General features: G+C 40.6%; 2 protein-coding genes across 2 annotated transcripts; both read left to right on the forward strand.

Moving 5' to 3' along the window:
* The first annotated feature begins 6,635 nt into the window (after nucleotides 1–6,635).
* LOC124883199 (dispanin subfamily A member 2b-like) lies at nucleotides 6,636–7,113 on the forward strand. Its single transcript, XM_047390192.1, has 2 exons — nucleotides 6,636–6,848; nucleotides 7,009–7,113. Exons 1-2 carry the CDS (start codon nucleotides 6,636–6,638, stop codon nucleotides 7,111–7,113), a joined length of 318 nt encoding a protein of 105 aa, XP_047246148.1.
* Nucleotides 7,114–34,304: 27,191 nt separating this feature from the next.
* On the forward strand, nucleotides 34,305–36,624 carry LOC124859009 (pulmonary surfactant-associated protein D-like). Its single transcript, XM_047351418.1, has 5 exons — nucleotides 34,305–34,346; nucleotides 34,647–34,798; nucleotides 34,969–35,046; nucleotides 35,327–35,392; nucleotides 35,741–36,624. Exons 2-5 carry the CDS (start codon nucleotides 34,669–34,671, stop codon nucleotides 36,121–36,123), a joined length of 657 nt encoding a protein of 218 aa, XP_047207374.1. The 5' UTR covers nucleotides 34,305–34,346; nucleotides 34,647–34,668; the 3' UTR covers nucleotides 36,124–36,624.
* The last annotated feature ends 35,465 nt before the right edge of the window (nucleotides 36,625–72,089 follow it).

Below are 72,089 nucleotides of genomic sequence, written 5' to 3' on the forward strand. Positions count from 1 at the left end.
TTGTGCAAACAAAAAAAATTTAAATCTGAAAAATAAAAGTTTGTTCAGAAGAAAAATAATTTAAACCTAAAAAATAAAAGTTTGTTAAAAAGAAAAATAATTTGAACCTGAAAAATAAAAGTTTGTTCAAAAGAAAAACATTTGAACCTGAAAAATTATTTTGAACCTCCTCCCAAAAAAATTTTAAAACTGGAAAAAACGTTTTGCAACTGAAAAAAAATCAGATGTGAAACTAGAAAAAACAAGTTCAAAACTACTTTTCAGATTCAAGTTTTTTTTTCGAACTTGAAGATTTTTTTTTTGCTTCAAACTTTTGACCCTGTTTTGGCGTGGGGGGTGCGAGGTCTCACATCACGGGGGTGCGGAATCATGACTGACAGCTCAACACAGCGGCTGAACAACATATTCACAGCTGTTGCATTCAGGGACCGTGGGAACTGGAATATCTGTAATACATCATCCATGTTCTATATATATGTGAATGATTTTGAAAGATAACATGCTTCACCGATAGAAGCAGCTTACGTGAATACACGACGCGCATCTCAGAGGAGAAAATATGATCTTGACAGATTTGTATAGCATTTTAAGTCCGTGTTGGAGATTTCCCATGCTCTCAACATAAAGCAAAAGAACCGCCAGACTAAGCGGCGGTATGAAACCAGATGCAAAACGAGCCGGTATTTTCTGAATATCCTTGCATAATTAAGCCTGGACTTGTTTTCACATCTACTGGACTCGGGTTTCGGTTTCTGGTGCATTTTTGATTTAAACCGTTTGGTCTTCATTTAGTGAAGTGACTCACAGCCGGGCTTTTTGTTCTGATCTCCGCTCTTCATTGTCAGCTCAGCTGGCCGCCCTGCAGCGCACGTTCATGTGTTACAGATCAGCTGATCTGCCTGACTGGAGCAGAGGAGAGGCTTGTCCGAGCTGCCGCACCCTGTTGGCGGTCAGACCTCTCGGAGTTTCTCTGGTCCTTGGTCCCCAGAAGCAATCACACTATATCTAACACTGACTCTTAAAGGAACGACTCTCAAACAATTTCTAACTTTCAGCTCCTTTAATCTAAATTAGGCAGATGAATGATTACAGTGATCAGCGCCGAGGCTTGTCTCGGACCGTTGCCGTCTGTAAAAGGATGACAAAAGCCCCGATAGAAGATCACATGTAGTTTTATATCTGGCACTCCGATGCAATGGATGTGCACTCCCTCAGTGTTTATCAGTAGACTATGTGTCACCATTGTGGTGTCTATCTGGTACGTTGTGTAGTAGCGGGTGTCCATACTTAATCTAAGTGTGCTGCATTCTAATCAAACCAGTTACAGCCTGCTCCACCATCAAACCCAGTGCCCCAGCCACAGGTCATTCATGACAAACCTTGGGCCATTTATCCTTGTAATGTGTGGTGATGAGCATTCTTGTCCTATTCTAACAAAAAGGAAACATTAGAACTGCTTTATATCATTATGGTATAAATGGGAAAAACTGCTATGAGTCATATAAATAAAGGTTATCCTTAACAGGTTGATATGGCATAATTTAGGGCACAATAGTCCAGAAAAATATCAGCGCCCCAGAAACTGTCGCCTCTTCCGTACTTGATGTCGCGCTCGCTGGGCCGGTGATTCAGCTCGTGGGCCGGTGGTTCACGGGCTGAAGTGAACCACCGGCACTGCATCTGTGAAAGGCGGTTATTAAAAACTAAACATTAACTAAATAAGAAATGCCTAAGCCAGCGGTCCACCGGGGATTTCCTCGGTTGCCCCGTATGCCAGTTTGCCCCTGGCTGTGAGTCACTTCACTAAATCGAGACCATACACGTTTTAATCAAAAATGCACCAGAAACCGAAACCTGAGTCCAGTCCATGTGAAAACAAGTCCAGACTTAATTATACAAGGATATTCAGAAAATACCAGCTCGTTTTGGATCTGGTTTCATACCGTTGCTTAGTCTGGCGGTTCTTTTGCTTTATGTTGAGAGCATGGGAAATCTCCAACACCGACTTAAAATGCTGTGCAAATCTGTCAAGATCATATTTTCTCCTCTGAGATGTGCGTCGTGTATTCACGTAAGCTGTTTCTATCGGTGAAAAAACCAATCACATATATATAGAATATCGATGATGTATTACAGATATTTCCAGTTCCCACGGTCCCTGAATGCAACAGCTGTGAATATGTTGTTCAGCCGCTGTGTTGAGCTGTCAGTCATGATTCCGCACCCCGTCATCTGAGGCCCCGCCCCCCACGCCAAAACAGGGTCAAAAGTTTGAAGCAAAAAAAAATCTGCAAGTTCGAAAAAAAACAAACTTGAATGTGAAAAGTAATTTTGAACTTGTTTTTTTCCAGTTTCACAGCTGTTTCACTGCTGTTTTTTTTGGGAGGAGGTTCAAAATAAATTTTCAGGTTCAAATGTTTTTTTTTTTAACAAATCTTTTTTTTCAGGTTCGAATTTTTTTCTTTTGAACAAACTTTTATTTTTCAGGTTTACATTTTTTTCTTTTGAACAACCTTTTATTTTTCAGGTTCACATTTATTTCGTTTGAACAAACTTTATGGCCCCAATTTTTTACAACACTCAGTTTTACCATGTTCAGTACTTCACACCTTCAAATTTTTGTTACTTTGACCCTTCATAGTTTTGTGGCACACATGATTAGATTAACTCGTTTTTGTTTTTCTACCAATAAAAAAAACAAATGTCTAACATGTTTTGTTATGATACTTTTACACATTGTTAGACCTGTGTGAGAATTTCCACACGGCTAATGTGTTTATTGTGTCTAAATGTGAACTAGCGTTCCTATAACCTCCATCAATTACGGCTGTGTCCCATTACAAGCCTGAGTAAATATCAATACAATTTAGTTTGTTTAAAAAACTAAGATATTTTACTAAGCATTTTATGTTTCAGTGGAAGCAAAGCAATATGGGAAGCACAGCGCCAGTTAGTGCAGCTGGTGTTTAGTACTATTATGTACAATGCAGTTTACATCTGCCAGGTAAACATTGTTTTACATGTGGTTGTATTATTTTAATCACCACTTCCAATAGATATGTTACTCATATGCATTCATCTTAAAAATGCCAAACACACTCACCTGCAGGGTAGCGGCAGCAGTTGTGCCCTCAATGCTAGCGTGTTAGCATCTAAAACAATAACAGCAAAAGCAGTTTGCTGCAAAGACAACATCAGCCTCACCTCTCCATAGACCCAGACTCATCTCTATATGAGTTCAAATCATTTTGAGAAACTGGTTTGAGCAATGAAGCCTCCTCTAACAATATTAAGCGCTGAATGGCTGATGTTCAGCTGCAGAGTCCCGACACAACTCTTGAGTTCCCATAGTCCTCAACATGGCAGTATTTGTGCATACTTAGTGAGTCTGGAGCAGGCAATGCCCCCTGCTGTTCGGCCATACGCATCTTCAAGTCACAAATGGTTTTGCTCCACTGTCTGAAGTACGTTTGGGGCATAATTGAAATTGTGTCACAAAGAAAGTTTAAGAAGCATTTGTGACTTACAGCAGCAGATCCATCCAGTTGTGTTCACTGATTTGTGATTGTGTTAAGGAAAAAAATAGTTTCTGGGAAGATGTTAATACAGATGTGTGAATTTGTTTTGTGCCATTTACTTTGGATCAATTGGAGCAAAACTGTGAATGTAAGAAGTTTTTGATGTGTCATTCTCAGAATGCAATGTGTGTATTTGTACTTAAGAATCTGAAGAGCTTTAACTGTTTTGTAATTGTAAATGACAGAATAAATTCTATAACACCTATAGCATTTCTCTCTGTTGCTTCAAATTTACAGTTACGATGCACAAATCGTTTTGTCCCAGAATTACCTACATACTGGAGCCTCCATTCCAACTTGAACTATCAGACAGATTCGGTAGAGCAGCACTGGATCTGTTCACCTCACAGGAAAGCGTGCAGTGCCAACTGTGGTTCCTGTGGCCTGATACCAGCTACGTGGAGGTAGACTCCATTTTCTGTCCATTTGCCTGTGTATTGTCATTTCTCCAGCACCTGATGAACAGAAACTTCACTTTTAGCACAATTAAAACAGATGCTGCAGCTTTTTCCTCCTGTCATGAGGGTTTTGGTGACAGAACCATCTTTAACCCCCCACTGATGTGAAAAAATTTAGTATCATAGTGTCATTCAACAGCAAGGCAACACAATACCCCCACGGTCCCCCACCTCTAAAACGAATATGGCGCCACTGTCTTAATCCAAGAAAGGGAAACAGGCTACCAAAGACAAGAAAAGAAAGAAAGGGAGAGAAGATCAATGGAGGGGAAGCAGCTGGTTACTCATTTGTTTGGAAAAGAGGCAGGCAGCACAACAGAGCTAACACACAGTTTGAGCTAATCAGCAGCAGTTGTCAAGTTAAAGGAATAGAATAATTATTATCATGAATTCTTCAGCATCAAACGTTATCACCACAGATCATCTGACACTAATATGTCATATGACACTTCGACTTGACAGTAAAAAATTGACTGCTTTTTATTATATTTTACCCCTTACCAAGGTATTGAGGTAGCAAATATTCAAACTTGAAGGCCCTAATGAGTGATCAATACATTTTTAATACAAACTGGTATAAAAGATATTTCTAAAAAAAACACCTTGTGTAATCTTGGCTGTAGTTTGCTTCATTGCTTACATTTTAGCAGAAAAGGCTGCGTCCCGTCAACAGATTCTCCCACCTAAGCTTTGGATCTCTGCAGATCCTCCACAATTACGAGGGGCCTCGTGGCTGCTACCTTGATCAATGTTCTCCTTGTCAGACGTGTCAGTTTAGGTGGACGGGTATGTCTTGGTAAATGTTTATGCACTACTTCGTGTCAGCCTTTGTGGAATATTTACCAGACTGGACTTAGCTTTTCAGAACTCCAACCTCATCCCCCTTTTTTAATAAGTTATTTTTAAAAGGAACATCTCCTTAGGTTACTCTGCATATGCAGTTGTATATCGATTCAAAGTTAATTTTAACCTAAATCTCAGTTTGCCCAGAAACATCATATGCAGGCACATGCAAATAAATGGAAGAAACCTCATCTTTGTTCTGAAGAATTAGGCTCTGATGGTACTGGTTTGAGCAGCGATGTTGTTCCTGGTCCAGCCACATGGGGCACGAACAAAGACACGTTTCTGCAACTCTCAACAGTAGCTATGTGGGGGGTAACTCCCGCTACCTGGAGGCACGCAAAAAGGCGTCCAGTGCTGGCAGCTCCTACGCTGTCCTCTTTTAGGCAAGGGGAAAACCCCTTCATTTAACGTGAATCATGTTCCGGGAGCTCTCTAGCTCAGAGAGAAAAAGTTTCAAGATACTCTTGTCTTACTTACCCCTTTCTGCATGAACAGTGGATTACTTGGACAGCAGATCATGCTTAACTTTGGGTGCTCTCGATCACCGGGCACCAGAACGGAAGAACCCAGTGTTCTCTGTATGAGTCCAGTTTTAACATGAATATTTTTGCTGCTTTCAGGCCAGAGACCGGAAGGTGGTTGGAGATCTGGTTGGAGCCCAACATCACACCTCTTCTGCTCGCATTCTCAACATCGTGGCCACAGTCCTGGCAACTTTATGCATCTGTATTACCGTAATTGTGCTCCTTGTTTCGGCTGTGGAAGCACGCGGTATTCAAGCTACCATCCCTCATATAATCACTACTACTAACCAAATTTCATACGAGATGAGGGTGTACCAAAATAAAATCAGTAGTACTAGTAGTAAGGTCTAAGGGAGTAAATAGGAAATTCATTTCTATAATGTTTGCTTATATAAAATATGCAGTGTGTCTTAGCTCAGACGAAAAGCTTGTTTCATAATAAAAGAAAAAAACCTAAATAACATTGCATAGTATGTTTGAATTTTCTCTTGTGTCAAGAAGAAAATGAGCTGCTTTCTATCGTTTTGTCCTTCTGATTGTGGGCCTAACATAAGATACAATTTATAAACACAGCACAAAGGTATGGACATGTACAAAATACCATTAGTGTCAAAAACCACTTATGTTTCAGTTAATATATGAAAAGGAGTGACATTCATCTCATATTCTTGGCCCCACAGATTGAAAGTTTTGGGGAACATGAATGTTGCTTTTAATGTGACTTAAAATAAGTAGGAAATGTGGTCTTCTTTACAGAGCACTATGTCACATTTTCAGAAATAATTTCCTTTCTAAGAACAGGATCTAAACAAACATATGAAAAAGATAGCTGGTTCATCAGGATCTTAGCCAGCTCTTAAAGCAGTGAATGGTAGAAAAAGCTAATAGATGGATGCAAGGTGGTTGAGATCAGATAGTAAATACTAATTGAAGATATGATGCTAATTGACAGATATCTTTGTCTAAATTAATGTTCAGAACTTCATGTTGGTAGATAAAATATAGTTCAGAACATGTAAATAAAAAGATATGGAAATGAATTATTTTCATCTTAACCGGTGTGAACTGAACTTTAAAGCAGTTCACACAGTTCACAATTATTGTGAGGGGTAGACCTCTGCAACAGTCAGTGGAAAAATACAGAACACCGTTAACCTCAGACATCCTCAATATAAAAGAGACACAGATGTCTGTAGTCACCTCTTTCAACAGCCACTGACTTTACAGGAATGGCATCAGGTCAAGCTGCAGAGGCAGTTACAATGCTGGAGATGAGAAATGATGGACGTCCTGGACAACATCAGCAGAATCCAATGGTGCAATACTCCACTTTGGAGGTCACAACTGAGCGTCCCAGGGATCACATCATCTGGTCGCTGTGCTGCTTCGTCTATGGAAATCCCTTCTGCCTTGGACTGGCTGCTCTCATCTTCTCCATCAAGGTTAGTTTCTACGCTTCTTCTGAAATAATGTCAGTAGAATGAAAAAACAAATTAATAAATAGAATGCAGAATAAATATTAATATAGAAATATTTCTAAGATTCTTTGTGAAACTGGATAATTTAAATTGTTTTTTAATTAATTTGTTTTGGTGCTTGCAGGCCAGCGATCGGAAGGTGGTTGGAGATATAGAGGGCGCTCGGCACTACAGCTCCACCGCTTGTTCCCTAAACATCGCAGCAACAGTTCTTGTTTTCATCATTTGATTTGATCAATAGATTTGTTCTTCAATAAATCTTCTTATCATGCCTTCGTGTGTTTTATTAATATAACGGACCAAATGAGTGTGAACAGGTCATACAAACAGTCATTGTAATATGCTCTCATTTTCATAACGGCAAGTTTTTATTTTGGTAATTACAACCTGTTGGAATAATTGAATAAAGATTTGTCTTATATTGTTCCTATTCTTTAACTTGACTATTTGATTATATAACCTTTCATGATGTTTGTATGAGTAAAGAATGTGATGAGTTGTCTACAGGCAAAGATCATAAATGGAGCTGAGCTTGCAGAAAATGAAGCAGTCCAGTTGAGAAGGTCATAAAGATGAAGGCTGATGGCGCTGAACAAACAACACACTGATCCTAAGATTGGAGGAGACTGTGGAAGTGTGTTGTTAAAAGTGCTGTTCAGAGTGGTGCAGGATCTGTAAATGAACATATCTTGACCGTTCTCCTCGCAGCGAGAATAATAACTAATTCTTTGTCTCTCTCTTCTTTTTGTGTTGTTATAAGTATTGTAGGTTGTTAAAACCTGACATTAATTTGGTACTTCGAGAGCCGGATTCCAACTACGCCTGATGATTCCAGCGGGTCGATAGACTCCAGGAAAAGACCGTGCGCACGGCTGTCTTCATCAGGGAGACACACAGACCCTTTCCGGGACTGGATTTCGGCCCGCCCGCTGGGATCTGACAGCTGACGGAACTCTGAGAGAGAGGAGAGGACAAAGTGGTGAGTGAATTTGGATTTAAAAAGTGTGACGAATGACTGGGGGTCATTGCGTGAAATAAAAAAACCCTGTACATCCTAGGCACTAACAGGTAACAGCAGTGCGCCGGAGTCCTGCTTAAAGATTAAGGTGAAATACTAAAAATTCTGTGTTTAAAGGACGGCGGAGTCCTGAGAAGTATTAAGAAGTAATACTGAAAATTCCACATTTAAATGTGTGCATGTGAGGAATGAATGGAGTATTTAAACCACTAGGTTTTGCCTCATACCAAAACAGTGGGATTGTAAGTGACTAACTTTTGTGGAAGCAAAGGCAAGATTTCTCCACTCGTAAGAGTTGAAGTGAGAATTACCACAAAAGGAGATTTTTCTGTCACCCTACTGAGCAGAATATTCCAGTATTTAGAATACCCTAGGTATTTATATGCTGGACCAAATTTAAATAAAAAAAATATATATGGGAAAAGGGGTGAGTAAAATAAACTAAAAATGAATAATAATGCAAAGATTGGAAATTTATGGAAGCACAGGATCAAATTAAAATATTAAAATTAAAAATATTTAGGTAAATGGATAACCACATATAATTATGATGGTCGATTAAACTCTCAAAAATTAGTCAATATACAGGATGCAATAATTAAAAGAACAAAACATAACCCAAGAAAAATGGACAAAGAAGGTTATGAGGATGTAGATTATTGGTTAAAAGTAACTAAAAAGAGAGAGATGTGATGCAGGAGATAAGAATGGACGTTTTTGTGGAAAGCAGAAAAGGTCAGAGGGCTAAGAAGTAATTTTTGATGGACTCGCAAAGTAGAACAGCAGGACAAAAGAAAGGGAGTAAAAAGAGTAGGTGGAAAGTTTTTGTTTTGTACCAAAGATCTGATGAGGTTTGACAGGATTGGATGGGCTAAAATGAGTCCCTTTGGTGAATAAATCCATCCCCACCATGGCTATACCTCATGTGTGTTTTATTTGTGTTTATTTTTTATTATTATTGTTTTGAGACGCTGAAGGCTGTTGATACAGCTTGTCACGGAGGTTCATGGCATGACAAGGTTTTTTCTCTGTGTAACCTTAGAAAATATTTTACTCTTTTTAACAGCAGAACAAACAGAGTGAGGGGATTAATCGATAGGCTTACAGTCAGGTACAGACGCAGAGCTGACTACGCAGAAATAGCCAGAGTGAAACAAAAAGAAGAAGAAGCCTTTGAAGAATATAGGCATTTTATAGGGTTCCCCACAGCAAATCTAGAAGACTATGTAAATCATGCCCTCCATGTAGAAAAGTAATGAAGGATGAAAAACCAAAAAAAAGATAGCCAGCACCTTTTTCCAGCAAGAAGAACAGATTTATTATCAAAACAGCAGAGGAAGAGGAAAATTTAGAGGCAGAGGACAAAACCGCAGGGGTCAGAGAGGAGGAGTGAGCAGAGGAAATTACAGACAATACACCTCAGGGTGTTGGTGTTAAAAGGAGTAAGACCACCTTATTACCACTATTAACTGGATGTTCTGAATAAGTCACCCCTAGACATAGGGACAGCTTCATTAACAGAAGGAAGAAATGTCATAACTCGACTACAAGATCAGATGACACCAGATGATCTACATATTACCATGTGGTATAAAAATACTCCTGGACCAGATAAAACTTACGAAGAAGCATTAAATAAAGTAACCCCTACAAAAGTCATGGTAACTTATGTTTATGCAGATGGGAACAGTACGTCAGTTGCTGAAGTTGTTAGCGGAAGATACTAAGAAGCTCTGCAAAATGTGGACACCTCCACACATATCTTTATTCAAGGATAAAGAACTCAAGTGGCATGATATGGGAAGAATAGTGCAGAGGGGAAAAGATGTCACAGGCTGGTTTGCAATAACAATGAATACAGAAACTAGTGTATCCACAGGATTAATTAGAAAATTATTATTTTGGACAGTGACAGTGCAGGAAGGGATACATTTGCATACAAAGCAACAATGAGAAATATTCCTTACTGAACAGGAGGAACTGTTTTTGAATGAAGTCCCTGATAAGTTATGGTCAAAAGACCCTACTGATGTGGGTTTAGTAAAAGGAGCATTACCTGTTCAGATTAGAGCAAAAACAGAATACAGGCCCAGTGTAAAACAATACCCTTTGAAACATGATAATAACTGCAGGGGTGATAATAAAATGCGAGGACTCACCAGGTAACACCCCCATTTTTCCAGTTAAAAAACAAGCTCCATCAACAGGATGGCGCATGGTACAAGACTTACAGGCAGTTAATAATGCAGTTGTTCAGAGAGCACCGTGTGTTCCTGATCCTTATACATTATTAAATTCCCTAAGACCAGATGCTAGAATATTTACTGTAGTTGATAGAAGCAATGCATTTTTTTCTGTACCTGTAGATAAAGATAGTCAGTTTTGGTTTGCATTCACCTTTGAGGGACAAAGATATACTTATACCAGACTATCTCAAGGTTACTGTGAAAGTCTAACTATATACTCTCAGGGAATGAGTGCAAGTATGGCCAAGTTTTACCCTCCAGGAGGTAGTCAGGTTTTACTATATGTTGACGATGTGCTATTAGCTTCTCCTGATGAGGAGACCTGTAAAAATGACATAATGGCATTATTAAAACATTTAGCAGAAGAGGGACACAAAGTCAATAAAAAGAAACTTCAGTTGTGTAAAAATGAGGTTAAATACCTAGGCCACAACCTTAGCGCAGGGGGACGCACAATTGTAGAAGAAAGAAAGACTGCAATATTACAAGTTCTAAAACCAGTAACAAAAAAGCAAATGATGTCCTTCCTTGGACTAACTAATTATTGTAGAAACTGGGTGCCAAATTATGCAGAAATAGTAACTCCATTAAACAAACTAATGTATGAAGAAGAGCTGATAATGACGTCTAAATTGAAATGGAGTGTAGAAACTGAAGAAGCATTTACCAACATAAAACAAGTTCTAGTTTCCAATACTGCTTTAGCATTACCAGATTATAGTAAACCGTTTGTTCAGATGGTAGATTGCAAGGGACATTTTATGACTTCAGTTCTGGTTCAACAACATGGAGATTAAATGAAAATAATAGCCTATTTCTTTTCAAAATTAGACAGTGTTGTGTGTGCGCAACAGTATTGTGTGAGAGCTGTAATTGCAGCCTAAAATGACAGTTGAAGTTAGTGCTGCAATAGTGTTATTTCACCCTTTAACCATAAGAGTTCCACATGCAGTTTCAGCATTATTACTGCAGAATTAGTAGAAAAAGAAGTAAAAAACTAGAAGTGATTTGCAGGATTATGAAATAGTTTATGTGAATGATTTCTTCAAAAAAAAATGAGAGAGGGAACACACAAACAGGATATGCGTTGGTGACAAGAGATAGTGTTAAAAGCAGAACAATTACCTTCACATTATTCTGCACAGGCTGCAGAGTTAATGGCGCTAACTGAGGTCTGCAAACTATTTGCAGATAAGACAGCAAGAAAGGCTGCAGCTGGAGAAATCAAAATATTAGTAATGGAAAAACAACATAATATAGACAATGTATAGTGTTAAAAGAAATGCAACAACAAAGCCCACTACAGGAGATAGAAATGTGGAAAAAACATGGAGCTTCATTAAAAGATGAAAACTATATTTGACCAGATAATAAACCTGTCCTACCAAAGAACCTATATAAATGGGCAGCAATATGGAGCCATCGTGTTTCATAATGTCTCAACAAGGGGGAATAGTAGGACAGATATATGAATATTATATAACATATGGATTTAATTCATAATTCTCATTAAAACAAATTTTGTAGAACATGTTTAACATGTGCAAAACATAATCCACAAGGGAATTTAAGACCACGAAGGGGACAATTTTCAAAACTAAGATACCCTTTACAAACAATTCATATGGATTTTATTGAGTTAAATCACAGTGAAGGAAAAAGTTCTGTTTAGTCATTATAGATGCATTTTCTAATGGATAGAACTATTTCCAACCAAACATTACAAGCACCTCAGGGCTAACACCCTAGAAGACCATACAGATTACCACAATTAAAAAATAAGTGGGAGTTAGATGAAGAAGCTAACCTAGCGTATTATATGAGGAGTATGTTAGAAAAGCAACAGAAACAAATTCAAACTAATGAGGAATGTTCTATTTCCAAGCAGGAAAACCAACTAGTGGAACCAGGAGATTGGGTGTTAATAAGGAGTGTAAAGAAGAAACATTGGTATTTCACCTAAGTGGGAGGATCCATATTAGGTATTATTAACCACTCTGACAGCAGTAAAAATAGCCTAGAAATCAACTTGGATTCACCTTATACATTGTAAAAAGGTCATTTTGGTTGAAAGCTCCGCCAGGGGAAGTGATTTATAGACTGATAATAGGGTGGACCCGGACATTTAGAGGCTGGAGAGACCCGAAAGTCAGTGAAGAAAATTAAGACACTGGAACCACTTAGAGGAGTCAAAATTTCAGCCAAAATGACTTTTAGATGGATTATCAATGCATTCCGATGCTGGGCATTTATATTTTTTCTCATAGTGATTTTTTTATTTTTCTGGTACTTCTGGGAACCAGTCAAGATAAATCAGAATGTAATAACACTTGCTATGAATCATATGAAATAAGTAGCGCTAAATCAAGGAAGGCAAGATAACCTAACTATGTGCACTAAACAAACTTCTTATACTTATGGCATTCAAGTGTGCGTGAAATATAAAACCATAGCTGTGGTGCTGATCCCACTCATTAGCTTGACCAAATGAGGAAGGAAAGGACAGGATTATAGGAGTTATAAATGGTACTTAACTAATGACAGAAGAGACACCTCATGGTCCATGATGGTAGCTGATGAAGGAAATAATTGGACACCAGAGTGAGGCACTACTGCTTATGCTAGTCATCAAAAGAAGTTGTTTAAGTTCCATAAAGCTAATAATGCAATCCAGGTAAAAAAGCGAAGAAAAATAATGTTAGGAAATTTAACTACAGATGACTAGTTCCAGGTTATTACAGGAGTATCAGGAACAAATAATAACTGGTTATTGATGGTAGAGCAAGCGGCTAACATGACTAAAAGAGATTGTGTTGTATGTATGGGTTCAAGGCTTTTATTATAAATAATTCCAGCTGTGATACCACAACTCTGTGTGATGGAAGTAATGAATCAAACTAATCCTAATGAAATGTGTCAACACTGGGATTCTGTTTTTCCTGTAACCACAGCAGATAAGAACAAACCAGTATTCCATAAACGGGTCACCACTGGAAACTACACATGTATAAATATGACAGAGAGAGGCAATAAATTGGGAAATCTCATTGCAGTATGGTGTACTGCAATTGTAAAAGTAAATAAGTATTTTAAACTAGTCTCTAGAGGAGACATTTGGTGGTGGTGTGATGACAACAGGTTGTTTGATCGATTGCCTTCAAAAAGTAACGGGACTCTGTGCTCTAATTACTTTATTGTTACCAGTTTCAGTATATTCTATGTAGATGAAGTAACAGATGGACTATCTAGTGTAATCCCACATGATTTGCATGATAGAAAGTGCAGAGCAGTAGCTTGGCATACTGCAGGAGACTCTACAAACAAAGATGCTATAGATGAATATAAATTAACTGATCAAGTAGCTGCCAGATTTGAATCAAGTATCAGTAAGTGGTGTACAGTGAACAAAAACGTGGACAGGATCAATTATATCCATTACAATGTTAAAAAACTAGGAAATTGGACAAAGTGGGTTTGAAACTCTCCATGACTAATTGGCTTCAACGTCCCTGATGGTATTCCAGAATAGAATTGCTTTGGACATGTTGTTAGCTGAAAAAGGAGAAGTTTGTGCTATTTTTGGAGAAAAATGTTGCACATTTATACCAAACAACACTGCGGCTGATGGCAGCCTAACTAAAGCCATAGAAGGTTTGAGATCTCTAAATGGCAAAATGAAGGAGCATTCTGGAGTAGACACCTCGATGTGGGACTCCTGGCTGGATATGCTTGGGAAGTATAAAAGTTTTGTATCATCAGTAATAATTTCCTTTGCAGTGTTTGCTGCAATTTTTGACATTGTGTGGATGCTGTTGTATTGCCTGCTTTTGTTCTCTGCTTAACCGTCTCATCACCACAGCTATTTCTCCTATGGAAGACAGAGTTACCCAACTCTATCCGTTACTTAAACATCAGGATGATGAAGATGATGAGGATGTGACTGACCACTTTTCTGGCCTGTATCCAGATCCATCTCTATGTGATTCTGTGATTTAAATGTCAGTAAGTACCTCTGAGTATAATTATATTTGTGCTCATGAAAATAATCTTACAGTTAAAAATCTAAAAGAAGTGGCTGTTTAAGTGATATGAGAATATGAGCAGATATAAGACAAACAGGGGGGAAATGTTGGAATAATTGAATAAAGATTTGTCTTATATTTTCTTATTCTTTAACTTGATTATTTGATTATATAACCTTTCATAATGTATGTGTGAGTAAAGAATGTGATGAGTTGTCTGCCGGCAAAGGTCATAAATGGAGCTGAGAAGGAAGCAGTCCAGTTGAGGAGGTCATAAAGATGAAGGCTGATTGCACTGAACAAACAACACACTGATCCTAAGATTGGAGGAGATTGTGGAAGTGTGTTGTTAAAAGATAAAGGAGTTTATGACCTGTTTACGATGCAGCTGTTGTTTCCCATCCTTAGAGAGCAACGTTCTTTGTAACTAGGGAACCCCGAATGATAATAAAAAGAGGGGGACGAACAGGTGCTGTTCAGAGTGGTGCGGGATCTGTAAATGAACACATCTTGACCGTTCTCCTCGCAGCGGGAATAATAACTAATTCTTTGTCTCTCTCTTCTTTTTGTGTTGTTATAAGTATTGTAGGTTGTTTAAACCTGACACAACCTCAAGAACAGTAACACACAACAACTATACTTGACATAAATTATGCGTTAATGCAAATCAAGAGTGTAAAAAAAAATATCTCCTGATTTCCTGATCTCCGAGGAATCAAGAAGTAAAGTAGCCGGCAAATGCACTCATTTGAGAGGGCATCAGCATATGTGACAGTCTCTAAAAAAGCAGGAGATGTTGATCTTTTCATCGTTGTTGGTTTATCAGTTCAGCAGTCTGGAACAAACAGCTGGGCTTTAACATAATGCTTAGGAGGAGAGACCAGACCAATGTGCTTAGAGAAGCAAGAACATCTGAGAAGGGTTCTATTGTTCCTCTCCTGATAACAAAATGTCTCCCTCTTAGACCATGGTATTACAGTTCAGGTTTTTTTAAAATTGTCTCTACAGTAATAAAACAACAGAGCGAAATTGTGTTGTTTGACTACAGTATCCAGCATCCTCCTGGGTGGAGCCAAATGCAACATATCATGCACTGACTTTCTCACACAATAAAAGGAGTGTGTTTGTTCACAAGATTAAGATAGCTTGCTGTCTGCCATGAATTCTGTAATATAGTGATTTTTTTAAGTGAAATGGTTGCCATCATCAAGTTTTTGGGTACCCATATAATTTCTGACCTGACCTGGTCTCTGAACCCATTGCAAAGAAAGTCCAACAAAGGCTTTTCTTTCTCAGGACAGTAAAACAAACTGGACTCTCCTGTCAGCTGCTTGTGAACTTCTACATGACAGTGTGGTACGGCAGCTGCACACAGTACAAACAGGAAGAACTTGGTGTGGTTGGTAAGAAAAGCACGGGGGATTGCAGGAAGCCCACTCCCATATCTGGACCCCACCGCCACTGCCACCTCACACACACACACACACACACACACACAATGCATATATATCTATCTATATATCTATAGATATATTGATATATATATATATATATATATATATATATATATATAGAGAGAGAGAGAGAGAGATAAAGAGAAAGAGAGACCGGGTGGCTGCTGAGGGTGGCTCTCACTTAAATGTGAGAGATTGATAAGGTTATTCAAACACGTTAAGAATGTTATTCAGAGCTGTTAAAATTGGTTTTAAAATCAAACTAAAATGGACACTATGTCATATGGTGTGTCTTGTTGCTCATTTGATACTATATTGAAAGTCAAAAAGTAGATTGAATTCTTCCACTTTTATGTAATTCCACATTACCACGTAAAGGCTTAGTGGCTAACAGAAAGAATATGCTAAAGTGTAAAATTTAACATGAACATGAATTATTTCTTAATGTGGACTTGGGGTCTAAATTACAAACAGACTCACTCACAGACATAATGCACCCCCTCCAAACTTCTCTTTGCCCTAATTAATGTTTACAGCTGCTTTAAATTGTTAAATTGCATTTCTTAATTTATTCATCCTTCAACTGCAATTTATTTACTTTGAAACTGTTATTTGTTATTACATTGTCTGTGTATGTCACACTAAATCATTTCACAACATATCTCTATTTTAAGAGAAAACCATCTTAAATTCCTTTTTATTTTTGTTTTTGTTTATCATACTGTGAAATATGGTAGCCCAATGCGAGCACCCTCAATTCCGTTGTACCCTCCAGTGCAATAATAAACTCTATTCTATTCTATTCTATTCTATTCTATTCTATTCTATTCTATTCTATTCTATTCTATTCTATTCTATTCTTTGTACTCACCAACTTAAACAACTGCATTAACAGAAATGACATCAGGTTACCAGCAACATGACATTCTGATTTTGCAGGAGTGGTGGAATGATGGGGTATCTGGACAACCTTAGCACCCCTGCTGATGTCATAACTGGGCCCCCTAAAGATCTCATTGTTTGGTCCTTATACTGCTCTTGTAAAAATTTAAAAAAGTAAATAATTTAACTCATTTAACTGACGGTCTTTTGTTTGACATCAGTGTTTCGTTTTTTTGGTCTTGGCTTCCATCTTGGCTCAAGACACGATGATTACAGTCATAGTTGGTCAGGTCAGTGTCCTAGCACCATGGCTGCTGTTATAAAGAGAACATTTCAGAAAGAGTAAAGTGTTTTTTATTGCTTTAAAGATTTGTGTATAAGCTCACACTGCTTTTAGTAATGACCTCTTCCTGTGCCCATTGTTTACAGCTATGTTCCATTCAGTCAGTCAGTTCCTCATGTTACTCTCCGTGTTGCTCTGTTTGTTCCCTCCCCTGCTGGTGTGTTCCTTGTTGCTCTTAACGCCTGCTTCATGCCTGCTTGCTATAATGTACCTTGCTCGAATTTTGTTGCTACTTGGGCTACATTCACAACCACACAGACCACTGTGAATTTGTAAAATATGATTCCTTTTACTTCTATTAGAAAAATTGCATTTGCTCAGTGGCAGTTTTTTTCCCTACTGTTACATGGAGATAAGTCTCATTCGGAGTTAATGCGGAACTAGGCCCTCATTTTGACAGCTGGTGGTCCTCGGCTCTGAAGATCTCTGACAGTTATTTATTTTGGAGCAGTTTAAAAACCCTGTGTTGGAGTACATTTTGGCTTACACTGGTGAGCGTTGTTCCAAGTCTGTGGCAGAGGCTGCTGCAATCGCTGATGACTACTATTTGACTCATTCATCTAGTAATAGTTTTGGTTCATCTAGTCCACATAAGCCTTGTTTAAAAACACCAGACTTTAAAGCCAGAAGCAGCAAGCTGCAAGGTCTTTATATGAGTCTGACAAAGTTTATCATAAATGATGGCATTGGAAAAATGACTGTAATGCATTCAAATCTCATCATAAGCAGAGCACTGGTAGTCGAGGCTGGCTATATGCAGGAGCAAGAGGCAGCAACGCCCCCCCAAATCAAATCTGCAATGAGGCAGAAGCTTTTAAGTCAACTATAAGTGAAATTCTGTCTGCTGTCAGCAGCGATTTCAAAGACTTGTCTAGCTGTTGACTGACCTTTATCAGGTTTTATAAGGAGAGAAAGAGGCAGATTAATTTCACTTAATTATTTTGATGCTAAAGACTAAAGAAGAAAAGAAAAAGCATGGCCACAACCATTTATCTGAATGTCTAGTAACTCATAATAAAGTGTTCATAATAGAAACAAAAATACAGTATTTTATAATTACAGCATGTTGACCTTATCTCTGCTTTGTGTAGGTAAAAGTATACTTTTTTGTCACGTGATTCAGTGATTCTCTTATGTTTACGATACATAGCAGAATATTGATTTATTTCATTTACAAATTTTGCAGCATAATGCCAAGAAAAGTGAGGCTATAAAAGCTTAAATGTAATATTTTAAATTTAAAAATCAATTTGGCAATAGATGCCTATGTTTTGGCTTGAGCACCTGCTTCAAAAATGTCTGTGCATGTTCTGATCCCAATTGGACCTGGTGCTTACGGCACCACGTCCTTTAAAATCATACGGTTGTGCTGAGATGTCAATCCTGTAAAGACTCACAATAAGAACACAAAGATGGCGATTTGAGAAGTTAAATAGCAGATGTTATTTCTTTGGCGCTCGGACCCCGGAGGAAGACATGAATGCTGTGAATGAAGAAGTGCTGACGTAGCGAAATTGGAAGCACTTCTTCCTGGAGCTGCTGGTGAACGATGATATGGAGCGCTGAAGATAATCCATGGACGGAATGAACGAAGCAGGGAGGATTGAGGGACAACCGGACTAGAAGACTTGGAAGCCTGGATGCTGGATGGTCACTCGGAAGAGAAGCTGCTGTCAGAGACGGCTGGGTGATGTTGCGGCGGGAGCTGGGTTGCAGGCAGGACTATCTCGTCGATGCTTAGAAGGAGAATCAAAGGATTTCTTAAGGCGTTTTCCAGAGGAGGTGGAAGGGAAGAAGGTGGAATGGGAGAAGAATCATGATGAGGAAGGAGCGCGGTGAGCTGGGGAGGTGGGACAAATCTGACTCAGCCGGAGGATTTACAGCACGCTCTGAGCTGAGAAGGCGGTGAAGATCACCAAAGTGGGAGGCTGGGCGAACACTTTGCTAGCAGGAAAGGAGGAAGGAGGGCTAGGATCCATCACGAGCAGTGTCAAACTCGACATGATGTGACACATCTAAGTTTGGCGGGAGAGCAGGGAGATCTTCTTTTTCTTCTTCTTCGAGTGAGAGGAGTGTGAGAGCTGAAGAAGTGTGAGAGTGAGTGTTGGTTTTCTAGTCTATCATTTGGCCTTTTTTCCTACTGTTTTCACTGGGTGTCCATTTTATGTTAGTTTAGTTGGGGGTTTTGTTGTTTTGGTGCTAGTGTTTTTGTGGTAGTTTTCCTTTGGGTGTGGCCATCAGGGCCACCTGGCCGGCCAGCGTCTTCAGACGCTATGATGGTGAGTACAGGTGTTTTCTCCACGCTGACGAGGAGAACTGGCATCAAAGTGGGTGCCGGCTGTCCGTGCAGCATGGAAGAAGTTTGTTTGGCTGTTGTGGAGGTGATTGGACAAGGGTCCATAAAGTCTGCAGCTAGAATTAATGGAGCTGTAGTTCTGTTTGTTGAGAAAGTTAAGCAAGCTCAAAAACCTTTTGAGAATGGGATTTCAGTGAATGGTCTGTTTTTACAAGTGTCGCGCTCACATTACCAGCGACAAAAATTACCTTGTCGAACGTTCCTCCGTTCATCAGCGATGCATTCCTGATAAAAGAGCTGTCTAGACATGGGAAAGTTGTGTTGCCCTTCAAAAAGGTTTTGTCAGGGTGTAAATCACCACTACTCAAGCATGTTGCTTCCCACAGGAGACAACTATACATGGTGCTCAATAGACGCGATGAGAAGTCTAACGTTTGATTTCATGTCAGACTAGGTGATTTTGAATATGTTCTGCTTGCAACATTTGCAAATATGAAATGTTTTGGATGTGGTCAAGAGGGGCACATGATAAAAACGTGCCCCAACAGGGCCAGCCCAGAGCAGCACAAAACTGCTGCTGTTGTTGAGCAGATGGTAGCCCCATTTGGCAGAAGCGGGGTGGCAGAGGTGCCCACTACCAACGCGGAGGAACCTGTGCCTAACGAGGGAGAATCCCTCGCCCAAAAACGTTCTGATGGTATTATTAAAGTGCCAGATGTGGACGGAGGTAAAACACTGATTAAACTATGTGTGAGGAAGGATGGTGACACAGAAGTGAGTGGCGGTGGAGGGTGCACAAAGGGTGGTGAGGTGGAGGAAAGAGATGAGGTGTGTAGAGAGCAGGGGAGTAAGAAGAGCAGTGAGGAGTACCTGGTGTGTGGAGGACTGGGAAAGAAAAAAGAGGTCCAGGTGGAGGAAGAAAATAAAAGATCAGAGAAGCATAGTGCAAAACCTGTTTGAAAAGCTGATGTGGAGGAGAGGAGGGTTGAAGCTGAAGAAGAAATGGAACAAGAGGCTTCAGCTCTGTTGACAAGGCGAAGTAAAAGGAAGAATGTTGTGGCTGCTGTTCAAGCTAGTAAGCAGACGAGTAAAGACCGAAGGCATTTAATCAGGTAGCAGCGATTGTGAGAGCTGCTTTTCTGATACCAGTGAAATGTCTGTCTCACAAACCAGTAGCAAGGACCCAAGGTATCACGAGGGACACAGTCAATTGCCTTCTCCAGGTCCACAAAGTGGACACAGAGTTTTTGCCTCTGCCACAGCCCGGGCCGCAGTACGCTTGGCCTCACGGTACCCGTCAGCCACCTCAGGAGTCCCACAAGCCAACCACAGCCGATAGGACTCCTTCTTCAGCTTAACAGCATCCCTTACTGCCGGTGTCCACCACCGGGTTCTGGGATTGCCGCCACGACAGGCACCGCAGACCTTACGGCCGCAGCTATGGGCAGCAGCATCGACAATAGATGCAGAGAACATGGTCCACTCGGACTCTATGTCTCCAACATCCCCCGGGATCTGGTCGAAGCTCTCCCGGAGGTGGGAGTTGAATACATCCCTGGCCGAGGGCTCCGCCAGGCGTTCCCAGCAGACCCTCACTATGCGCTTGGGCCTGCCGAGTCTGTCCGGCTTTCTCCTCCCCCAGCGGATCCAACTCACCACCAGGTGGTGATCAGTGGACATCTCAGCCCCTTTCTTCACCCGAGTGTCCAAAACATGCGGCCGAAGGTCTGATGATACGACAACAAAGTCGATCATCGACCTCCTGCCTAGGGTGTCCTGGTGCCAAGTGCACTGATGGACACCCTTATGTTTGAACATGGTGTTCGTTATGGACAATCCGTGACTAGCACAAAAGTCCAATAACAAAACACCACTCGGATTCAGATCGGGGAGGCCATTCCTCCCAATCACGCCTCTCCAGGTGTCACTGTCGTTCCCTACGTGGGCGTTGAAGTCCCCCAGCAGAATAATGGAGTCCCCGGGAGGGGCACTATCCAGCACCCCCGACAGGGACGCCAAGAAGGCCGGGTACTCTGCACTACCACTCGGTTCGTAGGCTGAAATGATAGTCAGAGACCTCTCCCCAACCTGAAGGCGCTGGGATACGACCCTCTCATCCACTCAGGTAAACCCCAACACGAGACGGCTGAGCTGGGGAGCAACAAGCTAACCCACACCAGCCAGCCTCCTCTCCCTGTGGGCCACTCCAGAGTAGAAGAGAGTCCAACCCCTCTCAAGGAGATGGGTTCCAGAGCCCACGCCGTGCGTGGAGGCGAGCCCGACTATTTCTAGTCGATATCTCTCGACCTCCCGCACAAGCTCAGGCTCCTTTCCCCCCAGCGAGGTGACATTCCTCGTCCCTAGAGCCAGCTATAGGGAGGTCTCCACCTTCATCCGCCACCCAATCCTCTTTGCATCGATCTGTGTTGCTAGTGTTGCAAGCGTTCTCTTATGTGATGATTTGCAATGTTCTCCACTAGCTGATCACGCAGCATTTCATCCAAGTTTGAACCAAACTCACAAGTAGCAGCAAGGTCTCTTAAAGCAATAAGAAGCACAGTTTCATGAGGCTGCTGAATGCGCCTTCTGAAACTGCGTCGCTCAGAAACAACGTTCCGTCGCGGAGAAAAGTGCGCCCTTTAAAGCATTTATAGCTTCATCCAAGCTCTCACCTTGATTTGGTAAGGTGTAAAACAATCTTTGTCCTTCAGTTCCCAAACAATGTAGTAAGAGAGCTCGCTTCCGATGATCCGGCCATCCATTGGAACTAGTTGCTACCACTTGTAGATAGTTCTGGAAAATCTCCAGCCATGTTTTGAAGGGCAAAGTTGGCTCACCAGGGCATTGAAGAAATGAAGTTGAGAAGGGAGTTGTAGCAGCCATTGTAGTATCATGCAGTGGAATACGTCGTCGCCAATTTGTTGTGTTTAAGTGTAGCCGAATTGACGTATTTTATTTGCAAGAGACTCACAGTGATCCATTAAATGAAGCAGACTGGTATAAGGAGTGTGTTGTTTAGGTGTAGTAGAATAATAGCTAACTAGCTCTTAGTGTAAGTACGACAGTAGTAAAGCACAGCAGCCACGATGCCATTCCACTCTCTTCTTTATTTTCTATTATTCCTCTTCTCTTACATTGCTCCAGCAACAAAACATCTCTTTACGCCACCTGCTGGCAACTTAATGACCACAACAGAGTGGAAGGGGGAAATTGTTTTAAGTCATGGCACCTCCCAGAACACAGGAGTGGGGCTCCTCCTTTCAAGAGCTTTCACTCCTGGATCACTAGAAATACAACACATTATTCCAGGAAGGTGTCTTTTAGTCAGGACTGGTTTTGATCATTTTAACGTGACTTTTATTAATATTTATGTTCCAACTACCAATGCAGAGAAAAGGGGTTTTTTTAGAAAAAATTGGGGAGACGTTGGGGAATTGTGGGTCTGAGGATTACATTTTAATAGGTGGGGATTTTAATTATACTGAAGATGATTCTTTATGTTGCAATCAAGTAGAGCCGCATGTAGCAGCTCAGCCAGCTCTGCAGCAGTTGGTATCGTCTCATGGCCTGGTGGATGTATGGAGGAGGATGCATGCAGGCTCCAGGCAGTATACATTGTCCCACATTAAAGAAAACCTAATTTCTCTAGCTCGTCTTGACCGGTTTTACTGTTTTAAACAACATTTTAATGTGTTTAAAACATGCCAGATTTTACCAGTAGGTTTTACAGATCACTCCTGGTTTTAGGTAGTATTTTTATTAGAAACATTTTACCTAAAAGTGCTTACTGTCATTTTAGTTTTAGTTTTAACTTATGACCGTAGTTTTAAGGAGACTCTGAGTTAGTTTTGGACTGGTTTTAGACAGAGAAAGAGTGATTTTACCTGTCTGCAACAATGGTGGGACTATGGGAAAGTTCAAATAAAACTGCTATGTCAGCAACACACTCTCATTGTTACTCAGGATATTACCAGGTCTATTAAAGATCTGGAGATTAACATTGTGGAGTTAGAACAACTGAGGGAAGCCACAGGAATTTGAGAGCATATTGAAGCTCTCATATCTAAAAAGCTAGTATTAGCAAACATGCTGGAAACCAAAGTTCAAGGTGCATTAGTCAGGTTCCGAGTTCAAAACATCAAGGAGATGGATGCCCCGTCCAGGTTTTCTTCAATCTGGAGAGAAAATTTGGACAAAGGAAACTGATCCACTCTTTATTATCAGACACAGGGCAACAATTGAGCGAACCGGGCCAGATCAGGAGGAAGGCTGTGGAGTTTTATTCTTTGTTATTCTAGAGTGAATACAAGAAGATCGAAGGGCTGTTAAGGGAGTTCTATAATGAACTTCCCAAGGTTTCTGAGGAAACAAGAATTCAGCTGGAGTGCCCTCTGGGGCTGCAGGAACTCCACACAGCCCTCCAGAGCATGCAGGGCCAGAAAGCCCCAGGCTACAAAGCTTACTGGGACATCATAGCGAAAGACATGCTGGATGTCTGTAATGACATTCGTAACTCTGGTTTGCTCCCACTGTCTTGCTGCAGAGTGGTTATCACCCTTCCTCCGAAGAAGGACTCTAAAAAGAAGAAGACATTAAAAACTGGCGCCCTGTGTCTCTCCTCTGTACTGATTATAAAATCCTCTCCAAAGGCCTGGTGAACAGGATAAGAGCGGTAATGGAATAGGTCATCCATCGGGATCAGACTTATTGCGTCCCCAGCAGGTCTATGGTAGATAATATCTACCTGATTCGAGATGTTTTGGAGGTCTCCAGTTCATTGGAGATGATCAAGAAAAGGCATTTGACTGCGTCGAGCACAGCTTGCTCTGGGAAACCATGGAGAGGTTCGGGTTCGGCGCTGGTTTTATTGCTAAAATCCAGGTACTGTACAGTAACACTGAGAGTGTGTTAAAGATCAATGATAGTCTGTGTGCTCCTTGTACGGTGTGTAGAGGTGTTCGGCAGGGCTGCACGCTCGGGAATGCTCTACGCACTATCCCTGGAACCCCTCTTCCACAAAATTTGCTCGTGTGTTCATGGTTTTGTTTTACCTGGTTTTAACAGAAACGCCGATGATGTTGCTGTTTTTATAAAAGATCAACAGGATGTAAACATACTGAGTGATGTTGTGGAGAAATTCTCTGTCCTGTCGGCAGCTAAAGTGAACTGGAAAAAGAGTGAAGCGCTCGCTGTGGGTGAGTGGCCTGAAGGGCTCCCAGTTCTCCTGGAGAATCTTCTATGGAAAAGAGATGGTTTTAAATATCTTGGTATCTATCTTGGAGATTAAACCACAGTAGTGAAAAATTGGGAAAACGTGGAACAGAAAATAAAAAGTAAACTGGCAAAGTGGAAATGACTACATTCTCAAATGTTGTATAGAGGCAGAGTGCTAGTTTTAAACAATCTTGTGGCATCACAGCTGTGGCACAAGCTCTCTGTTTTAGATCCATCACCTGTTTTTTTAGTCATAATACAGTCAGAGATGGTTCAGTTTTTCTGGAGCAGTCTACATTGGGTGCCAAAGTCTGTGTTGTTTTTACCAAGAGAGGAGGGGGGCCAGGGCCTTGTCCACCTGGCCAGTAGAACAGCTACTTGTCGCATACAGTTCATCCAGAAATACTTGTCAGGGTCTTCTGACATTATTTGGAAGGAGGTGGCCAGCTGCATTTTCAGACGCGTAAACAAGTTGGGGTTGGATGCTGCTCTGTTTCTAAATGATTTTAATTGTTTGAAGTTAAAAGGGTTACCTCAGTTTTATCAGGGTCTTTTTAAGTCATGTGGCCTTTTTAAGTTAAAAAGATCACAAATGTCTAACTCTCTGCATTGGCTTTTAGAAGAACCTTTAATTTGTGGAGCAAGATTGGATGTCTGTGACAGCACAGTACCAGGAATGTCAGAGGCATTGTGCCGATCTGGAACATTGACTGTGAAACAACTGGTAGAAGTATGTCTCCAACAACAGCGCATTGGGCTCCTTACTGGGGATCCAGTCTGCAAGGCTGGTGCAGAGATTCCTGGGATTTGTGAAGTAGAGAGTCACAGCAAAAGAGAGGTGCCTCTTGCAACTGTTCACTGAAGGAAAGAATCTACCTGACTCGTCAGAGCCGTTTCCCGAGGTTCTGCTGGATCCAGAATTCACAGAGGAAAGAAGTCCCCTTTTATGCTCCAAAGACTCCAAGATGATTTTATTCAACACGAGCCCAAAGGTTGTATACAAATATTGTGTGAAGGTAATAAATAAAAGAACCTTGGAGAAAAGCCCCGTCAGTGCATGGGTGGACAAGCTTGGAGGACAAAAGCCCCAGTGGAGGACTATTTACAAGGCCCCAATAAAAAAACGGACCGGTGATCTTCAGTGGAGGTTTCTTAATGTTGCAATTGCAACAAACTCATTTTTATCAGTCATCAGTGCTGGAGTTTTAAATGAATGTCCATTTTGCCGTTTGTCCGAGAGTGTTTTTCATGTTTCTATAGACTGTAAGCGATTGACAACTTTTTTAACTTTTTGATGAGTATTTTTAGCTTTTTTGGTGTTGTTTTTACAAATTCTACATTTATTAACGGAGTTCACTACAACAAATCTAACAAGTTAAAGTCCCAAATTTTACATTTTCTAATTGCAGAAGCATAAATGGCCATTTATTTATCTCGGAGGGACAGATTGCAGGATGGACCATAAAAGCCAGGCTGCGGCTAGAAATCTGTTTTCATGTAGCCAATGGGACTTTAGAAGACTTTGTGCAGTTTTGGGGTTTAAGGGAATTCTGTGCGCTGTGTCTCATAAAAAAGAATTAAAATACAGCAAGCAGCTAATGTAAATATTTGGGAAAGAAATAAAATCAGTATTTTTAATTATTGTATTGTTGATTAATTACTTAAATAAATAATTTGTTAAAAATCAAAAAAAAATCTTCTTCTTCTTCTGCTTTCTGTCTTTATAGTGACGGTTGACCAGAATGTCACTCAGGAAAAAATTCTATTGTACAGCTGTGTTATTTTTAGATAACCAAATATTATCTGATAAATTTTACTTTTTGAATTACTTCTAAATAAATCAACTAAATCTAATTTAACTCTAATTCTATTTAAATTTTGAATTAATTGTTGTATCTCTTCCTCATATTTTTTACAGTGCAACATTACATGCTCTATGGTTTCATTCCACAGTATTCTCATTTACCATTACAATGTTTCCCTAAAATAAAAAAAGTACTATTTAACCCAGTGTGCCGAAATCTTAGACGAGAAATAATTGTTTCTTCACTCCTTGCCCTTCCTGTTCTTCTCATTTCTCCAGTCTTCTTTTGAATTTTATAAAACCAACGTCCTGTCTTTTCTTTCTCCCATTCTTTTTTCCATTTATCCTTCATTCTCTGTTTAATTAACATATATTTTCCTGTTTTACTAACATTAATAACTAAATCTACTGATACATTTCTAATAGCTTCCTTTGCTGGCCAATCTACCAATTCATTTCCTTTAACACCATAATGTGCTGGTATCCATAAAAAAAAATCATTAAACGCGTCATATTTATTCTAAATAATGTCTGTTGAATTTCTATTAAAATATCTGGTCTGCTTTCTGAATGATTATACTGTAAATTAACTAATGATGAACTAGAATCTGAACAAATTACTGATCTTAATGGTCTTATTTCTACAACCCATTGAATGGCTTATAATATTGTAATAATTTCTCCATATACTGAAAGTCCATCATTTATTATTTTCCTTATTTTAATATTGAACTCTGGTACTATAAAAGGTACTCCAACTTTATTATATATATGTTTAGAAGCATCTGTATAAATTTGAACATAACCATAATATTTATTGATATAATCCTGTACTAAATGTGAATATAAAATAAATTCCTTATCCTCATTTCTCCTTTTCATCAAAGTAAAATCTACTATGGCATCTGGAATTATCCAAGGCTGTATCACTGATAATGGAACTGTTTGATGTATATTAACCTGATCTATTTTGAATTCTGTTATTTTCTTATTGCCAATCCAACCAAAACGTTTGATATCTTTTATCTCTTTTTCCCAGCAGGGTTTATTGTTTTTTGAGTTGGATGATACTGTCTATGACCTTTTAAATTATCCTAATAATTTAATGTTAATTGCTCCCTTCTAATTTTAAGCTGTATTTCTCCCATTTCTATCAATAACGATGCTGTTGGTAGTTTTTAATTGCTCCTGTACATAATATCTATGCTTGGTATTGAATACGATCTAATTTTTGTAAATTTGTATCTGCTGCTGAATTTTAAACAATGCTTCCATAATCTAGTACTGATCTACCGGTAATTAATCCTGTATATATAGCCTTAAGTGCTATCCTATCTGCCTCCCAATCACTACCAGTTAAACCATAATATTATAAACGATAATATTTAATACCCTCTTGCATTTGTCTAAAACTTTCTGAATGTGCACATTCCATGTAATTCTTTCATCAAACCACACCCGTAGAAATTTAAATTGTTTCACTTTTTCTATTTCTTGTTTATATAACTTTAATTTAATATCACCAATTGTTTTTCTTGAAAAGAACATTGTTTTAGTCTTGTCTACAGAAATTGAAATTCCCATTTATATGACAATTTTTAACTTTAAAAATAGCTTCTTGCATCTTTTTAGTAATAAACTCTATATTCCCTCCTCTCTTCCACATTGCTCCATAATCAGCAAAAAGAGAAAATCCCATCCCATTACCTATATTTTGAAACACAGCATTTATCATTAATGAATTAATCCAGGACTTATACAGGTCTAGGGTCAGGAAAAGAGCTGCTAAAATCTCTGCAGACCCCACATACCCTGCACATAAACTGTTTAGTTTTACCTTCAGGCCGCCGCTACAGAGCACTGTTTCCATACATATTATATCTGCTTTTTTGCAAAGATTTTTAATGAATCCTTTAAATTCTTGCCCATTTGCTATTAAACTTCGATCGTTCCACTGTAAAATAATCAAAGTGTTTTCTCTCCTGATGTCCCATACTTCCCATCTCCTCCCAATCCTCTATTTATACATTCCCATGAAATATCTTTTATACCAAAGAAGTTCTCTGCTCCTTTTACAATTATTTAGATTTTTTCAGTTTTTATCTGCTCATACACAATGAACATGATCTTTTCCACTCTGATTATAGGTTCAGTTCTCTCTTGGCACTAATTGAGGTGTTGAGTCTTGTTGAACATTTATCTCCCTCCATCCAGTCTGTATTTGCACCCTCTTCACAGCTTCAGCATAGCTGATATTGTTAGTTGTTTTCATTTGTTCAACTTCAATGGCTTTCATTCTAACTTCACATCCCCCAAAAGTCACTCTATGTTGTCCCCCACAATTACAACATTTATCTTGAACATTTTCATCACATTCCTCATATCTATGATCACCCCCACATTTTGGACACCTTTGTTTTCCTTTACACACAGCTGCAACGTGTCCATATCTTTGACACTTGGAACACCTGAGTGGGGGAGGGATACAGGGCCTAACTGGAAAGCTTATAATTCCTATCTTAACCCTCTCTGGCAGTATATTTTCTTGCAATTCTATCATTATTGATAGAATTTCCACTCTTTCCCCAGTTATCATTTTCAACAATTCTTTTATTTGATTCACATCCACATCCTGTATGCTCTTTTTAATTTTTTATAGATCTTCGTTCTCAGGTATTCCTGTTATCACTCCCCTCGTTACTTTCTTTTCTCCTAAAATCCTTTTTTCTCCCACAGATTTTCTACAAATGCTTTCAGAATTCAAAGCTTTGTTTTTTCTGTTATTCTGTTTTACAAATGATCAATACACTCCCATCTCAGTGTATTTGCAAAAGAAATATCCCCAATCTTCTTTTTAAGCTCTCTTGATAATGCAATCGAACCAATCTGAATGTTATCCTCTTCTTCTTTAAATTTAAGAATTACTTTGAATTCCTCTCTAACAATCTTCTTCCGGACGACAGGGATTCCTTCATCTGAACTGTTTTCTTCCAAAGATCTTTTACTGACTTGTGTCCCAAACAAACTTTCATTTTCTCGCCTGATTCTTCCTCTTCCTCTGCCACAAACAACCTGAGACCAATCACTCAAATCCATTTGATCTTCATCGTCCTCTACCTGAGTTGCCATTCCAGTCCAATCATAAACCAGTTTATGCCTAACCGCTTTTCTTTTTTGTCCAACACTGTCACGGTTTATGCAGCGGAGGACCCCAGAATGCAGACGGACAGGCGGTAAGTAAAGGTTGAATCCTTGAAAAAACAAAAACTCCCTCATAAGAGGAGGCAGGAACAAAACAAAAAACAGGCAGGCAAGACAGGCATGGCATGATCCATAACTACCGGCTGAAAGCAGGGTGATATGATCTGAAATGTTTCTGCGAGGAATGAACAGAACAGATGTGTATATATGGAACGAGAACCAGATAAAACGAGGAGACTGAATACTAGGTGCAGGTGAACCGAATGAAGATGATTGAAAACAGGCAGGAGAGAACAAAACGTGGCTGGAGCAGAAAAGAGACTCTTGAATACAAACTAATACAAACACAACTAGTAAACCATGAAATTAAAGCATCACCAGAAAGAAGATCCAAAAAGCTAACTTTACAAAACATAAACTAGAAGACAAAAACTAAAGCATGACCCGGAAAATAATAAACAAAAGCAAGATTCAAAACCTATCAAGAATAATAATAATAAGAACCCAAAAACACCCACAAATCATGACAAACACACTTTCTGCAATCAATTCAGCTACTACCGATCCGTTGCTCTCTCGCTCCGTCCCAGGCAAGTCGTCCTCCCTGGGAATCCTGCTTCACTCTAGCTGCCATGAACCGACCAGGGAGACCCATGGTTGGAAGTCCTTAAAAGCGAAGCCTTGAAGGGTGATTGGTTGAGGAGGAATACAGACTTGACGCTGATTGGTTGGAGCGGAGTTGCATGATGGAGTCATAGGAGGGAGCCGGTGGTGGAGTTGAATCTTCCAGATTAAATTTTTGTCAAAACTCAATTTGTCTATTACAGCAAGCTTTGGAGTCTTCCTCTGGGACAGGGGCAATCAATGATTTTAGCTTTCTGGATATTTTTTTTTATTTTCCCTCTTCAGCATGATGCTGTCTCTCCACATCTAGTCAAAGCTTGGCAAAGTAAAGGCCGCACCTCACTTTATATTAGATGAACTCTTAACAGCATTTTGGGTTTTTACAATTGACCAATATAATTTCACACTGAAAGTTGATTAACCAATGACCATCACTGATTGAAGTTCAACAGATTCCTTTTCAAAATAAGTGAACTATTGAGTAAAAAGACACAATGTTTTGAGATTTTGAGATGTGTAGGTTTTTACTTTTCTGCCACAAAATGACAATTATTTTGATTTAATTTCCCATGAATAATTTCTAAAATCCTCTAAATGTTCCAAATTTTAAGAAAGCAATTTTTTTTTCCAGCGCAACGTGTTTAAAAAGAAGCCCAACTGGGGGGAAGCCAGTCCAGTCTGGCAAATTGCACAGCACTACACAATTTACCCAATCCCATAAAGAAAACACTAATCAACAACAATGAACATGTCAGGTGTGGTACAACGGAGGACCCCGGAATGCAGATAAGCAGGCAGCATGACGGTAAGTTAAAAGTTTTAATCTTGGAGTAACAGAAACTCACTCAATAGAGAAGGCAGGAACAAAAACAGGCAGGCAAGGCAAACATTACATGAACCAAATCCGAGACATGAGATGTACTGTTTGCGCGATGACTGAACAGAACAGAAGTGTATAAATGGAGTGGGAACCAGGTGAAACAAGTAAACTAATTACAGATGCAAGTGGACCGAGTGCTGATTGAGCAGATTGAGACGAAAACAGAAAACCAATAAAACAAACTAATAGAAACATAAGTAGAAAAACATGAAACCAAAGCATGACCAGAAGCCCAATCCAAGAACAAAACTTAGCAAAACATGAATACAAAAACTAAAGCATGACCAAGAAAACAGAACCATGATTCAAACCCCAACTAAAAATAAGACCAACAAAAACCCCAAAACACCCCCAAATCATAACAGAACATGATGGAGCATAATGTGTATGCATGAAGACGCCCAGTTCACTTTTCTGAATGCCCCCTCATATATGCATTGCTGGATACTGGTCCTGTGTTTAATACACTTTTTTGTGCTAAAGTGAAACAGCTTCAGTTGTGCTAAAGTGCAATTAAGTACATGGCTAGTTATGGGCTAATATAATACTTCATCAGATTGAAAAGTAAACAGTGGAGAATGCATTGATCAATACTCAAAATGTATTATATGTTTTCATTTCCGATATTACTTTTTATTTCCTCCTGTTTCAAGAAAACAATTTGCTGTTTTCTATTATTTTGCCATTCTGATTGTGTGCACAACACACAAAACCACTTATAAACCCAGCACAAAGGAATGGACTGGTACAAAATATCATTAATGGCAATAAACACTTATACTTTAATCATTCATCTCAGATTCTTGCTCCCACAGATTGAAAGCTTTGGGCAACATGAACCTCATATTGCTTAGAAAGTAACCTGAAAGAGATAGTAAATGTCATCTTCTTATGGAGCACTATGTCAAATTTTCAGAAATCCTTTCCTTTCTGGTATCATAATCTAAGCAAAAATATGTTTAGATTCAGCTGTGAAACATTAGAAAATTTGCAACAAATATTTCAGGTTTCCGTTTTTTTTTCCGTTGCCCTGTGATGGACTGGCGATCTGTCCAGGGTGTACCCTGCCTCTCGCCCATAGACTGCTGGAGATAGGCACCAGCTCCCCCGCGACCCACTATGGAATAAGCGGTAGAAAATGACTGACTGACTGACTATTTCAGGTTTCCTCTTTTCTGTTTTTCCTGTTTTCTGTCAATGATTAACACAAGCTACAGTCAGCTAGTGCCCCCCGCTGGTCCCAAAGGTGAAACATGAAGTAGTGAAAACAAAAAAGTGCTGAAACCAAAATGTTTTATTTCAACAGAGAAAAAGAGAATTATGAAATACCTTTGTATGTGCCATATATTCCCATATCTGTAAAATGGGGGAAGCAAACCCTCACACGTTTCCTCAAAACCGAGCCTTTAAATTGTTTAAATATTTCATAAGAAGAGCATGCTTTTTATTTATAATGATTGATAGAATTGTTGCTGAGGTCCAACTGACGGGCCTATAGTTAAGTGATAAAGAAATATACGTTTTTAATATTTTCACCAAACATGGCATGTCGAGTATTATGTATACCCTAGCGAATAATAAGTGGAAAAGTCCTTTTTAGCTTTGCAGTAATCAGCTCCGTCTTATAATTAGTTTTTTGCATGTTTCCATGGCATGCTGACCATTTATCTTTGGTCATGAGCTTCAAGTCTTGGAGGGAGCCAAATAAAGTTGGAAGGCCTTCTTTGGCTTCCTCCGTAGTTTCTCAATCAGATAAAAGTTGGGATTCTGGATGGCCCACTTTAAAATATTAATATTACTTTCAGGCAGAACAAACATGTTGATAAAGTAAAACGATTATTTTATTTTAAACCTAAATCTGCCTGAGGTAAGAATAATATTGAGCTTAACTGTACTAATTTACTACTTCTGCTTTATCCACATCTTGTTGGTTGTATCAGAAACAATGAAGTTAGATCTGGGTAGGTGTCATATTCCTAATAATAAATGATCATTCTGAGAAGTAAATCTGTAGAAGTGGTCAGTAAAAAGAGCTCAATTTATGCTTTATTAAAGCAAATTAAGTTCCACATTTGTTCAAATTACCATGCATTTTGGCTTATTCGGATACAAACAAAAAGCTCTTAACAGGACTGTTCTTACAGGGCATTTACAAATGTCATGAGTGATTACATCTGACTTATCCAGTCTGCATGCATAACAATGTAACAACATGACAACATGGACTAAGAGTCAAACAAAAAGACTAAATTTCCAAAACTTTCTCATGTATATCCTATACAATTTATGTAAAAAATAAAAAATGTTTTAAAGGAAAACAATCTAAAATTTTTAAAAAGCTGCAATAACTTGAGTCTATTAATGTACATTAGGCACGTCACGCTAAAGTGAGCTGAGACAGAAAAGGTTCCAGTTTTATCTGAAGAAAGGATCACTGGCCAATGCACCTCAGAGAGTGGGTTTAAAGGTTTGTGTAATATAAGATAATAAGAGTCTGGCAGGAGTCTGGCAGAGCTAGTGTGTATTGTCCTTTAGATAGTGTTGCCTATCATTGCAAAGTTTGACTTCCCGATACAAGACCAGCTGAAAGGAGAGATTTTAGTAATTATTTTACCTGGTCATAACAGAGAAATTGCTTAAAATCACTGCGGCATTAACTTACCTCATTTAGTGCTTCCATAAACATATCAGGCCAACATTTTCATCTGGTGGTTGCTTTCAAAATTCATTGCACTTTTCTCTTTGTGCTTCAAGCTGTAGGGTTTGTCTTTGTGTCGAAGGTAGGTGAGAAATACTTTGATCCAACAAGGAGAGAGGATCTTTCCTGAAGGCAGAGGAGTTATGTTCTCACTAGGGCTATATATATATATATATATATATATATATATATATTAAATTGTTCTCAGGAAATAGAAGACAATAATATTACTCAAGAAACTAAAGAGTATGGTGTGTACAAATATTTATTTTTTCAAAAGTCACTCAAGTAAATTTAACAGAGTAAATGTAACTAGTTTCTCACTGTCTTTGCCTAGGGATATTAATAAAGCAGAGAATTTGAACCTCTGCTTTGTTTGGTAATTTTGCTAAATGATTATTAAGAACATTTTGTGAAATGCATAACAAACCTGTACCCTGCCTCTCGCCCATAGACTGCTGGAGATAGGCACCAGCTCCCCTGTGACCCACTATGGAATAAGCAGTAGAAATGACTGACTGACTGACTGGCATAACAAACAATTGTTTTAAAGCTAAAAAGAAGAGAAGTCAACCAAATTGTTTTTAGAAGTAAAAAAAACAAACTCTAGACCACAGGAAGTCCCTGCTTATCTTCTATATGTTTTTTTAACATTCTTGACTAATCATCATTTCCTCTGGGCTGAATCTCATATTTATGACTCAAAAATCTTTAGTCACATCAGTAGCTTTTTAAACCGCAAAGCAGCAGCACATTCTGGATAATCTTTATATTTCGACAGTAAGGTTTTCATTTTATTTTTTATTATTGTTTAGTTTCTAGTTGACATTGTTCATACATGTTGGAAACCTGGAATATTTACTTGTACTTTTTTGCTAAATATAACTAAAGACATCCTATACGCAGTGTCATATACTGGTAACTTACCTAATACTTTTCAGCTTTCTGATCTTTATCTTGTTGTAAGATTATAATACATATTATAATATTACTACCTAAACTGTTAAAAAACCTAGTTTATTTTTTTGGAAAAACATCAAACATAGAAACTATGAAAGAAAATTCACTCTTTTATTTTAGAGACCAGCGCTACATTGAGAAGATGAGGCTTTGTTTTCTCCTCTGCCTGATGGTTCCTTTGAGCCACAGGCAGATGCAGGGTCTTCCTGGTGCTAGAGGTGAAACAGGATTGCCTGGACAACCTGGAGCACCTGGACCATCTGGACCCATAGGTAACAGCTCACAAAGCAAACTAATTTCATCAAGTTTTTCTAAAGATCTAAAGATAGAGCTGAACTATTCTGGAGAATGAGTGGAGCAGTCAAAATTACAGTAGCCAAATGCTTGATCTTGTGCAAAAATACCTGACCAATAAAGTTTTCTACATCTTTTTTGGACTGAGGGCTGAGGGGAGTAACTGGACCACCTGGATTCCCTGGCCAACGTGGTGAACCTGGACCCGTCACCATGTGTGGACAAGGTAATGGTTAGCTGAAACTGGCATGAATAAATTAAGTGATGACACTCTTTCATTCACTGAAAATCCAGTGCAGCATTTGAACAGTATAAAGTTTCTCAGGTTTTAACAAACCAAATCATCTATTAAAATATCCTAAATCATTTTCCTCTATTATGCAATTTGGGTTAATAGTGAAATTATCTAGAAAAGCACACATTACTGTAGAGCAAAGAAAAACACAGGAATAAATTTCTGAGTTGCAGTCAAATAAACTTTGGTGACCAAACTTGTTCTGTTCCAGATCTTTTTGGTTCTGTCGGACAGGATGTTGAAAGATTGATGAAGATCAGTGCAAAGATTGACGTTGGTGGGTTTCCTATTCAAGGCCTCTCAGCCACTAATTACAGACCAGCAAAAGCTTTATTAGAGTTACTGAGGATCTAATGTTTTCCTCCATGTCTGTTTTTGAGTTTTATGTATTTTCTGTCCAATCATGACATGCCTCTAAATACCTATATGCAGAACAGTTAATTGAGAACCAAAAGTACTAACTCCTAAATGAAAACAGATGACAGCAACCTGATTTTTTCAGATTGTCATTACTGAAAAAAGAAAATTATGCCCTTATTTTATTTAACAAAAAAAAAAAAAAAGACTATGACGCTTATAACAACACAATGATGATTTCTCATGGGTTTTCTGCATATTTGTCCAGCTATAAGCTTTGACTTTGTGCGGAAGGTGGATCAGAAATACTTTGTGTCCAACAAGGAGAGAGGATCTTTCCTGAAGGCTGTGGAGTTCTGCTCCCAACAAGGCTTAGAGCTGGCTCTGTCCCAGACTGAGGAGGAGAACCGCATGCTGATTCAGCTGCTTGGTGAAGCTGATAAAATAGCCTGGATCAACATTAACAGCAGAAAAGCAGAGGGGAACTTCCAGTCAGACATGAAAAGTCAACCTCTGACCTTTACTAAATGGGGAGAAAAACAGCCGGATCAAACCATTCAGGATACCGGCTGCAGCATGGTAACGGAGAACGGCTCCTGGAGAGTGACACAAGACTGTTCACTGAATGCTTACATCATCTGTCAGTTATAGAAAGCTCATCTACCACAGAGCTTCTTAAATAATCTAGAAATGACCTAGTCCTTAAATGACCTTTATCTGACAGAACTTATTGCAGACTTAGTGACAGTATGGTCTTTCAGCATTTGCAGAATCCTAACCAGATCTATGCATTCAGACTGATTTCATGACTCAATCCTTTTCTGTACCTGATTTGACCAGTTGGAGTCTATCCACACAGTGTAAAGGAAGCACCACCCTGGACAGGTCGTCAGTGCATCAGAAGACCAAATTAAAGACAGAAAATGTGGAATAATTGTCACCTTTTCTTACTGTAAACTGATGGCATTGTTTTATTATCTGTTTTGTTTTCATATTGTTGGGCCTTAATGAGTGCCCTGATAATATAATGTTTAAATATGCCATATCTTTGATGTAACCAAAAGCCCAGCAAAGGAGCTGCTGGGCTTTTCATTCTTTAAATACTCAATTTGTTAATACTTAAATAAACTAATAAACTAACCAAGCATCCAATTACCACAGCATGTATGTTTGTTTGATGGTGGAAACAGAGGAAAGCGGCATGAGAAAAACAATGCATAACTCAGGAGAAACATTTAAATACCCTAGAAAGAGCCAAGGCTAAGATTCAGACATTTTCTTGGCTATAAGATGACAGTAGTGCTAATCACAGCTGCTGTCTGCTTTTATCACTGTTAGATTTAAAACATATCAAGGTAGATTTAAGTTAAGATGGGAATGGAACCAAAATGGCGAAACATCCATGAAGTCCACCTCAGAATAGCTCAAAAAAGACTAACTACTCCCTATGGAAAAACACCCACCAAGCATCCTAGTGCCAGTGAACTTTAACAGAAGGATCTGTTTTATTGACTTGTTTTCCAGGTCAAATAATGGAATAATGGACTTTTGTATCTTCTTTTAGTAACCAAGTGTTTCCATGGTCTCTTCTGTTTCAGGAAACTCTCTAAAAACTGTTGGGTTAAAAACAATGTAATTTCCATTATGTGCATACCCGACCTCAGGTCAAATAAGGACCCATCTATCATGTTTTATTGGAATGCAACAGTATTGGATTATAGATTTGACCCAGCAAACAGGGTCAGGTTTTCTACCCCAAAAATGGGCTAAGGTGACCAATGTCTTGAGTTAAGGCTACTGTAGAGTGCATTGAAAAGAATAACCTGTAACCTTGATTAGCAAACAAATGATATTTGGGATAAATTAATAGTTTTTACATGGTGTTTGGAGTGTGGCCTACATCTAGCCCAATGACCGCTGAATAAAGACAGAACATATCATTAGGCTTCAGCCAAGGAAAGTTTCTTTAGCAGCGGTTATGTAAGAAAATAGAACAAAACCGAAAGACTTCACATACCACCAATGGGAGATGTCTCACACTAAGTTCATATGTAAAGCTCAATTTCGACCCTACTGAGTTTCACTCCATATCTTCTTTGGTTCTATGATGCTGGCTTCATTTTAGAAAGCTCACATGTGTGGAATGTCAGTTGCTTGATTTATGATTTATTTAATCAACTCAGCGCAGGGCTCCTCTTCCTTGTTTATAAGGACAGTGTTTTATCAGTGAGGCTAGAGAGACACACAGGATAAGTAAGCATTTACAGATCTAACAGCAAGTTGAAGTGGCCAGGTGATCTAACGTATGTTTCTGGAAAGTGGGAGGAAGCTGTAGTATCTCGAGAGAGCGCATGTCAACACAGAGAGAAAAAGCTAACTTCACACAGAAAGGCCCAGTTGGCATTCAAACGAAGAACCTTCTTACTGCAAGGCAACAGTGTTAGAAATACAATTTTTGCTTTTAGTTTGTTACCTTTATGTTAACAGAATGAATTTACGTCTGCTTTATATTACACAAGATTCACCGTATTCAAGATAGATAGATAGATAGATAGATAGATAGATAGATAGATAGATAGATAGATAGATAGATAGATAGATAGATAGATAGATAGATAGATAGATAGATAGATAGATAGATAGATAGATAGATAGATAGATAGATAGATAGATAGATAGATAGATAGATAGATAGATAGATAGATAGATAGATAGATAGATAGATAGATAGATAGATAGATAGATCTGTGGAGGAGTGATCTGTGTGCATGGTGTGCCTCTCCTTTATCAAACGTGGGGGGAAAAAAATCAGTGTTTGGTCATTTTCATGCTTGTTTCTGGATCTATCAGTGTGGAACATACACAAGGTTATGTCTGTGTGAACAAAATTTCAACAAAAATGTTTATTGTGGGGGGCTGCACGGTGGAGCAGTTGGTCACACTGTTGCCATGCAGCAAGAAGGTCCTGGGTTCAATTCCTGGGCGTCTTTCTGCATGGACTTTAAATGTTCTCTCCTCCTTTTTTTGTGCTATAGTGAAACAGCTTCAGGTGTACTACAGTACAATTTAGAACATGGCTAGTTATGTGCTAGTATAACACTTCATCAGATAGAGAACAAAACAATGGAGAGCGCATTGATCAATATTGAAAATGTATTATATGTCTATATAATTATATGTATTATATGTTTCACTTCTTTTTATTTTCTCTTGTTTCAAGAAGAAAATTAGCTGCTTTCTATTATTTTCTCGTTCTGATTGTGTGCACAACACAAGATACTACTTATAAACCCAGCACAAACTGTCAGAGTCTGGATTTTGTCTGTAGCTGCTACTAACTATTTTCAGCCACTAGGTGTTGCCTGATACCGTTCTCGGAGGGTAACAGGTGCGGCGGATTGAGATGATCACTTGGGGAGGTATAAAGAGGATGAATTGCCAGTACATCATCGCCTGAGAACCCAGCTAGGTCCGTACTACAGTCTGTTAATTTCCAATTATCCTGCAAGACCATTTCTTACCATCCCTCTCTGTTGTAGTTTCCAGGCCCGAGCAGCGACTGTCGTTTCCCACTCCAGTCTATTAATAAAGTTCCTAAACGGTTCTCTGTTCTCTGGGTGCTTTGGTTTATGTGGGTCAGATTGTCCCTTAACATTATGACAGAACACTCAGGCCAGCCGGACCCTGCCGAGGGACTCCAGAGAACAGTTTCTGAACACAGTCATCAGATCCACTCTCATGGCGCAATTGGAGGAGAGATAGAAGGAACTGTAGCAGTTCCTAAAACTCCTTGCTTATAAGTAAGCAAGAAAAATTAAACAATCCTTAAAACAGAAGAACAGAGATCTTCTCTAGTGAGTCCTGGTCTCCCAATTCCTGGGGGTGCACAGGAGTGCGAACTAGGAGTAAATATAAGAAAACAATTCCCAGCATATACCCACGCAAAGCCTTAATGGCTCACGAACAGAAATTTCATCCATCTGGAAAAAATGTAGAGGAAGACACATTTCCTTTAGTTGAGGTAGCAAATCCAAACGTAGGTGACGCTAATCACCGACAGCCGCCAACTATTCTAGTATATAGGCCATGGACACAGGAAGACAGAACTGCTGCTTTAAAGGGTATCCCACCGATACAGGAAGGAGTAGAGGAGTTTTTAGCAGCTATTACAGAACTCAAAGGAAGCTTCCATCTTAATGGCAGAGAAATGCTCCAGTGTTTTACCCAGCTGTTTGGCCACCGCTGGTGCAGAGTAGCAGGAGGTTTCACTGGATGCGATGACAATGGTGACACTTTAACACATAATTCACCAGATTTAAGGGACGCCTTAGGCTTACTCTTTGAAAGAATTCGAAGAGTTTATATACAGACAGCAGATTATGGTAAAATCTCACAATGCAAACAGAAGGACGAAGAAGACCCACAAGATTTCTTGGATAGGATGAGACGTGTTTTTAGAACAAACTCTGCTATACCATATGATGAAGCAGAGGCAGGAGCCTATCAGCAACAGTTGAAGAGAGCCTTTTTGCAAGGCCTTAAAATTGAACTCAGACGATATATAGACAAACACTGGGTTCATCAAAATACAGGAACTGTTACCCAAGCCTTAGAGTATGCGCAGCATGTCCATAAAACACAGCAAAATAGGAAGACAGATATGTTTGGAATGCAAGACAGTTTAATGGCATTGCATCGCTCAGGGACAAACAGGCAAAAGGGGGGAGGATTCAGAGGTCACGGAGGAAGGGGAGGAGGAGGAGGGACACGACACACCCACACACAGAGCAATGCGTGTCTGAGGTGTGGAAAAATAGGGCATTATGCTAGACAATGTAGAACAATTTTACAAAACTTTGGCACAAGAGATGACAACTACTGGATCTGCAATGAGCCAGGACATTTTGCAAGAGAATGTAATGAAAAGCGGGTGTATAACCCCAATTCTACCCAGAATTGACAATTACAGCCACAGCCCCCACCTCCTCCCCCACTAGCAGAGAAAAACAGTAGTGAAAAGGAGGAAGTTGACATACAAGCAGCACTGGAACTTATAGCACTGAGTAGGACGCAAGATTTGCCATACAAAAACATGATAATAAATGGCAAAGGATATAGCTGTTTGTGTGATACAGGGGCATGTAGAACTGTGCTAACTAAACCTCCACCCGGAGTAAAATATTCTAACACCGCAGTGCATGTTAGATCAGCAGCTGGCACATCAGAGGTACATTACCTAAGTGCACCAGTAACAATAACAGAGCCTGAGACAAAACTGAACAGGCCCCGTTCTGATAAGTCAAAAATGCCCAGTAAACCTGTTGGGAAGAGATCTTATGCAAAAGTTACATATAAATATAGTATCAACAGAAACAGGTATGAAGGCTGTAGTAGAAGAAGGGGCCCTATTCCTAAATGAACTATCACAGCCGCATTATTACTGGTCCCTCGATCTAGGCCCCACACCAACAGCTCGAGAACTGCTGAGGAGAACCAGAGAAAAACAAACCTCCCAGGGGGCACAGTACATGCCAGATACTGAGCTCCATGTAACCATGAGATATAAAAATACTTCAGGGTCAGATTATCAGTATGATACTGTTTTTCACAGAGAAAATAATCAGACTGTTACCATACAGCACCTGTATGTTTACCCCAAAACAGGGAAATCCTCCACCTCAATCATACTGTCAGGAAGACAGCTTCAACAGTTTAAAGGCAGTATACCTCATCTGTCATTAACTAAACCTGTGGGGGGTCAGTGGGAAGAATTAGAAAACTTTATACAGCCTGCTGAAAGAGGGAGATATGAGGCATTAACAAGCTCTGACTGGAAAGTAGATCCTAACACAGGAATCTGGAAACTCACTCTAGGTTGGATAGTCAAAGTTCATCCAAAGACACATTTGGATGAGGCAAAGTGACAGATACAGGGCCTAGCTGAAAGCAAAGAGAGCAACAGGCACCCTGCCTTAGCTGCTGTCCCACCTGAACTGTGGTCCCAATCATCGACTGATGTAGGACTTATAAAGGGGTTTCCACCTTATAAGGTTAAATTAATATCGGAAGAACGGCCAGTAGTTCGCCAGTACCCCTTGAAGCCAGAAGCTGAAGAGGGTATTAAGCCAGTAATACAGGACATGCTGAAATCAGGAATATTAAGGGAAGCACCTGATGCTACATGCAACACACCTATCTTTCCAGTGCAGAAAGTCAGCACAGGAAACTGGAGGATGGTCCAGGATCTTAGACCGATAAATAAAATAGTGAGACACGTGGTTCCAGACGTCCCGAATCCAGATACATTACTGCATTCATTAACTCCAGATAAAAAATATTTCTCATTGGTAGATCTTAGCAATGCTTTCTTTACAGTACCCCTGCATGAAGAGTCACAGCATTTTTTGGCTTTCAGTTTAAAGGGAAAACATACACTTACACCAGACTACCACAAGGCTTCAGCGAAAGCCCACATGTATATACACAAGCCTTAAGATACTCTATGAACACCTGTGAGGTGCCTGAACATAGCCAAGTCCTGTTGTATGTAGATGATATTCTTATAGCTTCAGACACTCAACAACACTGTGAGGAAGCTACCATAACAGTTCTGAAACATCTCTACCAGACAGGGCACAAAGCCTCTAGGGATAAACTGCAGTTTTGTAAGGAGAAAGTGATTTATTTGGGACATATGTTATCACAACATGGCCGTTCCCTCCTAAGCAGCAGAAAAACAGCCATACAAGAAGCCCCAAAACCACGAACTAAACAACAAATGGTGTTCTTTCTGGGACTGTGTAACTTTTGCAGAGAATGGCTACCAGACTATGCAGCCATTGTACAACCCTTGCAATCTATGATCTATGGCAAAGACATGACATTAAAAGACAAAATCACATGGACTAAGGAGGGAGAAGTAGCATTCACAGAGCTAAAAAATCTGCTTCAAACAACAGTCACCTTAGCTCTGCCGGATTATAGCCAGCCTTTCACACTTTGTGTAGATGCATGTAAGGGTTATATGAAAGCTGTATTAACCCACCCTTTTGGCTCCAAAAACAGATCTTTAGCATTTTATTCTAAAAAACTGGACTCTGTGGCATCTGGATTTCCAATCTGATTACAGAGCTGCACAGCTGCGGCAAAAGCTGTGAAGCAGACAGCTGAAATTGTGCTGTGCCACCCGCTCACACTGAAAGTTCCTCATTCAGTGTCACTTGTATTGCTACAAACTTCACTTCTTTTTTTGACACATGCAAAGCACATTACGTTGACCTCATTGCTACTCTCACAACCAAATATAACTCTGCAAAGATGTGGTCCACTGAACCCTAGCACGCTAATTCCAACAGCAGAAGATGGGAAACCACATTCTTGCGAAACAAAGGTTGAGGAAGACACAAAACCTAGGCAAGATATCTCTCAGACCCCTCTGAAAAACTCACAAATAATCTTTGTAGATGGATCAGCATCAAAAGATGAATATGGAAAAAACAGAGTTGGTTATGCAGTAACCACTGAAACTAAAATTATAGAATCACAGGCCCTACCCCATACATGCTCAGCACAGACTGTAGAGCTGTATGCTGTTATCAGAGCTTGTGAATTATATGAAGGAAAAATCCTAACCATCTACACAGACAGCCAATATGTATTCAGTTCTGTTCACCATTTTGCCAAAATATGGGAAAATAGAGGGTTCAAAACATCATCTGGAACAGAATTGACACATTTTAATCTGTTAAAACGACTGCTGTTAGCTATCCAGCTACCTGCAAATATAGCACTTTGTAAATGTAAAGCGCATCAATCTGATGAAACCATGGAAACAAAAGGGAACACCTTTGCTGACATTTCTGCTAAAATAGCTTCGAGACTTCCCCTCACTTTGAAAATGTCAGATCTCCTATTTATAGATACAGATGTGCTGAAAGATTTACAACAATCTGCACCAGCTGCAGAAGTTAAATCTTGGCTGAATAGAGGGGCCATAAAGAAAGATGACATTTATCATTTGGAAAATAAGCCAATATTACCAAATAATTTATACAAGACGGCAGCCCATGTGACACACGGAATTTCCCATGTGTCGATGGTACCATTAGTAAATCTTCATTTCCACACCATAAATTTTTCTGACTATGCAAAAAACTTTTGTAGATCATGTATTATCTGCTGTAAACATAATCCACAGGGGAACATGAGACCCAAAAGAGGCCAGTTCCCAGCTGCAATTCATCCCTTTCACACGATACACATAGATTTCATAGTTATCATGGTCAGGGGGAAAGAAATATGCATTTTCAAAGTGGGTTGAAATATACCCTGCAAAGCACTGTGATGCACTCACAGTGGCAAAGAGTTTAGTGACACATTTCTTCCCCACATATGGTATCCCACAAATCAGAAGATCAGATAATGGGACTCATTTTGTAAATAATGTAATAGAACTGTGCTCTAAAGCATTAGGGTTTCAGTTAAAAAACCATTGTTCTTACCACCCGCAATCTGCTGGGCTGGTTGAACGAACAAATGGAACAATAAAAAATAGATTAAGGAAAACAATGGAAGAAACAGGGAGGCCATGGCCCAAATGCCTATCCCTGGTTAAATTATGGATGAGAATAACTCCAAATCAAACTGGTCTCACTCCATTTGAAATAGTACATGGCAGACCTTTTCCATTGCCATCAGAAATGGATGACATAGGAAAAGTACAGCAGGAAACATCAATAGCTGAATGGATGAATAAAATGTTACAAACAAAAGAAGTACAATTGTCCAGTAGTCTGCCAGTAAATTCTGCTCTAATTTCACAGAACAACCTGAGGCCTGGAGACCTGGTCCTGATTAAGACATTCCACAGAAAGGACTGGAGCACCCCCTGCTGGAAAGGGCCATACCGCGTTCTCCTGACCACACCGACAGCTCTGAAAATCGCAGAGAGACCATCCTGGATCCACAAGAGCCACAGTAAGCTAATATCACCATTACAGGAGCCAAACCAACCGACGGGGTAACAGGGGAAGATTGGATACAAAGGGGCTGGTGTCCCATAGGGCCCAGCATCTCAAACCGGTGAAGAAAACAACTGACCTGTGCCCAACTTAGCATGGCTTTTTGTAACATGTGGACAGGACTGATAAGCCTGAGCCTAATTCTGGTAGCAGGGCTCTTTCTCTGTTTAAGGCAGGATCCACAGGATGCAACATCACATGAGAAGAGATGGACACCGGACGGCTCTCATCTCAGACCCCTAAAGGAAGGAGGAGGACATCTTTTTCTGCAAAATTATTGGTATTGTTACGTGTATGAAACAGCTAAAGCACAAAACAAAACAGACTGTTATGTATGTTCTATCATGCCAGTTCATTCCCAAGGCCCTACAGTGTACAGGTCCTTCTCAAAATATTAGCATATTGTGATAAAGTTAATTATTTTCCATAATGTCATGATGAAAATTTAACATTCATATATTTTAGATTCATTGCACACTAAATGAAATATTTCAGGTCTTTTATTGTCTTAATACGGATGATTTTGGCATACAGCTCATGAAAACCCAAAATTCCTATCTCACAAAATTTGCATATTTCACCCGACCAATAAAAGAAAAGTGTTTTTAATACAAAAAACGTCAACCTTCAAATAATCATGTACAGTTATGCACTCAATACTTGGTCAGGAATCCTTTTGCAGAAATGACTGCTTCAATGCGGCGTGGCATAGAGGCAATCAGCCTGTGGCACTGCTGAGGTCTTATGGAGGCCCAGGATGCTTCGATAGCGGCCTTTAGCTCATCCAGAGTGTTGGGTCTTGAGTCTCTCAACGTTCTCTTCACAATATCCCACAGATTCTCTATGGGGTTCAGGTCAGGAGAGTTGGCAGGCCAATTGAGCACAGTGATACCATGGTCAGTAAACCATTTACCAGTGGTTTTGGCACTGTGAGCAGGTGCCAAGTCGGACTGAAAAATGAAATCTTCATCTCCATAAAGCTTTTCAGCAGATGGAAGCATGAAGTGCTCCAAAATCTCCTGATAGCTAGCTTCATTGATCCTGCCCTTGATAAAACACAGTGGACCAACACCAGCAGCTGACACAGCACCCCAGACCATCACTGACTGTGGGTACTTGACACTGGACTTCTGGCATTTTGGCATTTCCTTCTGCCCAGTCTTCCTCCAGACTCTGGCACCTTGATTTCCGAATGACATGCAGAATTTGCTTTCATCCGAAAAAAGTACTTTGGACCACTGAGCAACAGTCCAGTGCTGCTTCTCTGTAGCCCAGGTCAGGCGCTTCTGCCGCTGTTTCTGGTTCAAAAGTGGCTTGACCTGGGGAATGCGGCACCTGTAGCCCATTTCCTGCACACGCCTGTGCACGGTGGCTCTGGATGTTTCTACTCCAGACTCAGTCCACTGCTTCCGCAGGTCCCCCAAGGTCTGGAATCGGCCCTTCTCCACAATCTTCCTCAGGGTCCGGTCACCTCTTCTCGTTGTGCAGCGTTTTCTGCCACACTTTTTCCTTCCCACAGACTTCCCACTGAGGTGCCTTGATACAGCACTCTGGGAACAGCCTATTTGTTCAGACATTTCTTTCTGTGTCTTACCCTCTTGCTTGAGGGTGTCAATAGTGGCCTTCTGGACAGCAGTCAGGTCGGCAGTCTTACCCATGATTGGGGTTTTGAGTGATGAACCAGGCTGGGAGTTTTAAAGGCCTCAGGAATCTTTTGCAGGTGTTTAAAGTTAACTCGTTGATTCAGATGATTAGGTTCATAGCTCGTTTAGAGACCCTTTTAATGATATGCTAATTGTGTGAGATAGGAATTTTGGGTTTTCATGAGCTGTATGCCAAAATCATCCGTATTAAGACAATAAAAGACCTTAAATATTTCAGTTAGTGTGCAATGAATCTAAAATATATGAATGTTAAATTTTCATCATTACATTATGGAAAATAATGAACTTTATCACAATATGCTAATATTTTGAGAAGGACCTGTATGTGAGAAAAATGAATTTCACAGAAGCAGCATGTGCCTTTTCAATAGGACTCTGGGGGTATACGTACATATTTTATTGTTCCTGGTCAGAACCTGATGAGAGGACAAGGCATCCAAATGGTTGGTAAGGACAACAAAACATACACATATTACAACAATTCTCTTGCGTTTGCATGTGACCCCAAGAAATGGCAGCCTCAGTAATAAGGGAAGAACCACACCATTCGAAGCACATGCCAACGGAAACACATTCCACCACGATTGTTTGAGTAGAGAAAAGGAAAATGATTCTTCTTTCTATGTGGGTAACACCACGCAGTGTGGAGGCACATGGGTCTCCAAAGGAAATAATCAAGATGGAACATACTGGGTCGAGGGGGTAGCTTGGTTATGCGGGAATAACGCTTATTTCATATTATCCCCGAATTGGTATGGGGTGTGTGCTCCAGTTTTCACATCTGATGACACTATAATAGGTGATACCCACCTTCCCCAAAAGGCAAAAGAGAGATATAGAAATGAAACCACACGACCCTATCTGGGGAACTAATGTCCCGGATGAATTTAAGCTTTGGCCAAAAGATGAGAAAGTGACACTATCTCTCCTTCCTTGGCTAGGTGTGGGGAAACTAATGCTGCATGTGGAAACTTTAAGCTACCGATTAGGGCTGTTTTTGAATAACTCCATAATAGTAGAAGAGGGCCAAAACACAGAAATGAGTGCTATGCGAGCCATGATCATTCAGAATCGCATGACTTTGGATATTCTAACAGCATCAACGGGGGGCGTTTGCGTTTTGTTGTACAATACCTGTTGCACATATATCCCAGATAATATACATTTCTCAAATATAACAGGGGCACTGAATAACTTGCGCAACCTGCAAAATGTCATGACACATGACCACCCGACTCCCAGCTCCTCTTGGCTAGACTGGATGCTCCAAGGGGGGTGGATGAATTGGGTTAATATTTTCTTATTTGCCTTGTCAATACCTTGTCAATGTGTATTATCCCAAGTTGCAAATGCTTGGTAAAAAGGATAGTAACTCAATCAGTCACAGTCGCATATGCAGCATTGATTCAAGTCGACACAACACTGGAACCAAAAACAGATGACTATGATGACATGTCGTAAATGAATATATCTTCAATGCCTGAGTGTACTCATAATTGTACTTCATAAAATGACCTTATAGCAGAAAATCGAAAGAATTTGCTGTTTAAGTGAAATGAGAAAAAGTGCAATTATGACATGAACAAGGCTTGTTTTAATTCTTTTACTTTTATTACATTTTCTTTTCTTTGATTTATTATATTGTTTTACTTTGCCAGGATTGGTGGTCGCCTTGGGCGGAGGGACCGTGTGAGTGTTTCCCACAATATAATCTGCTTTCCGTCCGTGGGTTTCTGCTCACACAGAGTGTTTTCTTTTACATGTATCTAATCATGATTTATTTGTGATAAAAAAGGAGGGACTGTTAGGGTTTGAAAACTTTTGTATTGTTTATCACTCATGTCTGCTCTAAGTGCCTTTCCCTCCTACATGCCACAGGAAGGGAGATGGGGACAGGAGTGAGTTATGCTTTTATCAGCAGCATCTAAGGGCTGCTCAACCAAGTCCCATTCTCCCTCTCTGTTTAAAATCAAGACACATGAACCCTAACCTTTCTGACCCCACACACACACACACACACACCCTGAATGTTTGTTGAACTGTGTGTGAACCAGCATGTATAAATAAAGAGAGAGGGGTGCCAACACTTTGTAGTCTGCACTGCAGAGTGTGAGCTACCCTTGCTGCAAGTAAAACTGACTCTGTATCGTTCCTTGCCTCTGAGTTGATTAAATAATACCTAACAACAACACATGTTGTCTCAAGGCACTTCACAACAGTCAGGTACATACATTCCAATTAATCCTAACCATTGAACAGTGCAGTCAGAGTTAGTTATTTATTCAAATTGGATAAAACGTTTTTCTATCTAAGGAAACCCAGCAAATTGCATCCAGTCAGTGACTTGCAGCATTCACTTCTCCTGGATAACCATATAGAGACAGTGGACAGTCACTGGCGTTGACTTTGCAGCAATCCCTCATACCGAGCACGCATGTAGCGACAGGGGAGAGGAAAAACTCCCTTTTAACAGGAAGAAACCTCCAGCAGAACCAGGCTCAGTGTGAACGGCCATCTGCCACGACCAACTGGGGGTTTGAGAGAACAGAGCAGAGACACAAAGAGAACAAAGAAGCACTGATCCAGAAGTACTTTCTATGGGAAGGAAAAGTAAATGTTAATGGATGTAGCTCCTTTAGTCGTTTCACCTAGAAAGAAAGAACAGATAAACTCTGAGCCAGTTTTCAAGGTTAGAGTCTGAAACAGAGCACATACAGTTTGTTACAGTTAAGCTCAGTCAATCACCATGTCTAGGAGAGAGAAAGAGTTAAACGCTAAAAGACAGGGCTATGTGGATCATCGGTAGAGGGTGAGCATTAAGTTGTTGCCAGCAGAAGCTCGGACGATTCCCCTCTCCAGAAAGGTGTCACAGGTAGACACAGAGCCTGGCCAGGTGTAGCTTCTAGGAAGAGAAAAGAGAGAACAAAGTTAAAAGCTGAAATAACAACAAATAATGCAAAATTGGAGAGTAGTGTGAGAATGTAGCGAAGAGGGTGAAAGTGGTCGTTATGTCCTCCAGCAGCCTAAGCCTATAGCAGCATAACTACAAAAATAGTTTCAGTTCAGATTATTTAGTTAAACGGCGCTTATTTACAACAATGTCGTCTAAAGGCACCCCACAAAGGGAACCACTGATGGTCATTGTTATACTAAAAACCACAAGGATTGGGATACCTCCCTCTGTCAAACTGATTATAACCATTGGAAAAGAGAAGGGGTCATACAGGTAGCAGAAATGGAGGGTGTGTTTGCACCTCAACCATAACTGAGCCAGTTTAGGCTAAACCTGACTCCCCCTTACGCCAACCATCAGGGAGGGAGGATGGCTCCCTGATAACCTAAGCCACTCTAACTAAAAGCTTTATCAAAAAGGAAAGTTTTAAGCCTAGCCTTAAAAGTAGACAGGGTGTCTACCTCACGGACTAAAACCGGGAGCTGGTTCCACAGGAGAGGAGCCTGATAACTAAAGGATCTGCCCCCCATTCTACTTCTAGAGACTCTAGGAACCACCAGTAAACCTGCAGTCTGAGAACGAAGTGCCCTGTTAGGAACATATGGAACAATCAGATCTCTGATGTATGATGAAGCTAGATCATTAAGGGCTTTATATGTGAGGAGGAGAATTTTAAATTCTATTCTGGATTTAACAGGAGCCAATGAAGGGAAGCTAAAATAGGAGAAATATGATCTCTCTTTTTAATTTTCATCAGAACTCTTGCTGCAGCATTTTGAATCAGCTGAAGGCTTTTAACTGCATTTTGTGGACATCCTGATAGTAAAGAATTACAATAGTCCAGCCTTGAAATAACAAATGTATGGACTAGTTTTTCAGCGTCACTCCTGGATAGGATATTTCTAATTTTGGCAATGTTCCGGAGGTGAAAGAAGGAAATCCTAGAAACCTGTTTAATATGGGATTTAAATTACATGTCCTGGTCAAAAGTAGCACCAAGGTGTTTTACTTTATTACCGGAGGTCAATTTAATGTCATCCAGGTTAAGTGATTGACTAAGCAGTTTCCTTTTTAGACTCCGGTCCAAAGACAAAATCTTCTGTCTTGTCTGAATTTAGAAGCAGAAAATTTACAGTCATCCAAGTTTTTATGTCTTCAAGACATGCTTGTAGTCTATCTAACTGTTAGGGCTCATCAGGATTTATGGATAAGTAAAGCTGAGTATCATCAGCATAACAGTGAAAATGTATCCTATGCTACCTGATAATTTGACCTATTGGAAGCATATATATAGTAAAAACAATTGGCCCAAGTACTGAACCCTGTGGTACTCCACAATTAACCCTGGAGTTTATAGATAATTTATCATTTACATGAACAAACTGGAATCTGCCAGACAAATAAGATTTAAACCAGCCTATCGGTGTTCCCCTGATCCCTGCAGCATATTCCAGCCTTTTTAAGAGAATATTATGGTCGACTGAATCAAATGCAGCACTGAGATCTAATAGAACCAGTACAGACACAAGTCCATCATCTGAGGCCATAAGAAGATCATTAGTGACTTTCAGCAGAGCTTTTTCAGTGCTATGATGAGCTCTGAAGCCTGACTGAAACTCTTCAAACAGGTAATTGCTGTGTAAATGCTCACACATTTGATTAGCAAATATTTTCTCAAGAATTTTAGATAAGAATGGAAGATTGGATATAGGTCTGTAATTTTTCAAGTCATCTCGATCAAGCGAAGGTTTCTTAAGTAAAGGTTTAATTAAAGCTGCGTTAAAAGCCTATGGTACATATCCATTTACTAATGATCTAAAATGGGGCTGGTAATGAGAGGGAACACTTCCTTAAATAATTTGGTTGGGATTGGGTCCAACATACAAGTTGAAGGTTTAGATGAAGCTAATATTTCTGATAACTCAGGAAGCTTCACAGGATCAAAACAGTCCAAACACAAATGAGGTTCTGCAAATTTATTTAAGAAGAATCCCATAAAGTCATGACTGCTAAGAGCTAAGGGAATGGATGGCTCAACAGAGCTATGACTCTGTGTAAGTTTAGCAACTGTACTAAAGAGAAACCTAGGATTATTCTTGTTCTCTTCTATTAATGATGAGAAATAAGCTGTTCTGGCTTGGCGAAGTGTCTTTTTATACAACAGTAGGCTGTTTTTCCAGATTAAGTAGGAATCCTCTAGGTGTGTAGCATGCCATTTTCTCTCCAATTTTCTAACATTGTGCTTTAAGGTATGCAACTCTGAATTAAACCAAGGAGCTAGCCTCCTATGAATGATTACCTTCTTTTTCACGGGGGCTGCATTGTCTAATGCATCACGCAATGATGAAGAAACACTATGAACTAAAGACTCAATTTGTGAAGGGGCAGAAACAGAATTATTGCCCTCCACTGTGCTTTTCAGTGATAATGAGGAAATTAAAAGTGGAACAGATTCTTTAAAGGTTGTTACAGCATCGCCTGATAATGATCTACTATAATGACATTTTCTTTCAGGTGTGGAGTACTCGGTTAAATTAAACTCAAAGGTTATTAAGCAATGGTCAGAAAGGATAGGGTTATGAGAAAATATTGTTATGTCTTTACACTCAATGCCATGTGTCAGCACAAGGTCCAGAGAATGAAGACAAAGGTGGGTAGGTTTGTTAATGTTTTGAGCAAAGCCAATTGAGTCTAAGATAGCATTAAATGCTATATTTAGGCTATCACTTTCAGCGTCAACATGAATGTTAAAATCCCCCACTATAATAACTTTATCTGTATTTAACACTAAATCGGATAAAAGGTCTGAAAACTGATCTAAAAATTGAGAGTAAGGGCCTGGTGGACAGATAATTTGGATGAGGAAAACTAAGGATTAAATATTCAAAAGAGTTGTAGCTATTGATTGGTCTGGGACTAATCAATAAATTGGACTGAAAGATTGTTGCTACTCCTCCTCCTCGCCCAGTATTTCGAGGATTGTGAAAATTTAAATAATTAGTAGGAGTTGACTCATTTATAGTAACATAATCCTCTTGCTGCAGCCAGGTTTCTGTGAGGCAAAATATATCAATCTGATTGTCACAAATCAGGTCACTAACTAGCAATGTCTTTGAAGAGAGAGATCTTATGTTCAGTAAGCCACATTTAATTGTTTTATTTTTCTTTTCGGTCTGAGTTGTATTTATTTTTGTGAGATTTTCCTGATTTCCTCCTTTTAGATTATTTTTTAACCTATTCAATTTTGGCCGTGGGTAAGACAGTGTCTTAATAGGGTAATGGGTGGGTAGCAGTACAGAAGCTGCAGAGATGAGTATTAAACTACGACCCTGCTTCCTGGTGTGAACCCTGGGTTGTCAGAGTTTTGGAGAACTAATAAATTCGGCCAGATTCCTAGAAAGAAGAGCTGCTCCATCCAAAGTGGGATGGATGCCGTCTCTCCGGATCAGACCATGTTTTCTCCAGAAAACTTCCATCGGCTGTCCAGACTGCGAAACTCTTTGTCAAGCATGTTTTTCGCCTTCACGGCATCCCGTCCGTCACACTCTCTGACTGGGGGCCCCAATTCACAGCCCGGGTGTGGCATTGGGAGCCAAAGTCTCACTAACCTCGGGTTACCACCTGCAGTCCAATGGCCAGGTCGAGCGGCTGAATCAAGAACTAGAGTCAGCTCTAAGGTGTGTCACATTAACTAACCCGTCTGAGTGGAGTGTCCACTTACCTTGGATAGAGTACTCTCACAATTCTCATGTTTCCACCGCTACAGGGCTGTTGCCTTTCCAAATAACCCTCGGATACCAGGCACCTTTGTTTCCCCTGGACAAAGAGGCTGGCTCTACCTCAGTGCGAGGTCACATCCGACGGTGCCGCAAGATCTGGAACCAGACTGTCAGAGCCCTTCAGCAGACTTCCACACTGAACAATAAGTATGCGGACAGACGTCGGGTGCCGGCTCTGGAGTACCGCCCGGGTCAGAAGGTGTGTCTGGCTGCCCGGGACATTCCCTTCGAGTCCCTTTCTAAGAAGTTATCTCCCCGGTTCATTGGTCCTTACCCAATAGAGTCTCTGGTTAGCCCCACGTCCGTCCGTCTCAGCTTGCCTGCTAGTTTTTGTATTCATCCAGTATTTCACATTTCTCAGCTGAAACCTGTCCATACCAATACGCTTTGCCTTACTCCTGAGCCCCCTCCTCCTGCCCGAGACTTCCAAGGCCATCCTGCCGAAACGGTCTGCTGGATCGTGGCTGCCCGTTGCCGTGGCCAGGGCTGGCAGTATTTGGTCGACTGGGCTGGCTACGGTCTGGAAGATCACTTGTGGGTTCCGAAGTCCTTCGTCCTGGATCCTTCGCTTCTCCGGGACTTCCACCCCTCTCGAGCTGGGTCTTCCGGGCCGCCAAGTGGTGGCCGTTGAGGGCGAGGTGGTGTCAGAGTCTGGATTCTGTCTTTAGCTGCTACTAACTATTTTCAGCCACTAGGTGTCGACTGAGACTGTTCTCGGAGGGTAACAGGTGCGGCGGATTGAGATGATCACTTGGGGAGGTATAAAGAGGATGGATTGCCAGTACATCGTCGCCTGAGTGTTTGCCTATGCGGTATTTCAACCTGGCCAGAATTTTCTTGTCTGTTACAAGTTACCTGTCCTTGTGAAGTAACTCTCATCTTTCTTTAGAGCTTTGATTCCGCCTCGCTTCCTGGAGAACTGGAGATCATACCCAACCAAACAAAGAAGAACCTGGACTACTTATCAGCTGGCAATCCGTCTGAGCCCCGCCGAGCTGAATCTGTCCGCCCTGCGACGGTCTTCCAGTCTCCAGCCTCCGAAACCCTGGTGGCCTAGAACGCAGCTATCCGCAGGTCTGGGCTCACCTCTCTCTTCCTGGTGGATCAGAACCCAGCTAGGTCTGTACTACAGTCTGTTAATTTCCAATTATCCTGCAAGACCATTTTTTACCATCCCTCTCTGTTGCAGTTTCCAGGCCCGAGCAGCGACCGTCGTTTCCCACTCCAGTCTGTTAATAAACTTCCTAAACGGTTCTCTGTTCTCTGGGTGCTTCTGTTTATGTGGGTCAGATCAGCCCTTAACATTATGACACAAACCAATAGACTAGTACAAAGTACTAGTACTAGTACAAAAAATGCATTCTGATTATGACACTGCATAGCAGTTTCAATTAGAATACAAAGATTTCTTCCCTGGAATGTCAGAAAGTGATGGTGTTTGTCCAAATTACAGCCTCAGGCCCTTTGTTGTCACTGTATAACTTTGTGACCAAGATGGTTTTGTGCGTATGTGTATGTCTGTAAGTGCATGTGTGTTGTGATTGGGGATGGAATTAGATCTGGATGGTTTCATGACTAATACCACTTTGGGGAATCTCGATGATTTTCGTAAAAATGATCTGATAGTGATTCCTGCAAGCTTTGAAATAGTTGTTACAAAGCAAGATAAAAAGCAGGTTCTCAAATGGCAAATTTACTCCATGAACGTTCTTCCTGCTGAAGTAATAATCACCCAGTGAGGTTGTGGTGCCTGATGAGGAGGTGCGTAAAATGGAGCTAAAAGTGGAGTTGCATCGTTTTGCGCTTCAAAAAAAAGAGGCACCAGCAATAGTTTGACTTCTACACTACCATCATTCAATCTGTCCTGTCTTCATCCGTCTCAGTGTGGTTTGGCTCATCCACAAAACAGGACAGGTGCAGGCTGCAACAAATAATCAGGAATGCAGAGAGAATAATCAGGGCTGACCTTCCCTCCATCAAGGACTTATACAGGTCTAGGGTCAGGAAAAGAGCTGCTAAAATCTCTGTAGACCCCACATACCCTGCACATAAACTGTTCAGAGCTTTACCTTCAGGCCGCCACTACAGAGCACTGTTCGCTAAAACAAGCCGCCACAGAGACAGTCTCTTCCCCCAGGCTGTTTCTCTGTTGAACATTCAATAGAGTACAAAACAACAGCATACAGATGTTATAAATGTGTATATTGTACATTGTAAATATGTACATTCTGTAATACAAAAACAAAACCAAAGAGCAAAGTGTACCGGAGTCAAATTCCTTGTTTGTATGTACGTACTTGGCAATAAAACTCATTCTGATTCTGATTCTGATAAATTGGAAATGGAAGCACCTGCAAGATGAGAGTCAGTGCGCGTTTCTAGTGTTCAAAGCAGCAGTCCCGTGAAGGAAAGTTTCACATTTCTGAAAAGTAAAAAACGTGACCCTTTGACCCAAAATGGCTGGCTTCTTGTTGGCTTTTAGGCATACCCCCAAGAGACTTTTCATGATTTTGAGGGATCTACCTATGTACCAAAATTAAAATCTCTATGAGCTAGCAGTTGGCCTATTTCAGTTTAGGGGGCACTGTAGAACTGTTGTGGAAGCTTAAAGCTTTGTTTGTTAGATTAAAAGTGTTATTGTGTTTACCATTACAAAATGAATTCTGTGAAGAATTGTTCACTCTGAGTAAACATGCAAGCCGTCTGGAAACAGATTACATTAGGGAAAAGTTCTTGGCGTGAGGAATAATTGATGGGCTTGTTATTGCGTTTCAGCTGGGAAAGTTGTGATACCTCTAACTGCTGCCAGGTCACTCTGACATTAGAGTTTTGCATCCAGATAAGTGATGAAATTGTTATTGTAAACTGTCACCTAGGCCAATCTGATCTTGTCCAGATGTCTGGATGGAGTGTATTCCCAGAACTGTGACAGAGAACCAATGTTGTGGATGCCAAAAGTTTTACGTAAATGAGTATGATGATTTTAATTGGTCAAGAGGACCCCAATACACACCAATGCTTTGTATCTGTAAAAAACCGCCCTTTAAGGACTGAAAAGCGGGGATACTTCTGGAATTTTTGATGAAGATGTTTTGTGCGCTGTAAGAAAATAAAAAGTTCCCCCTGTGAAGGCTGGGAAGAGAGATTTCTCTGAGTTTTGTGTTAATTGCTCAGTAGTAAGACCGCCCTCTTCCACAAATTGGTGACTCCAACGTGATTCAATCTACAGGGAGAGGTTTGCGGTCCCCCTCCGAAGAGCAGAGCCTTGGCAGGCTGTGGTTCGGGGCCCACAACAAGAGGAGGTGAGTTCTTGTGACTTTTCTTGTTGAAAGAAATTCAGCTGCCCGGACCCTCGACTGGAGGAGTGTAGATAGAGACTTTGGTCTCTCTCTTTTTCTCTCTTCTCACAGTCTCCACGGTATCCCGCATGCAGGACGACTGCCACAAAATAAAAAGTTGGAATTGGCTCTTGGCAGTCTCAAAATGAGTATTGCGCACCCCCTGCTTTTTTCGTGGTACCAAGACAGGAATAGTCATACAGTACAGACCAGAAGTTTGGACACACCTTCTCATTCAAAGAGTTGCCTTTATTTTCATGACTATGAATATCGTAGCTTCACACTGAAGGCATCAAAACTATGAATTAACACATGTGGAATTATATACTGAACAAAAAAGTGTGAAACAACTGAAAATATGTCATATTCTAGGTTCTTCAAAGTAGCCACCTTTTGCTTTGATTACTGCTCCTCACACTCTTGGCATTCTGTTGATGAGCTTCAAGAGGTAAATTAAGAGCTGTGAACTAATGATTTTTAAATCTGATTATTGTCCAAGCAGAAATAATACACTAATAGGTCTGTGGATATTTAGCCAATCCTTCAATCTTTGCAGAAAGCTAACATCATTGTTCAATGCAGCAGTAATCAACCTGTGGTTCCTGGACTCCTGAAGCCTGTGAGCCATAGATTTTGGGTCCATAAAATTATAATACTTAATTAAAAGTAGACCGATTACCTATTAAAACAGATCTAAGCCAATGATGAGTTCCAGTCATTTTGGTGGCTTTAAAATGCAATAATACTCAAAATGTCTACTATGGGGAACAGATTGGGGCTGAAGAGTTTTGTTTTGGAGCCAAGGTTAGGATTCTTTATAACGGAATAAAGACAAGTAAAATCTTTTATTTTAGGAAAAGAAAAGAAATAAAGGCCCTCTGAACACTAAAGAGGATGGTCGGCTCAAACTACAGTCTCCTTGTTTGATTCCTTAGGGGTTTTAAAGATTAAAAGAATACCTAGGAGTACACAAGGTAATTTCAGATTACTAAGAATTTAAATATTGACACATTTATCAGCATTTACATAAATTAAAGAGGGGTTCTAGTAATAATTTTCTCCCCAACTCTCAAAATTTAAATAGCCCAAATTAAAGAAAATTATGTCTGTTCTCCTTTTGAAACACTATGTGGGAACAAAGTCCAGTTCGAAGTCAAGCTTCTTATCTTAATTTCTGACTGAGTCTAACACTGCAGTTTTGTTTTGTTTGGGTATGCCATAAAAATGTCAATGCCAACTTAAAATACTTCTTTGCACTTAACCTGAGCAGAGAAATTCTTGAATACAGCTGGGATCAAATTGAGCAAAACAAAAAGAGAATTATAACAGTAACTCTCAGGATTGTAGTTATTATTATTACAGAGTTACAGTACAAAGAATTGGCAAAGGGTTTCAGCATCAGTGAATTTGGATTCATGTTAGAGAAACTGTTGCTGTGTTTCTAAATAGTTTGAGATCTCATTGGACTATGTGCTCTCATCTTAATAAGGATCCTGAAGATTGTCATAACGAAATTGATCAATTACAGCATTAAGAGATATGGCTGAGAAAACAAATATTTTGATAAGAGATTGTTAAAAATGTCTTTGAATTCTTGAAGCTTCAAATTTGGCCATTTGTCTGTCTTTGCTGTTTTGTCTTTGTTTTGTTGGACTGAATGTTTTTTTATATGTTGCATGACACAATAATCCATGTTTAGAATTGTCAGGTTGAATGTATATACATTAAATGTTCACCATTATCACTCACATATATTTCTTGTCTATTCTAAAAGGTCCGATGCAGATGTGACCAAGCGTTCTGAAACATTCTGCATTCACTTGTTATTTTGGTCTATGTGTAGCTGGTTTCACAACACCCGAAAGCAGAACCAGCTGTTCCTCTTTCCACTCTCTAACTCTGCCTGACCTGTGTTGCACCCCTATTTTGTAACCTGATATGTCTGTTTACTTTGCTGTATAAAATAAACTCCGTCGGTGATCACACCTCTGTAGTCCACTGCAGATCAGTGTGATTACCCTCGCTGCGAGTAGAAACCGTCTCTGTGTCGTTCCTCTGAGTCTGACTGTTGGTTTGAGCTGATCACTCATTCCACACCCCAACAAGAATATTGTTTCTAAATCCCAGATTGATTAAAACCTTGAGTTTTCAGGAGAATTAAGAAGCAGCTTGTTTCTGAGGTAGGTGCATGTTAACAGTTTTGCAGTTTAAGGTTCGCTAAGATGGGTTGGAATGAAGAAACTGTGGGGCCTGCCCATAGGCTGCCCATCAGAGGTTAGTTCTGCCTGACTCTGCCGACCAACCAGGTTTGTTCATGCCTTTGCTTTCATGGTAATGCTCAGCATCTCCCTTCTTGAGTTTTAACACTGTTTAAGAGACAATAGAATCAAAAGGCTTGTAGTGATTCTTGCCTTGAAAACATGTTTTTATATAATAATTAAGGATGTAGCATGACTTTTAGATTTATGTGTTTTACTATTAAAAGGCTAATGAAATAGTTTAAACTAGTTTGAAGACTTAGTTTTGCATGCAGAATCATTGGTGATTTATTAGATTGAAAGTTTTCCCTGGTGCCATTAAGCTAGCTGACAGTTCAAGATATGCCAAAAGTAAGGAATATATTTTTGATAAAGAATCAGAGTTATGATTTCATACTTGGTGAGAATTATTTATTAGATTAACTTTGTAGAGTTTATGCATCAAAATGACATCTGATTTCCATTAATCTAATACTCATCTTTATTCAAGATAAATCAGGATGATATGTGACTTATTTCTAAGTGAGACATTGATAAATTGCACAATAACTGAAGTTTGTGTTTTGTTGTTAATGGAACTGAATGGCAGTTAAAAACATCAGGATTTTTTTTATGTTGCTTTTGGTAATTTCATGGTGACATAGTTATGTCAGAATTCATTTCTTTGGGTTTTTGTAATGCGATCCTGCTTACTAGAATATTCTTTTTTAAACTTTTTGCTGGATTGTCGCATGGGTTGGACTCTGTGCCAGCAGAGGGGAATGTCAGAATAAAGAATAAAGTAACATGAGGTTACAAAAAAGTTTTAGCACTCATGGAGAAAGGGCAGCTCATACCTCCAGTGAGGACTTAGTGACAATGCGAGAGACGTTGTACTTTGTTTATATAAATGGTGCATAGCTCACTAAGATCACATTCTGAAAACCTGTCTGAAAGTATGGTGTTGATTCTTTTGTGAAAGTTTACATCTCCACCGGTTAGGCAATTTTTGAAATTTTCTTTGGGTATTCTGAAACTATAGAAATAATGACCTGTAATCAGACCTTCCTCAAACATCATATGTCACATTTTTTTATATTCAGAATATTTAGCTGATGGTCACTGCTAGTATACTAGGTGGAGTCAGAAAATTAATTCTCTTTGATTTTGCTGGATGTTTTGATGAAGTTCATGTAATTAAGCACCTAGGCTTGAGAATGGGACTTTGAAATAAAAAATTTGCCAAGTGTTGTGAAGGCTCTGCTTATTGTTTTCATTTACAATTGAGACTTTTGAAGTGCTGTTTGACACGTCTCCTAGTTTGGGCATGGGGATATTGCTAAGATCTCTGCCTTCCACATCTTTGTGTAAAGAGAGGATGTTGTTTTACTGTCAAAACCTGTCCACTGTGCTTTTTCAAGTTTCACAGACTGTGAAGGCTGCATTGCTGGAAACAGTCACTTCCAAACTCCACTCCTTGGTTCCAGGAGAACACACTTGAAGTCCAGATGCTGGAATGGCCCATATCAGATCCTACACCGTTGTTAAGGTAGCAGAACGTGTTACCTGGGTCTATGCGACACACTGCAAGGTGTTCATGGGAATACCACCTGAGCAGCATCCTGGTTCTGAACCCCCTGCCTAGAGGAGCTTCCTACGACCGCCCACCTGTGCCAGACTGGTAACAGGGCAGCTTGAAGCGCAGAAGCCACTCAGGAGAGGCAGCAGGATTTTAAAAATTTGTTTATGATTTGTTTTCTCTGAAAAACCAATCATCTATACCAGAAGAAAGGACATTTCACTTCAAGGTCACGATGGTCTGTTCTGATGCTAATGATTGGTATTGTAGGTACTTTTATGACTCTTGTGTTCATTTGGAGAAGAGGGTACAGCAACAACAATTTGTGCCTAATCTGAGTGATTATGCCAATAATACTCATCAGCTGATTCGAAGAGAGATTCATCACATTCCTGACTACCATGATCATGCTGATAATGTTTGGTGGCAACTGATGTATCAAACTGTGAGGAAGATAAGAAATGACAGTTGCTATGTTTGTTGTTTGATTCCATGTGCTATTAATGATCAACCATTTTTGGTACCTGTTCCTATTGAATCTGCATCTATTCTAACTACTTTCTTTCCAGATAGGCAAAATAAACAGCTGGTGGAGGTTATTTTTCCTTGGGTGAGGAATTACATTGTAAGGCAAAGCATAAATGTTTGTAGATTTTCTAGAGAGACTAATTTAATATGTGCTACTACAGGAACTCTTTATAGATTTTGGGGTAATAGGAATCAATAAGATATCCAGATATAGATATAGATATAGATATTTGTATTGCTCAGGAGGAAAACACACCTTACATCTGTTTCATGTGCTTTAACCAACAGACATAAATTTGAGTCCTGTCCTATCAGAACTGCTGCTTATACCATTTCAGGATCTTCGATCCCAGAGCCTTTTGTGTTAACTCTTAATCTTACAGCCTTACCGAATGGAAGTAAATTGAATGGCCAGGCAGGTAAATTACCCAGGGTTCTTGTTACTTTTCCTAGTAGAGATGGGTATCCGTGTCCTAAGAACATGGTTTGGATGTGTGGAAATAGATAATATCTGTATCTGCCTGCTAATTGGTCTGGAGTATGTTATTTAGCTCATTTACTACCTACAGTCAGGGTAATGTCAGCATACCACCAAAAAGGACCAACCAAATCCAACAGGATTAACTGTGGACGCAAGAGGAAGCTGTCTGAAAGGGATGTTTGGGTGCTAACCCGGATTGTATCCAAAAAACATAAAACCATGGCTGCCCAAATCACGGCAGAATTAAATGTGCACCTCAACTCTCCTGTTTCCACCAGAACTGTCCGTCGGGAGCTCCACAGGGTCAATATACACGGCCGGGCTGCTATAGCCAAACCTTTGGCCACTCATGCCAATGCAAAACGTCGGTTTTAATGGTGCAAGGAGCACAAATCTTGGGCTGTTGACAATGTGAAACATGTATTGTTCTCTGATGAGTCCACCTTTACTGTTTTCCTCACATCCGGGAGAGTTACGGTGTGGAGAAGCCCCAGAGAAGCGTTCCACCCAGACTGTTGCATGCACAGAGTGAAGCGTGGGGGTGGATCAGTGATGGTTTAGGCCAGTGGTTCCCAAACTTTTTGTCCTGGGCCCCCCTTTGATTTATAGGTAAATGTTGCTGCCCTCCACACATTGACCCTCCAACCAGACACACGTATTTTGTTTTCAAACTCTCGTCTCTCTCGTCGTCTTCCGCTTATCCGGGACCGGGTCGCGGGGGCAGCAGACTCAACAGAGACGCCCAGACGTCCCTCTCTCCAGACACCTCCTCCAGTTCCTCCAGGGGGAGCCCAAGGCGTTCCCAGGCCAGCCGAGAGACATAGTCCCTCCAGCGTGTCCTGGGCCGTCCCCTGGGCCTCCTCCCGGTGGGACGTGCCTGGAACACCTCCCGAGGAAGGCGTCCAGGAGGCATCCGGTATAGATGCCCGAGCCACCTCAACTGGCTCCTCTCGATGTGGAGGAGCAGCGGCTCTACTCCGAGCCCCTCCCGGATGGCCGAGCTCCTCACCCTATCTCCAAGGGAGTGCCCGGCCACCCTACGGAGGAAACTCATTTCAGGCGCTAGTATCCGGGATCTCATTCTTTCGGTCATGACCCAAAGTTCATGGCCATAGGTGAGGGTAGGAACGTAGACCGACCAGTAAATTGAGAGCTTTGCTTTTCGGCTCAAACTCTATTGCAATTTATTTTACAACTCAGTAAACTGCAGTAAATTACAGGTTGCAATAAAATAAACTAGAGTCATTCAAGTAACAAAACAACAAACCATTTTACCTTTTACAGTGTAAATATTTCAAAAGTAAAATGTTTTACAGTTTAACAATATTCAACATTGCTATTAACACGTTTTTAAAAAATGTGAAAAATTGGTGTAAAACACAAACAACTCCCTGAGAGGAAAAATAAGGTTTCTTGTGAAAACAGCATCTTTCATATATTTTTAGTGACTGGTGTGAGCCTGCTTGTTGCTGCAGATCTTCTCAAATCTGGGTTGCAATTGTGAGATTGCCACTCTAAGTTCGTTTTCAATGTCGAGCTTTGATCTGTATTTTGTCTTGATTGAGGCCATTGCAGAAAAACCTGTCTCACAAAGGTAGGATGTGGCAAAAGGGAGAAGTATGGCCAGGGCTCTCTTACCTAGCAGTGGATAATCTTTCTCCACTCCAATCCAAAATGCAGCCAGTGTCTTTGACTTAAACTTGTTGAATTAGAGGTGACATCAATGAACTGTTCCTCCTCTAATGTGCTGAAGTTTGTAGGTGGTTTTGCACAGAAGGGATCACGGATCCAGTCATATTCTTTGGAATCCTGCACCAGGAAATATCTCAAGAAATGTTTCTGAAGGGCAGAGATGTGTGCTTGCATGCATGAGATCACTGTGTTCTGCAGCTTGTTGTCTTCAATGAATAATTTCAAGTTCTCAAATGAGTCCACATTACCGTTTTTCAGTCGCTGCTGCCAAAGTTTTCTGATGAATGATGTGATTTTATCTGCCAGATGTGGGAGGTGTGTGTTTGTGCCCTGCATCTACAAATTCAGTTCATTCAGTTTTAAAAACATGTCACTGAGGTATGCAAGTTTCATCAGGAACTTGTTACAGGAAAATCTGTGGGCAAGTCCACAGCCTTCTTCCTTCAAAAAGATGCGGATCTCATCTCGCAGCTCAAAGAACCTGGACAACACCTTCCCACGTGACAACCATCGGGACTCGCTGTGAAACAACATGGCTTTGTGCTCAGAGCCCATTTCCTCACACAGTGCCGAAAAGAGACAGGCTTTGACAGGTCGTATTTTGATGTAGTTGACTGTGGCGATGACATCGGTCATTACTTCATTAAGCTCGGAACTTAGCTGTTTAGACGCCAGTGCTTCGCGGTGTATCATGCAGTGCGTCCATTGCACATTAGGGGAGACACGCTTGATGAGCGCTTGCAGCCCTCCTCGTTTCCCAGCCATAGCCTGCGCCCCGTCAGTGCAGATCCCCACACAGTCCTCCCATTTCAGATTGGCCTCTTTCAAGTATGAGTCAATGATTTTAAACAGTTCCTCTGCAGTAGCTCTGCCGGGAACTTGTTTGCAGAAAAGCAACTCCTCCCTCATGTCATCTCCATCTATGAATCTGACATAAGTTATCAGTAAGTAGTCTTTGTTACTGTCGGTGGCTTCATCCATCTGCATCGGCTGTCACGCACCTTTTCATTAAGTTGCTCCTCTATGTCCTTTGAAATGTCATTAATGTGCCTACCGATAGTATTATTAGACAGAGGAATAGCCCGTAGTTTGCTGGCTGCTGTGTCATCAATCATAGTCGAAACTATGTCCATAGCACAAGGAAGTATTAATTCATCCGCGATTGTGTGCGGCTTTTTACACTTTGCCACCCGGTAGGCAACTTTATATGAGCTGAGTTGAACGTTTGCCGGTACATTTGCAGCTTTAGTAAAGAGACATTGCTGGGCACGGCAGTTTACGAGTTTTTGTCGAAAAAAATCAACTGCCTTATCTTTGTGCTCTGGATGTTTTGTCTCCAAGTGGCGTCTGAGCTTGTTAGGCTTCAAACTGTCACAAGTTAGCACTTTAAGACAGACAACACACTGCGGTCTCTCCTCATTACCCACCATTGTGCAGGTGAATCCCAAGGCAAGATATGATTTGTCATATTTTCTAACCTTTGGCTTTGAAGAAAGTTGTTTTGGAAGCAAATTTGGTGATTCTTCATCTTCTTTTTTACGTTTTTGTGGGAGTCCCGCCAGAAACCTGTCCATTATGCTAACAGTGTCCAAGCATTCTTTTTTTCAGTTATTCATACTGCGCCCCCCCTGCAATGACGCTGAGCCCCCCCTAGGGGGCGCGCCCCCCACTTTGGGAACCTCTGGTTTAGGCTTCCATATCATGGCATTCCATTGGCCCAATACTTGTGCTAAATGGGCGCGTCACTGCCAAGGACTACCAAACCATTCTTGAGGACCATGTGCATCCAATGGTTCAAACATTGTATCTTGAAGGTGGTGCTGTGTATCAGGATGACAATGCACCAATACACACAGCAAGACTGGTGAAAGATTGGTTTGATGAACATGAAAGTGAAGTTGAACATCTCCCATTGCCTGCACAGTCACCAGATCTAAATATTGTTGAGCCACTTTGGGGTGTTTTGGAGGAGTGAGTCTGGAAACGTGTTCCTCCACTAGTATCACGTAGGGACCTGGCCACTATCCTGCAAGATGAATGGCTTAAAATCCCTCTGACCACTGTGCAGGACTTGTATATGTCATTCCCAAGACGAATTGACGCTGTATTGGCCGCAAAAGGAGGCCCTACACCATACTAATAAATTATTGTGGTCTAAAACCAGGTGTTTCAGTTTCATTGTCCAACCCCTGTACTTACAACCCACAGTCATTACTTATGATTCAATCACTCCATTATTAGAAAGGTAGACAAATGGCAAAAGAGAGCTAGGATTCCATTTTGGAAAGGGATTTTGGGTACACTTGTTCCTAGTTATGGTGCTGCTAATGCAATAGGATTAATGAGTTGTCAGTTGAGTTAGAAAATCTTACTGCTTTAACTGAAGAGGTTTCACTGTTCTGACCAAGGAGCAGCAGGCTATAAGAATTATGAGTTTGCAAAATAGGATGAGAGGGGTGGTGTTTGTCATTTAATTGGGGAACAGTGTTGCACTTTTATTCCTGATGTGTCTAACAATATGATAAGTATCCATGATAAATTAGAGGAGTTGCTGACGGCCCAACAGAATGAAAATATGGGTTCCTCTTGGAATCTGGTCCTGGTTCATTACTGGTGGTTGGACATCCTGGTTAATAAAGATTGGAGTAATTCTTTATTTTTCTTTTTGATTTTGATGTTGTGATGGAAATTCTTGCAGTAAGCATTCCAAAGTGTATGACCTTTGGTTTACCTCACTCCCGTGAACATCTGTGTTAGAGGAGGAAGCTGTAAAAGCCATTATCAGAAGTTTAATGGTTAAGGACATTTGTTACGGTGATGCCTCGGGGAGAGTAGATGGTTGTTCCTAGGTAACCTTCTCACCTCTGAACCCGAGAAGGGTCTGGGGTCGTAAAACACAGACTCTTTGAAGTTGAGATAACACTGTCATGTTCTGGTATAAATACTGTGTGTAAATGTTGTTTGGGGCTCTGTTTCACTGACTAACCTCAGTGTCAGGGTCTCCAAACGCTGATGCCTTTGAATAAAACTTATAAAGACAAAATCCGGATTTTCTCTTGTTATGAGTCAACTTCTACCCACTTTGATAAGAAAATTCCACAACAATTTTAGCGTCACGAACAGGATCTAACGTGCCAGAGGAGACTGCAGGATGGGACACGGACGCCTGGCCAGCCTGGAGACGTTGTCCTCAGTCCACTTCCATTTTACGGAGGGGAGTTCTGGTGCCCGCCTGCGGCTTCTGGCTGATTAGATCCGAACAATTTGTCGTCAAATATATCTGGGTGAGAAGTTGCTCTGTATGATATAATGTATATTATTATTTTTATTACACATTAACCATCATCTCCTAACTAATTAATTAGGTTCCAGAGTTGCGAGAGGGAGGACATCAGCTGAGTGCCCGGTTACCCTGCAAAGAAATGGCAGGGAGGTTCTCATTGGTAACAATGGGATAAAGCAAAACACAGGGTTTTGCGGGTGGTTTTTAGCAATTTTCTACACCTCATAAAGGAGAAAAGCCAGTGGGCAGACGTGCCGCTGAACAGGTAAAAAAAAAAAATGGTTCCGGAACCTTGAGGCATCAGGGGTGTCTCCTTCTTCATACTCTGATTTATAAAATAATGAAAGGAAAAGGTGGGGATGATTGTGTTAAATGTGCTTTAATTTGGAAGATACGTTTGGTTTTTCACAGTGTGGAAGTTTGAGTGTAAATAAGTTAAATAGTTTAAATAGTTTCAAGTAAAACAGTTGATGGAAAAATAAAAAATAAAAAAACATAAGAAAAATATTAAAAAGCACAGAGTGCATCAATTCCTGAAGGAAGTTTTGTTTGTCTTAAATATTGCGATCAGTTGGAAAAGAAGGTAAAAGTGAAAAGGGACATTAGAGATGCGAAAAGAAAGTTGTTTTAGAAAGGAGTATAGTTCATGTTGTGGAAGGAAGTGACAGGCAGGGGGACAACTGACTGACTGACTGATAATATTTCTTTGTGCAAAATCTGAACCTATACTAAACTTTTCTTCTGCCTCTCTCACACACAAATACACACATACAAGTCCTTCTCAAAATATTAGCATATTGTGATAAAGTTCATTATTTTCCATACTGTCATGATGAAAATTTAACATTCATATATTTTAGATTCATTGCACACTAACTGAAATATTTCAGGTCTTTTATTGTCTTAATACGATTGATTTTGGCATACAGCTCATGAAAACCCAAAATTCCTATCTCACAAAATTAGCATATCATTAAAAGGGTCTCTAAACGAGCTATGAACCTAATCATCTGAGTCAACGAGTTAACTCTAAACACCTGCAAAAGATTCCTGAGGCCTTTAAAACTCCCAGCCTGGTTCATCACTCAAAACCCCAATCATGGGTAAGACTGCCGACCTGACTGCTGTCCAGAAGGCCACTATTGACACCCTCAAGCAAGAGGGTAAGACACAGAAAGAAATTTCTGAACGAATAGGCTGTTCCCAGAGTGCTGTATCAAGGCACCTCAGTGGGAAGTCTGTGGGAAGGAAAAAGTGTGGCAGAAAACGCTGCACAACGAGAAGAGGTGACCGGACCCTGAGGAAGATTGTGGATTGAGTCTGGAGTAGAAACATCCAGAGCCACCGTGCACAAGCGTGTGCAGGAAATGGGCTACAGGTGCCGCATTCCCCAGGTCAAGCCACTTTTGAACCAGAAACAGCGGCAGAAGCGCCTGACCTGGGCTACAGAGAAGCAGCACTGGACTGTTGCTCAGTGGTCCAAAGTACTTTTTTCGGATGAAAGCAAATTCTGCATGTCATTCGGAAATCAAGGTGCCAGAGTCTGGAGGAAGACTGGGGAGAAGGAAATGCCAAAATGCCAGAAGTCCAGTGTCAAGTACCCACAGTCAGTGATGGTCTGGGTGCCGTGTCAGCTGCTGGTGTTGGTCCACTGTGTTTTATCAAGGGCAGGGTCAATGCAGCTAGCTATCAGGAGATTTTGGAGCACTTCATGCTTCCATCTGCTGAAAAGCTTTATGGAGATGAAGATTTCATTTTTCAGCACGACCTGGCACCTGCTCACAGTGCCAAAACCACTGGTAAATGGTTTACTGACCATGGTATCACTGTGCTCAATTGGCCTGCCAACTCTCCTGACCTGAACCCCATAGAGAATCTGTGGGATATTGTGAAGAGAACGTTGAGAGACTCAAGACCCAACACTCTGGATGAGCTAAAGGCCGCTATCGAAGCATCCTGGGCCTCCATAAGACCTCAGCAGTGCCACAGGCTGATTGCCTCCATGCCACGCCACATTGAAGCAGTCATTTCTGCCAAAGGATTCCCGACCAAGTATTGAGTGCATAACTGTACATGATTATTTGAAGGTTGACGTTTTTTGTATTAAAAACACTTTTCTTTTATTGGTCGGATGAAATATGCAAATTTTGTGAGATAGGAATTTTGGGTTTTCATGAGCTGTATGCCAAAATCATCCGTATTAAGACAATAAAAGACCTGAAATATTTGAGTTAGTGTGCAATGAATCTAAAATATATGAATGTTAAATTTTCATCATGACATTATGGAAAATAATTAACTTTATCACAATATGCTAATATTTTGAGAAGGACCTGTATAGCATTGAGTGTAAAGACATAACAATATTTTCTCATAACCCTGTCCTGTCTGACCATTTCTTAATAACCTTTGAGTTTAATTTAACCGAGTACTCCACACCTGAAAGAAAATTTCATTATAGTAGATCATTATCATACGATGCTGTAACAACCTTTAAATAATCTGTTCCACTTTTAATTTACTCATTATCACTGAAAAGCACAGTGGAGGGCAATAATTCTGTTTCTGCCCCTTCACAAATCGATTATTTTGTTCATAGTGTTTCTTCATCATTGCGTGATGCATTAGACAATGCAGCCCCCCTGATAAAGAAGGTAATCATTCGTAGGAGGCTGGCTCTCTGGTTTAATTCAGAGCTGCGTACTTTAAAGCACAATGTTAGAAAAATGGAGAGAAAATGGCGCTCTACACACCTAGAGGATTCCTACTTAATCTGGAAAAATAGCCTACTGTTGTATAAAAAGAGACTTCGCCAAGCCAGAACAGCTTATTTCTCATCATTAATAGAAGAGAACAAGAATAATCCTAGGTTTCTCTTTAGTACAGTTGCTAAACTTACACAGAGTCATAGCTCTGTTGAGCCATCCATTCCCTTAGCTCTTAGCAGTCATGACTTTATGGGATTCTTCTTAAATAAATTTGCAGAACCTGATTTGTGTTTGGACTGTTTTGATCCTGTGAAGCTTCCTGAGTTATCAGAAATATTAGCTTCATCTAAACCTTCAACTTGTATGTTGGACCCAATCCCAACCAAATTATTCAAGGAAGTGTTCCCTCTCATTACCAGCCCCATTTTAGATAATTAGTAAATGGATATGTACCATAGGCTTTTAACGCAGCTTTAATTAAACCTTTACTTAAGAAACCTTCGCTTGATCGAGATGACTTGAAAAATTACAGAGCTTTATCCAATCTTCCATTCTTATCTAAAATTCTTGTGAAAATAGTTGCTAATCAAATGTGTGAGCATTTACACAGCAATGACCTGTTTGAAGAGTTTCAGTCAGGCTTCAGAGCTCATCATAGCACTGGAACAGCTCTGCTGAAAGTCACTAATGATATTCTTATGGCCTCAGATAATGGACTTGTGTCTGTACTGGTTCTGTTAGTTCTCAGTGCTGCATTTGATACAGTCGATCATAATATTCTCTTAGAAAGGCTGGAATATGCTGTACGGATCAGGGGAACAGCGCTAGGCTGGTTTAAATCTTATCTGTCTGACAGATTCCAGTTTGTTCATGTAAATGATAAATCATCTTTAAACTCCAGGGTTAATTGTGGAGTACCACAGGGTTCAGTACTTGGGCCAATTCTCTTTACTATATATATATACTTCCAATAGGTCAAATTATCAGGCAGCATAAGATAAATTTTCACTGTTACGCTGATGATACTCAGCTTTACTTATCCATAAATCCTGATGAACCCAACCAGTTAGATAGACTACAAACATGTCTTGAAGATATAAAAACTTGGATGACTTAAAGTTTTTTGCCTCTAAATTCAGACAAGACAGACGTTGTCATCTTTAAAAAAGAAACTGCTTAGTCAATCATTTAACCTGGATGGCATTAAATTGACCTCCGGTAATAAAGTAAAAAATCTTGGTGTTACTTTTGACCAGGACATGTCATTTAAATCCCATATTAAACAGGGTTCTAGGACTTCTGTCACGGTGTGGTTTTGGTGTGGACCAAATTGCAGACAAGGCCTTGGATGCAGCATCTTAAATAATCCTTATTTTATTTGAAGGATCAAAAAAACATAACAAAATCACTGCAGGTACATTACAGAGCCGGAATCCAAAAACAAATTTACTGACACTGCAGGAACAAGGCAAGGACGAGGGTAGTGAGCGTGAATGCACAGCCAGAACAGAGTGTAAACAAACAGAGGAACCAGCAGGGAACAATGAAACAAAACCAACTAATATACAGAGGGAAAACAAAGGCAGGTAATCAAAGGAACTAAGAACAGGTGAGACAAGGAGGCTGGGAGGCAGAGGGAACAGGTGAAACAATACATAGATGAAAACATGACGAGGGACTAATAAACAATACCAAAACGAAGCTATAAAATAATCAAATGAAGCATGAGAGTAAAGAATAATCATGAACCGAGAAACTAGAGGGAACATAAGAAACACCAAACCTAAGAACGAACAAGGAACCCATAAAGCAAACCAGATTACAGAGTAATGAAACCTAACACCACACAGACGGAACTGACAGGAAGGAAGCAGAGAACATGAGTACTATGTTGTAAACAAACAAAATGTAAACAATAAGTAAACACAAACTAACCAGAGGGGCTGGAAAAATATGATAAACAGTAAACAAAACAAAACACAAAGTCCAAAATGTCACATCCTGACAGTACCTCTCCCTCAAGGTCGGATTCCAGACGACCAAATGGCGCAACACAGAGTCCAAAACAAAAACGACCCAACCAGGGTGGGCGGAGGGGGACCCGGAAGGGGGGCACGAGTCCAAAAACAAAATAAATCCAATGGGGGCAAAACTTGAGTCCATAGATCAAAAAACAAAATCAAAGTCCAGAAGGCCAGTGGTAAAGAAAACAAAGGTCCAGAAAACTGGCTAGTAATGAGCCACCAGCAAAGATGCAGCCGATCAGGAGGCCGGCGGCGATGCCAGGTGAACCCTCGAAACGAGGTCCTTGGAGGCCGGTGGTGAGGCCAAGCGAACCCTCGAAACGAGGTCCTCAGAGGCCGGCGGCGAGGCCAAGCGAACCCTTGAAACGAGGTCCTCAGAGGCCGGCGGCAAGGCCAGGCGAATCCTTGAAACGAGGTCCTCAGAGGCCGGTGTCGAGGCCAGGCGAACCCTCGAAATGAGGTCCTCGGTGATCTGCAGTGTGGGCAGAACCGCGGCGGACACTTGGACCCAGGCAAGGCCCCCAGAGGTTTGAGCCTGGCATCCGGCTTGGACCCAGGCAGGAGATCCGGAGGTCGGCCAAGCAGGGTGGATGACCCTCCAGGAACTGTGTCTTGCCTGGCGTGTCTGGCTGTGGCGTGTCAGGCTCTGACGTGTCTGGCTGTGGCGTGTCAAGCTCTGGCGTGTCAGACCTGGAGAGAGGCCGTGTGTCAGGCTCTGGCGTGTCAGACCTGGAGACAGGCCGTGTGTCTGGCTGTGGCGTGTCAGACCTGGAGACAGGCCGTGTGTCTGGCTGTGGCGTGTCAGACCTGGAGACAGGCCGTGTGTCTGGCTGTGGCGTGTCAGACCTGGAGACAGGCCGTGTGTGTGGCTGTGTGTCAGACCTGGAGACAGGCCGTGTGTCTGGCTGTGTGTCAGACCTGGAGACAGGCCGTGTGTCTGGCTGTGTGTCAGACCTGGAGACAGGCCGTGTGTCTGGCTGTGTGTCAGACCTGGTGTCATGTAATGTGTCTGGCTATGTGTCAGACCTGGTGTCATGTAGTGTGTCTGGCTGTGTGTCCCCCCAGAGAAAAACTGAGAAGGTGCTCAGGACCTGGAAATGGAGGGAGCCCGCCCACGGGCTCCTCCGGGATCAGGCGAGGAAGTGGAGGCAGCCCGGCCACGGGCCCCTCCGGAATCAGGCGAGGAAGTGGAAGCAGCCCGGCCACGGGCCCCTCCGGAATCAGGCGAGGAAGTGGAGGCAGCCCGGCCACGGGCTCCTCCGGGATCAGGCGAGGAAGTGGAGGCAGCCAGGTAACGGGCACCTAACCCTAACCCTAACCCCCTAACCCGC

The sequence above is a fragment of the Girardinichthys multiradiatus genome, chromosome 2 (assembly GCF_021462225.1).
Source record: "Girardinichthys multiradiatus isolate DD_20200921_A chromosome 2, DD_fGirMul_XY1, whole genome shotgun sequence".
Lineage (NCBI taxonomy): Eukaryota > Metazoa > Chordata > Actinopteri > Cyprinodontiformes > Goodeidae > Girardinichthys > Girardinichthys multiradiatus.

Coding starts and splice junctions, on each gene's coding strand:
- LOC124883199 (XM_047390192.1), top strand. CDS start 6,636: ATGGCATCAGGTCAAGCTGCAGAGGCAGTTACAATGCTGGAGATGAGA. Junction 6,849..7,008: donor CTCTCATCTTCTCCATCAAG/GTTAGTTTCTAC, acceptor TGGTGCTTGCAG/GCCAGCGATCGGAAGGTGGT.
- LOC124859009 (XM_047351418.1), top strand. CDS start 34,669: ATGAGGCTTTGTTTTCTCCTCTGCCTGATGGTTCCTTTGAGCCACAGG. Junction 35,047..35,326: donor CGTCACCATGTGTGGACAAG/GTAATGGTTAGC, acceptor GTTCTGTTCCAG/ATCTTTTTGGTTCTGTCGGA. Junction 35,393..35,740: donor CAGTGCAAAGATTGACGTTG/GTGGGTTTCCTA, acceptor ATATTTGTCCAG/CTATAAGCTTTGACTTTGTG.